The 72,089-nt window shown below is 38.2% G+C and overlaps 3 protein-coding genes across 8 annotated transcripts; 2 read left to right on the top strand and 1 right to left on the bottom strand.

The window, feature by feature from the left end:
• Window positions 1-35,060: 35,060 nt before the first annotated feature.
• On the top strand, window positions 35,061-38,714 carry LOC116263096 (uncharacterized protein At1g66480-like). The gene is made up of 2 exons (XM_031642688.2): window positions 35,061-35,804; window positions 38,330-38,714. The coding sequence occupies exons 1-2, from the start codon at window positions 35,118-35,120 to the stop codon at window positions 38,375-38,377; spliced, it is 735 nt and encodes a 244-aa protein (XP_031498548.1). The 5' UTR covers window positions 35,061-35,117; the 3' UTR covers window positions 38,378-38,714.
• A 10,861-nt stretch (window positions 38,715-49,575) lies between these two features.
• LOC116262818 (uncharacterized) lies at window positions 49,576-53,417 on the top strand. The gene is made up of 2 exons (XM_031642325.2): window positions 49,576-49,733; window positions 52,738-53,417. The coding sequence occupies exons 1-2, from the start codon at window positions 49,658-49,660 to the stop codon at window positions 53,325-53,327; spliced, it is 666 nt and encodes a 221-aa protein (XP_031498185.1). The 5' UTR covers window positions 49,576-49,657; the 3' UTR covers window positions 53,328-53,417.
• Window positions 53,418-54,867: 1,450 nt separating this feature from the next.
• Window positions 54,868-67,050, bottom strand: LOC116262311 (uncharacterized). Of its 6 annotated transcripts, XM_031641554.2 has the most exons (13): window positions 66,900-67,050; window positions 66,617-66,724; window positions 66,405-66,496; window positions 62,707-62,865; window positions 62,349-62,564; window positions 62,056-62,130; window positions 58,024-58,397; window positions 57,802-57,912; window positions 57,217-57,707; window positions 56,283-56,451; window positions 55,630-55,869; window positions 55,411-55,545; window positions 54,868-55,262 (listed from the first exon to the last, which is right to left on the bottom strand). In XM_031641554.2, exons 3-13 carry the CDS (start codon window positions 66,490-66,492, stop codon window positions 55,140-55,142), a joined length of 2,181 nt encoding a protein of 726 aa, XP_031497414.1. In that variant the 5' UTR covers window positions 66,493-66,496; window positions 66,617-66,724; window positions 66,900-67,050; the 3' UTR covers window positions 54,868-55,139. The 6 variants fall into 6 exon arrangements, with proteins under 6 accessions (XP_031497414.1, XP_031497413.1, XP_031497415.1 ...); XM_031641553.2 differs by lacking the exon at window positions 66,617-66,724; XM_031641555.2 differs by lacking the exon at window positions 66,617-66,724 and having other exon boundaries at window positions 62,484-62,564.
• Window positions 67,051-72,089: the final 5,039 nt, after the last annotated feature.

The raw sequence follows: 72,089 nt of genomic DNA, 5'->3' as shown, positions 1-72,089 counted from the left end.
ATCAACTAATCGAATCACGTATCCAGTTTTATGTTGACTCTGTTAATGAGTCCAACTCTACCATATGGCATGTGGACCAGTTAAACATAGTCCTAACTATGAGATGTAACTTTAAATGTGTGTCATAATAAACCATATAATCTTAAGCAATATGATTAAAAGATTGCCAGCTCAAAAAGAGACAGTAAACTTAAAAAAGGCATTGTTTGTTAGCTTTTAAATAAAAAACTACTTTGCACGTCCCCAATTTGAGAAATGAGAACCACTTGATAGAAGCGACTGAACCATTCAAGTGATTGCACATAAATTTCCATACATGGTGGTGCTTGTTTGTTAAAACTCATATACATACAAGATCAAAATAAAGCCTATCAGTAAAGAGAAGATTCAAAAATCATTGACTGGCAGTCTGAAAAAATTGATAATTAACTGTTTCCGCCCTTGCTGAGACCATCAGATCTGCCATCAATTAATTTATTTCTAGTCAAGTAAAAATTAATGATGTAAAGAGTAATAATGGTGAAGATCAAACTCTCTTGGTGTTGCGCTTCTTACCACCATAAATGGTAGTTAATAAATTAGACAATGTAAGGAGGTTAAAAAAGGCCTATGCTCGGTAGAGTTGACGGGCAGTAACACAGGTGATGGCCAACTGTTTCCTGCTTTAATTGTTGGCAGCAATCTTATGTCGAAGCGGAGAATCTTGACCATCTACTTTTTTGGCTGTAAGTTCTTGGCTACTCGTCACATGGAAATTCCATAGGACGAGAACTTCTCCAGCTAACATAATCTTGGAACTCAAGAGATGGAAAATGGTTTCATCTAAAACAAGTTATCTCAGCAAGTGTTGGAATGTCACCTTTCCAACAGTGATTTGAAAATATGGGCCTTGAGAAATGAGGATCTGCACCAAGGTGTAAATTATTCTGTTTCTCAATTCAAAGGGAAGATCTGGCACTCCTGCGGGGACTGCTTCCTAAATTTGGGATGGAAAAAAACGAAATGAGAGGGCTATCTTTGTGGCTCAGCTATGGACTGTTTGCAGACACTTGCCCATCGCATGGTGTAGCACAGTCTTCAAGTAGCTTTACTCTCTCTTTGGTTTGCCAATGACCCGAGAACAGGCTTGCCTCTGAAAAGATAATCTTGATTAAACGAGCTTAATTACTTAAATTTAATTAAGTCCAGTTTATATAACTCAAACTCGACTCTTTTATAAGCTCAACTTTTCAGCTAAGTTCAAGCTCAACTTATTTACAAACGAGCTCAACTTATTTACAAACGAGTCAAGCTTAACCGAGCAAGTTCAAGTCAAGCTCGAATTGACTAGATTCGGCTGTACAGCTCTAGGCACACTGGCTAGTAGGTAAACAAGTCCACAAAGTTTTTCCACGCCATAAATTAATTCGCAAACACATCCAGTGAGAAAGCTTTTTTTTCTTCTTCTTCTTCTTCTGGTCTATTTAGAAAGAAAAAGAAATCTATTCAGAATAGATAAAGAAGATGCAAGATCGTGGCCGTTTTCTAGTGGCTGAATCGCGGAAAGGTTCGCGTATCCATGCAGGATTAGGAAGGCTGGATTGGTCAAAGATGAGCACCAATTTTTCTTTGGTAGTTGAAGGTTTTGGTGTCATTTCATTTTCCTTTCGGCTTTCACAGTCAACTTTATGTTACTAAAGTGTGTGTAGAAATCTTGGCATCAGAAAGACTACACGCTTATAATGATGAGTCCCAAAATTTCATCTTTTTGACCTCCAAATGGCAGCCTTGAAGTTGTTTCCTCGATTGTGTTGAACAATATCGCTTCTCAACTTCCGGCAGCATATTTGGTAGTACATGTGAAAGCTGACGAAGAACTTCACGTTTGGAATCACTTACAAAAGCAGAACTGAACCAATCATTCAGTCGGTTGGATGCCGTGAACAGGATGTCTAAGCAAACGTGTTGTAAACAGTGGCCAAGCAAGAAACTTCTGGTTATGGGGCACTCTAATTTCAATTTCAAACTTTTAATGCCTAAAAAATTGAAAATTAATGAAGTTTTTATATGAAAATAAAGTAAACTTTATTGGCTTTTATTGGCTGATATGAGCAATTGCCCGCACCAGCTACAACGTCCACGAGTGTACAATGGATGCTTATTAAAAAGAATACCGTGTTATTATTTCCAAAAATATGGTGTAATTATGTCCTATATTCGATTATCAATTAGATTTAGAAACAGTATCTACTATCGTGTCATGTTTCTTGGAACAAAAATTCTTGTTTCTTGGAACAAAAATTGGTGCTTTTAGATCACGCATTTTAAGAGGCATGCCAAAAAAGAATTAATATTCTTCTTATCAAGTGCCATCTGACGTTATCAATGAGTTGGGTATCCTAGAGATTGAGTTGTTTAAGCCTGATCCAATTAGGAAATGGTGGTGTCCAGCATAGATCCAAATTAATGTGATAGGTACCTAAAACTGATTACAAAATAGGAATAAGCTAGTAAAAGTCTTTGCACTTTCAATTCCGAGAGTCATTTCCAACAATGATCTGTGACACAGCACAAGTGTTATTTGAATCTAACTCAAATTTGAGGCAGGATCATGAAACATTCATACGAGATTCTTAATGCCAAACAACCCCTTAGTACCGCAGTATGAAAACTTTGGTGCCTTAGAAATCAGGCAGTGCATGATGCATTGTACAGTCAGGTCAGTTCGAGTAGCAAAGGCAGAGGTATAGTATGCCAGCTGTGAAGATATCGGCATCAAGCTTTGGCTGAAGAGCAGAAGCTTTCGTCGACATTACTGGTTGGAAATGGAGATCATTGAGGTGGCTTCGAGTTGAGTGGTCGGAGAATTTGCGGTGGCGCTCTAGGGTGCAAATCGCTCACCACGCTGGAGAAAACCATGACATCGCAGAGTGTGTAAATGTAATGTGATGATAAAAAAAGTTTTGCATACGCAATTGGCATATAGCACGTGCACCGTGTGTGCAGTAAAAGAGAGAAAGATATTTTGATAATTTATTAAAAAGAAATGTCTTTCATCTTTTCTACTTTTTTTTTCTTTTTCAATTTTGTCTTCACAAAAAGTTTTTTTTATATATATATATATAAACTAAAGGTATGTTTAGTCATTAATCATACTAATGCACGAAAAATCGTGCACTGGCACATATAACCAGGTCACCTATTATGTTGTGAACAAAACATAGCCACCTGCCTAGTCAGCGCAAAACTGTACATAAGTAATGAATAGCTCAACGTTGATATAGTTTCCCTGCTCTCGCTGGCCGGGTGGCTGTGACCAGATCTACTTGCATGCACCAGCCTGTGCATACAACAAATATGCCCCTCTCAAAAAAAAAAATTGAGGGTTAAAGCATTGTAGAAATTTTTGATCTTGAGGTGTACTTTTTAGTCTTTTTTTACTTTTTTATAATGTCCTTTTTATCATTTTCAAACCTCCCTTTTTACATTCACACCCCTATGTATACACAGAAGTGTACACGTAACCAGCTTTGGGGTAAGACGGCTTAATGGCTGTGGCTGACTCGCTGTAAATTCTTTCATTCTCTTATGTAATCTCCCCTCTTTCTAATCTTATTTAAAGGGGATCATCCTGTGGCTGACTTGCTGTAAATTCTATAATTCTCTTATGTAACCTCCCCTCTTTCTAATCTTAATTAAAGGGGATCATCCTTAGGAGTGGAGTCAGAAGTTTCTAGCTAAGAGGTACTAGTAATAAATTTTAAAATTTTAAGGGAAATCAACTCGTAAATGAGAAAAACTACCTGTACTTTTTGTGGGTTTGTGCCTACATGTTGCCCACATCTGCCTCCGCCCCTGCCCCAGACCCTGAACCAACTTCATCCAATCTACACGGCGCCGGAATCTTAGTATCCGATGAATTATAGGTCCAGCTCTAGACCTCCATTTTACACGAAACAGATGTATAATATGTAATCTAGAGCCAGTCTGGATCAGGTAGGAGTGATCTGCTCCTAGTCCATCCATCACCAGCAGTATTCTGATACGCCATCCATTTTTGGTGCAACCCTCTTGCCCACTAGAAATTGAAGTTTCTTGATTACTTTGGTTAAGGGTTACTTAACCGCCATTGCCTCCATTTTCTTTAAACTGAAGCTAAAGCAATCGAATTGAATACTAGAAAGCCTTTAAAATCTTTTCTTGTGAAGTGCGATCAGTAGAAAACGATGGGTGAACATAAAAGTCAAATTCTCAAGGAAACAAGGAAAATACGTGTGAAATCTAAGGAACCCATATGTTCCACGTAGAAATTAGGCAGAAAATTGATAGTTGAAGAATATATGCTCCATTGCATATAGTTTTTAAAATCTGCAAAGTATATGCAAGAGGAAATGCAATTTATTCCAACTGGGCAAGGTCCTGACGATTCACTAGAGAAAATATATAATATAAAAAGATACAGGTTCCAAATCCAAAGCATGTCGGGAGATTGACCTAATTAGACTGTGATCAGCTGAAAAGATGTAAAGAGTAGCAGGCTAATTATCCCCACTTTCATGGCATTGATTTGTACGAATCCCTAAATATCCCAGCCTACTTATATTTTTTTCCTTGAAAGCTAATCAAATGTGCCAGTTTTTATGTGTTAAGAAGTTAAAACAACAAAAAAGGAATGAAATGAATAATGTTGCCATTTACTGCATGCAAATCTGATTGAAACTTGTTCTTTCACTTTATCCCAATGTCCACATTTGGAAATTGTTTTCCCATGGGCAATGGGAACTCAATTTTTTATGGGCAAGTGTCATTTTGTGTCCAATAAATCCCAAGGGGTGGTTTGACAACATTACAAGATAGATTTATGAAATGCTGTGTTAGAACGTGTTACGGTTTTCAATAACCCCTAATGGTACCTTGTTTGACCTGGAGCATTTCATATTACAAACTTAAATTCATATAAAAAATATCAGAAAGACACCCCAGTAGGCCAACTCGGACTGTAACCTTTCTTGTTTTTGAAGACTGAAAAATGATGCAAAAATTTTTTTATTCTTGTTTTTGAAGACTGAAAAATGATGCAAAAATTTTTTTATTATAAAAAGACCTGGGGCAGCAATGGATTTGTGCATGTGTTAATTGACTTTTAGCACCAAAAATTCTTTGTTGTTAAACGTAGCTCTCTTCTTACATGAAATACTTGCAATAAACAGAGGATTATATATTAAACATTTATATGTCATAGAGTGGGTCATCTTGAGGTCATTGATCGACCTTATGCTGATTCGGGAAGTAGCTTTGTTACAAGAAAATCTAACACATGCTACATCTTTCTGTCAGGAGGCGGTGCAATCTTGTGAGGGGAATCAATTGAATACTGTTATACACACTACAGATATTCCGATGCAACCTGTGGGGGAAAGGGCACCCAAACCCTTTTATCACCAAAAAACTAGAGAGAACAGGTACAAGAATAATATGTACAAAGAAACAAAATGGCCACCAACACACAGAGAGAGAAAACAGCCTTCCATCAACGTTGGTGGAACCGAATACAAAATCAAAACATGTTGCTTATGGCTGGCAGCCGTAACGTCTCAATACATGGGTTGATTCGAAGAAAGACAAACCGAGAACTATGAACATTTAGAAAGGGAATTCCAAAAAAGGAGCTGTTCGTATTTCCTAAGAGATCTTTGAAGTGAGACCTTCCATCTTTGTGGCGCTACCATCAACGCTATTTTCTGTTCCCACTGTGGGAGGGTGTGAGCTAAGAAACTAATCAATTGGTCCGCCTCCCACTGCAGAGTCTTCCCACTGAACATCATTTCCGTCTGGATGATGCTACAATTTCTGCACTTTCTCAAACAGTGAAAACTATGGCCGTCTTTTCAATGGTAGATTGTACCATGAAGTTCCATTCATCAAGAGAAGGCCACCGGTCCAGCCTGATGGCTGACGGCAGCATATTTCGCTTCTATTTTGAAAACCAAGCTAATCCACATCGTCAGCCAATAGGCATCTACTACAGAATCTCTTTAAGGATCTTATAGCTGCCGTAGGCAATATGAAGGCCCTCAACCAAAAGTAAATAATCTAATTTAACACGTGTCTGATTAGGCACAACCTGCCTGAGTAAGAAAGAAGCTTTTCTTTCTTTCAGCCAAATTCTTCTCTACCTTCTTAAGAAGAATATCACAAATGTTGTCAAGAGCTTACCATTACACATAACGATCATGACATTATGACCATTGGCATGAGAGACATGTGATCTCCTCTCCATCAACACATTACACAATGCATGTGATACACCAGTGACGCTGCCAAATGGTAAGGTAGTTTTTGTTTGCCATATCGGTAAAGTGTCGCTACCTAACTTTGATATTAATAATGTGTTAAATATTCTATCATTCAAAGTGAATCTTTTATCTGTCAGTGAGCTAACTAAAACCATGAATTGCTCCATCACTTTTTTCCCTAATTACTGTTTTATGTAGGACCTAGCATCAAAGACGATGATTGGTAGAGGTGAGACCATAGTAGAACAAAATCACTGTTTAGTTGTTTCCAGCCACGAGCTCTGTGTACATCCCCTTGTCACGCGTTTAAAATCTATTAATGATAATCTAGATTTGAATCTTGAGTTGAATGAACATTTTTTGTGTGATGCATGTCATCGTGCTAAACAAACCCGTTTAAAGTTTGATTTAAGTGAGACTTTGTCTACTCACTCTTTTCATTTAATTCATTGTGATATATGGGGACTGTATGCCCAAGCTTCTCTATCTAGTGCACATTATTTTTAAACCATTGTAGATGATTTCTCTCGTGCGACATGGACTTTTCTTATGAGACATAAATATGAAACTTTGCATGTCGTTAAAAATTTTTTTACCATGATCAAAACTTAATTTAATTGTCAAATCAAAATTTTGCCTTCCCATAATGAAACTGAATTTTTTTCTCAAGAAATGAAGGAATTTTTATGTCAACAAGGAACCATTCACCAACATACTTGTGTGGGGACACTACAACAAAATGGTGTTGTAGAACGTAAACACCGACATTTACTTGAGGTAGCTAGGGCATTGCGTTTGAATCAAATCAACCTCTTCGATTTTGGGGGGAATGCGTTTTGACTGCAATTTATTTAATTAATTGTATTCCAACACCAAACACAAATAGAAAAACACCATTTGAAATACCTTTTAAAAGAAACCTTCTATCAAACACCTTCTTACTTTTGGCTCTCTATGTTATGCTACCAAAATAAGTTCCAACAAAAATAAATTTGAGACAAGAGCATATAAATGTATTTTTATTGATTATCCAGATGGGCAAAAGGCTTACAAAGTGTATGATTTAGAATTTCATAAACATTTTACTAGTAGAGATGTTGTATTCTATGAAAATATATTTCCATTTCAAAAAGAAAATGAATGTGAGAGTAAAGTCGTCCTCCCTATGCCTTGTGATTTAGAAGAAGATACATATGACCATTTTTCAAACTTAAGAAACATCTATAATACACCCTTGGATATTGACCAAACTGAGCCACAAGATCTAGATAACCATCAACATGATCATATAGATAGTAGACCAACTTTGATTGAAAATACTTCCCGCCAACATGTTCATGATATTGAAAGAAATGAGACACAAATCGCTACACCAGATTCGAATATCACCAATACTGAGCCAGTTAGGAGGTCTGCTCGTATTCAAAAATTTGTCCCATGGCTAAAAGGCTTCTATTGTTCCCTTGTTGCACCACCGTCAACCAATCACATCTACGCACCAGGACAAAAGAAAGGAACCAGATATCTTATGTCAGATTACACATCATTTCAACATTTTTCTACTAAACATACTGCATTTCTCACATCCTTAGTGTCTAAGTCTGAACCATAAAGCTTTTATGAAGCAATCAAACACAAAGAATGGCGAGAGGCGATGGATGCTGAAATTCGAGCTTTATAGGAAAATAAAACATGGACTATAATTGTTTTATCAACAAGAGTCAAGCCAATCGGATGCAAATGAGTATACAAAATAAAGTACAAGTCTGATGGATCCATAGAACGTTACAAGGCCAGGTTGGTTGCCAAGGGCTATTCACAGTAAGAGGGTCTAGACTTCGAAGAAACCTTTGCTCCAGTACATTATTTGCAACTGCTGCTAATTGTGATTGGGCTATGTGTCAGATGGATGTGAACAATGCATTCCTACATGGTGATCTACATGAAGAAGTATATATGCAAGTGCCTCAAGGATATGCCAAACAGGGAGAGAACTAGGTTTGCAAGTTACATAAGTCCATATATGGACTAAAACAGCCCCCAAGGAATTGGTTCCACAAATTATCAACGGCTCTTGAAGAATTTGGATTCATTCAATCAAAAGCGGATCAGTCTTTGTTTACATATAAAAAAAAAAGTCATATTACTTATTGTTCTAGTATATGTTGATGATTTAGTTATTGCAGGAAACAAAGAAAATGCTCTTGCAAAATTTAAGCAGTTTCTATGTCAAAAATTTTACATGAAAGACTTAGGCAAGCCAAAGTATTTCTTGGAGATTGATTGCACAATCCAACTAAGGTATTTACTTATCTCAACAGAAATATGCATTGGATATCATACATGAGGCAGGTCTACTTGGAGCAAAACAGATGGAATTCCCAATGGAGTAGCAACACGGATTGGAAGTTAATCAAGGAGAGCTCATTAAAAATTCTACATACTATCGCAGTCTAGTTTGAAGATTAATTTATCTCAGTATTACACGACCTGACATACAATTTGCAATCCATGTATTGAGTTGTTTCATGCAACAGCCACGTCTTCCACATCTCCATGCAACTCTCAGGGTTGTGCGCTACCTCAAACTCAATACAGGCCAAGGGATTATGATGAGCAACCACAACAACATGCAGCTAAGCGCATTTTGTAACTCTGATTGGGCAATGTGTCAACAAACACGATGTTCAGTCACTGGCTATTGTGTGTTCCTTGGTTCAGTTCCAATTTCATGGAAGACTAAGAAACAACAAACAGTCTCTAGGTCTTCTGTAGAAGCTGAATACAGGGCAATGGCAAATGTAGTATGTGAAGTAACATGGTTAAGGAATTTGTTGGACAATTTCCAAGTAATTAATCCTTCTCCTGTTACAGTTTATTGTGATAATCAAGCAACATTACATATTGCAGCAAACCTAGTTTTTCATGAGCGCACAAAGCACATTGAACTGGATTGTCATGTTGTTCGAGAAAACTTCTACAAGGCACAATTCAAACATGTTATGTTAGAAGCAAAGATCAGTTAGCAGATTTGTTTACTAAAGCTCTAAGACGAGAGGCATTTCAACATCTCCTAAGCAAACTAGGCATTAAAAATCTTTACGCTCCAGTTTGAGGGGGAGTGTCAAGAGCTGAGCATTACACATAACGATCATGACATTATGACCATTGGCATGAGAGACACGTGATCTCCTCTCCATCAACACATTACACAACACATGGAAATCTTTGATAATGGAAAGAAATGATTGCCAAGAAATGGTTGCCCGTTATATGGTTGCCATTCTCAACCTTGTAGACGTTAACCTTGTAAACATTAAAAATTCAAGTGTATATATTGTTTTGTATTTCAAATTAGTGAACAAATAAGAAGATCTAGTATTTTTTCCATTGCAACTTTTGTTCCCTCGTGATGCTCGACTTGTAACAAATGCCCATCTTTGTTTTTCCACACAAAGAGCAGAAGCCCTGTTAAGTGATGGGGAGGGATCCTTGAGACCATCCAAAGGTTTGGGCAATCATTCGGCCTTTGATGATATCTACATGAAAGGGGATGAAGGCATATTTTTTATTGTTAACAAGCATTCCCGCTTCCATTTCAAATTCCCGAAAGACACTCTTTACCTCTCTAATCGATTCCTTCTCAGCCTTATAAAGAACCACAATGTCGTCCACGTTGAAGATCCCTAGAGATTCTAAGTGGAGTCCTCTTCATTTAGAGATCTTGATCCTCTTGTTTAGCATTGATGACTTGAGGGTAAGGGAGAGAATCTCTACCACCATAGCGAAGAGGTAAGGAGAGAGAGGGTCTCCTTAGCACAGTCCTCGGTGTCAATCAAAGTATTTACCTTCCCTACTATTGATGACCTCAGCATACGAAACTGTTTCCCTGCATGTCATAGACCTGTGGACCCAATAATCATTGAACCCCAAGTGCAAGAGTGCATTCCTAAGGAATGACCATTTAACTTTGTCATATGCTTTAGACAAATCAGATTCAGTAGAATCGATTTACGCTTGTGATTATCCATCCTATTCACCAACTCATGGCATAAAAGCACATGTTCATGGATAAATTTGTTAGAGAGAAAGGATCCATAGTCATGGTTAACTATGCGGGCTTGGATATTTTTTACTTTGGCCACCATAATTTTTATACAGACTGTTGCATAAAGCTGTGGGGTAAACTTCGAGATACTAACATCATCTTGAACTTTTAGGATTACCACAATATGAGATAGATTAACTTTTCTCACCACCCTGCCTGTTTTAAAAAAAATCTGCTACTGCCTCTATAACATCTAATTCCACAATGTGCCAATATTTCATAAAGAAATCGCAGCAAAACCCATCTGGGCAAGGAGCTTTATCCTTTCATCGGTCTTTCACAACCTACAAAATCACCTCTTTCCCAACCGGTCTGCACAAGTCTAAATTCTCTGTTTCAGTGACAGTTGGACCATCTATCAAGTTTTGGGGCAGATTACCCCATAGACCATCATTTCCATAGAACTTCTATAAAAAGTGTCTCTGTCTATATAGTCTTCTCTTTTGCTTATTAGAACCATTTGCTTATGTTTGTTCACTTGTAAGGGAGTACCCTCTCACCGGTCTAAGTGTCATGTTTGGGGATTCCTTATTTTGGGTGTCCGGCAAGAGGATCTTTGTAAGTAAAGTTGAGTCAATCTACTTGCTTACATACTCTTGCGATGTATTGTCTTTCTAAGTGAAGGAAACATTGCATTGCAAGTTTTTCTCCTCCCCATCTCTACTTACACACTCTTTGCTTTCAAGTTTTCAGTGCACTTGCTTATCCCTTTTAGACTTGCAGCGGTTGGAAGGGCCGTAACACCGTACGGTTTGGCAAGAACAGTCGCCCCGTTTGGGTACCATTGACTTGATTCACCTGAAGTTGATTGTATTGTAATTTCGCTCGACATGATTTTGAAAAAATTTGGTGTTCTGACTCCTTCATCAAGTCATTTAATGCATTCCTTCTATCTCCAAAAGATTTCCTCTTCTTTTGGGGATGTTTCTAAGACCTTTCAGAGCACCCATTCAACGTTGCTTTGGTCATACACCCATTCAACGATGCAATTTTCACCAGTATATTTTCATATATGTGCAAGTTCCATCACACCAACATCTTTCTAGTGACCTTCATCTTTGTGACTAGGCGAATCATGGAGCATCATTTGGCATCAAGTCATCCAACTGCTTCTAACAAGCTCCTCACAGTCAAGGTCTAAGGAACCAACATTTTTGCATCCTAAATATCTGATGACCAAATTCCCCTTCTTCTCTCCTATCCTTAGTCAAAACAATGGTACTATGATCAGAAGATGATATGGGGAGGGTACACAACAAAAATCTAATATTAGAATCCCAAAAACGGGTACACAACAAAAATCTAATATTAGAATCCCAAAAACAATCACTGTACACCATAGCCCAATCGAGTATGCATTCCACTTTCACCTCTGCAAACATATTGTTGCACCACATGAAGTTGTTGTTTGAGCCAACAATTTTAAGGCTATTTTTGAGAATAGCATTCCTGAGGTTGCCAAAGCATCCTCAACTGTGTTCCTGTGAAATGCATAGTTTTTGAATTTGAATTGTAAAGCCGGAATACCCTATTGTCGAATCATGAGATCTAAATAAAGAAAATCTTTGGTTTATGCTCCTGACTAATAAGATACAAGTCTCTTTGGGCAACATCTTGGACTAGACCTCTAACATTCCAAGCCATAATCTTCATAAAAAATACATGTGTTAAAAGGAAAAAACACACTAGCTGATGGAAGGCATTCCTTCTCGCACGACCCCCTCGATGCAGTCTTCCATTCTATCAACATGTCCCTCATGTGCCTCTGCAAAGTCCATGCTGGTTTCCTTCATACTATCCTTTCTACACTCTTGGAGCCCAGCTAAGCATGTTGAGCCTAAAAGAGAACGAGAGAAAAAATGACAACTTGAGCAAGTGAATCAATCTCTTGCGTTAGCTTTTGCAAGAGTATTCCTTAGATTATATGGTGTATTGGTAATCTGTTACAAAGCTGGAGTCATATGGTGACAACGTTACACAGCTAGTATAGATTTGGTAACTTGATACAACGCTACAAGGCTGATACATATATGGTAATATTACAAGCAAGGAGTTACGAATGAAACTTGAATTTTGAAAATCTTTCCCTAGTTGAGATGATCCTTCACCCGGTAATCTTTGCTTGTCAATCTTCATCTGTTGACATCTCTTTCCTTAACATGCTCCCTCAAGCTGAACGTTGGTTCAACTATGTTTAGCTTGTCACAGAACAAGTGGAACGAACTAGTGCTGAGAGCTTTCATCATTTCATCAGCCAATTGCTCAGTGGATCGTATGAATTTAACTTTGATATTTTCTTGATTGATGTGATCTAGAACGAAATGAAAATCCACCTTTACATGTTTATTTCGAGCATGAAAAATTGGATTAGCTGCAAGATATAATGCTCTAGTGTTCTCACACCAAAGAATGGGTGAAAATGAGGAATTTATCCCCAACTCTTTGAGAAATGATTTTAACCAAAGAAGTTTAGTAGCTGCATACGCCAAGAATTTGTATTCTGCTTCAGTGCTGGATCAGGCTACAGTTCGTTGTTTTCTAGATGCCCAAGATATGATATTATCTCCTACGAATACAATGAATCCACCTGTAGATTTTTGGTCTTCTGGACTTCCTGCCCAATCGGCATCTGCAAAGGCACAAAGTTGTAACGTTGACGATGTTTTGAGATGTAATGCATAATGACTGGTTCCACTCAAGTATCATAGGATTCATTTAACCATGATCCAATGATTCATTGTAGGAGAATGCATGAATTGACAAGTTCGATTGACAGCAAATGCTATGTGTGGTCTAGTAAGAGTGGCATATTGTAATGCCCCCACCACACTTCGATATAATGAAGGATCATTAAAAGACATTGGAGATGACTCTTTGTCTTTATTAGTACTCATCGATGAAACAGTAGGCTTAGCCCTGGCTATATTAGCTCATTTGATGATATTTGTAATATAAGATTGTTGATGTAGATATAATGATTGTGTTGTCCCTATGACTTCGATCCCAAGAAAATATGACAAGAGTCCAAGATCTTTCACTGAAAATGTATCCTATAGTTGTCGAATAACTCAGTCAACAAGAGATGGGGACGATCCAGTAATGATTATATCATCAACATAAACAAGCATGTAAAGTTTGTCTCTGCCTTTGGAATAGATAAATAGTGACGCATCATATTGTGAGACAAAGAAACCAAGCTTTTGAAGATGACAACTGAGCCAATGGTATTACGCTCGGGGAGCTTGTTTGAGGCCATAGATGGCATTTTCCAGTTTGCATACATAAGTAGGATGATCTTGATCTTTACATAGACATCTTCATCATGATAGCCATAAGAAAAGCATTGTCAAAATCAAGTTAGCGAAGAGGCCACCCATATTGCATGGCTAAGGAGAGTAAAACCCTAATTGAAGTGGGTTTTACTGTTGGACTGAATGTTTCTGAGTAGTTGATATCTTCTTCTTGTAGGAAACCACGAGCAACAAGTCATGCCTTATGTCTAGCTATAGTCTCATCAATGTTCTGTTTCATTTTGTACACCCATTTTTGGCTAATGACATGAAGACCAGGACGTGTGGGAATGAGACGCCACGTTTTGTTTTGTTTGAGTGCCTCGATCTCATGTTTCATTGCTTGCTACCAATCACTATGCTTAATTCCTTCTTTAAAAGATGTTGGTTCATTTTGATCTAACATAGCACAAAAGTTTTTGGTATCAAGGAACAGGTCGTCAACCTGGTAACCATAGGATGAGTATGATGTGATGGTCAAGTGATAGATGAACTTTCAGCAAGCTCTTGTAAGTTTCCATTTTCAGCCTCCTGTGTGTGTCCATGGCCAGCAAGATCGTGTATGGACTGATTGGTGAGATCATTATGAGAACATGAAGTTGCAGCATGATCTCGTAAAGGTGAGATGGACATGTCATGATGAGAAGCTGAAAAATCAAGGAAGAACTTTGTTGTCGAGATGGTACGGATGCATGATTGACAAGTGAAAGAAGATTATCTTGGCATGCTAGCTCAACTAGTGAAGGCCCCATGTCATGAGAGATGCTATGTTTAAGATTAACAATTGCACCTTGATCAAGTCAAACATTGGGCGTCCATAGAGAAAAATCGAAAGATGTCGGTGACTGCCCGATATGCAAGCTTTCATATAAAATCATATGCCGAGAAATAAAAGTCCTTTCAAGTGTGGCATCATAACAAATATATCATTTTATGTCTGCTTGCATAGACAAGAAAAATGTACCAAGTGGTCTTCGGTTGGAATTTAGTATTGTTAGATAAAGAAAGAAGTGGACAACATATGGATCCAAAAGCTTGTAGATGAGTATAGTCGGACACCCTATCAAACACCGATTGAAAAAGAGTCTTTTGTTTAAGCTTGAGAGTCGGGAGCCGATTAATAATGTAGACTACCGTCCTGAAGGATTCAACCCAAAATTTGTAATCAGGGCATGAATCATGCAACATACTCAAACCAGTTTCTACAATATGTCTATTTTTTCTTTCAACCATGTCATTTTGCTCAGGTATATAAGGACATGAAAATAGATGGAGAATTCCATGTTCTTCATAAAATGATTCCAACACCTTGTTGCAAAATTCGCCTCCATTATTCGATTGAATGATGACAATATTTGAATTCAATTGTTTTTCCACCAAGACTTTAAAATTGCAAACACAGTCAACCACTTAAGATTTTGTCTTTAGAGGAAATAATCATGAGTAGAGAGAAGATTTATCAACTATCAAAATGAAGTATTTGAAGCCATCCTTGGAGAGCACGGGAGCCGCTCGTGTAAAACTTCAAGAACTCGAGAAGCATAGAAATCGGAAGAAGGAAATTGTAAGACACAATTCACAAACATCTCTTCCAGATGAAGAGTTTACTGAAATTAAACAACTAGAATTTAAAAGATTCACAATCCTCTCATTCGCATGTCCTAACTGGCGGTGCCATAGTTCATAAGAGGTTGCATCATTATGACGTGAAAACTAGCTGCTCAAGGCTGCTCTTTCTTTATTCTTGCTAGCTCGCTTAAGTGTAATGGGATAATAAAGTCCATTGCTTCTTTGGTCTTCGAAGAAGAATCTTGTTTGTTCACCGATCCTTGATCACAAATTCATATGGTGAGAACTAAAAAATATAGTCTGTGTCAATAGTAAATTTTTCGACTGATAACAAATTGTAAGCAATAGTGGGGACGTGAAGAGTATTCTTCAGTTTAAAAGAATTTCCATCAACATCAACTAATAGATCACCAGTATGCTTAATAGAGAGGCGAGAGCCATTACCAATCATAATGTTCTCTTGTCCATCTTGAGGAGCTTTGTTGTGCATCATATCATCATTTGCTACAATATGATTTGTAGCACTGGTATCTGGGTACCAATATTCGTTTATTGAGTCTTAAAGACTCATGGCGGAGTAGGCCTGAGGAATGTCATAGCAGGTCGAGCTGAGTTCCCTTTTCGTCCACAATATTGGCAGACAATAGGATGGCATTGGTATTGTGGACTGGCCATACCAGATTGCTGTTGTGGTTGGGACTGATTTCCACGTCCCGGAAAAAGATTTCCACGGCCATCTTAATTTCTTCCTCCTCGGCCACGGAAAAACCCTCGGCCTCGGCATTGCCCGTGGAAAACGTTGAACGTAGTCTGGTTGACAACCTGTGATTCTGGTTAAACAAATTCAGTCGAGTTTATCAAAGTCGACTTAAGCAAGGCGAAACGTTTTTCTTGATTGAGCAGAAGATCAAACAGTTCAGAAAATGAAAGTTTTGATGATAATGGATCGGCAAGCATGGTTATAAAACTTTCATATTCTGATGACAATCCATTAAGAATGACTTGGACTATATCTTGATTAGAAATTTCTTGACCAACAATGGATAGATTATCCGAAAGAAACCTAATTTTGTCTAAATAAACTTGCATAAACATACTTTCCTTCTTGATGAGAAGCAACTCCTTACGCAGCAACATGATTCTCAGAGGGGACTGAGAACCATATGATTTTTCAAGGATCGACCAAGCATCATGAGCAATCTTGGCACGCATGATCAGCCCCAACACAACTTCCATGACTGTTGCCTTGATCCAGCTTAATGCAAGACAATCAATCCTTCTCCATGCAACAAATTTTGGATTCACTTCAGTCTTGCCATCTTTTGTTATCTCCTTTGGTGGTTCGACTTGAGTCCCATCTACGAATTGAAGAAGATTTTGAGAGTCCACTACTGAGTCAAGTTGACTTTGCCATAACAGGTAGTTATCTCTGTTGAGTTTAACAGACCCCAGTGCAGTAGCAGCATTCCATTGTATTGGCGACATGGCAGCCATGGTATTTCTAGAGGAAGACGACCTTGGCTCTGATACCATAAAAAAGAACAAGAGAAAGAATGACAACTCAAACAAGTGAATCAATTTCTTGCGTTAACTTTTGCAAGAGTATTCCCTGGATTATATGGTGTATTGGTAATCCGTTACAAAGCTGGAGCCATATGGTAATAACATTACACGGCAAGTACAAATTTGGTAACTTGATACAACGTTACAAGGTTGATACATATATGGTAATATTACAAATTTGGTAACTTGATACAACGTTACAAGGTTGATACATATATGGTAATATTACAAGCAAGGAGTTACGAATGAAGCTTGAATTTTGAAAATCTTTCCCTAATTGAGATGATCCCTAGTAATCTTTGATTGTCAATCTTCATCAGTTGACATCTCTTTCCTTAACAGAGCTGAGACCATTCGCCCCCCTTTCGGTTGTACCTGCACAGCCCAGCCTGGTCCCATCCATCACATCTACGACCTCCTCCTCTTCCTTAGGTACAAACCTTAGGATCTCGCCACTTTTGCCCTTCCATGATTGAAGGCAGGGCCATTTGCACGACCAGAATAGTGAGGGGGATAGTGAAAGCGCAACCAGCTGGATGTAGAGACACTCCCATAGTGCCAGCGGATTTCACCTTGAGAATTCCATTGCGATCGTCGGCCGTCACTAGTGGGGGCACAAATCCAAGGGGAGGCATGATAAGAACTGGAGTGCGCTCTTTTTAAGGAGATGGCCGAACCCTGTGGCCTCACAGTCTCCTAGATCGGTAGAGATTTGGGAACCAAGGACTGGTTGACCTTCTGACTTCTTCCAAAGTTCTGACTCTCAGCACCTCGACAGAGGAGGACTGTGTGATTCTCATCATGGGAATATTGGTGGATGGACCCTGTTTCGATGCACCAATCTCAGGCTCTTGAAGCATCTCATCACAACCCTCCATTTTCGTTCTCCAAAGTTGCAAACCTGTTGTCGTCATTTTTTTGTCGGCCAGAGTCTACATTCTATGCAATCGTGACTTCCTTCCTGACTTCCTTCCATCCTTGAACAATCGGAACGTGTTGTGGGGGCGGTGGTGACATGAGGCCTAGTAGTTTTCTGTGAGGTGTGAGGCGGTTTTGCACTTGAGGCAAAAGTTGATCTGAGATTCATATTCCACCCTTTGGAAAGGAATATCATTCTTCTCACACTCTAACTCCACTTTTGAGTGAGTTGTGGAAGACAACAACACAGCTACACAGATACGAGCATACCCCGTTTACAGTTGCGTTTTCATGAAGGGGTCAACTTCAATGAACTCGTCTCTTAGCACCTTTGTCATCACTCGTAGATCCTCTTGTTCCAAAGAATGGAAGCCAGCCCTGAGAGGCGAACCCACAGAGGAATTTTCAAAAGTCCTCCACACACAGGTCCATCCTTGGATTCCACTCACTATCTAGCAAGAGGCAACCGCCTACCTTCCAAGCCTGTTTCCTCAAAATAATCTTTAGCTCCTCTCTTGAGTCCACCAGCACCAAAAGTACCCTCAACCAACAAAGGAGAAACGGGGGTTTCTAATTTCATACCATTGGGAGCGTAGATTCTCGATGATGAAGATGGGCTCCATTGACCCTTTGCTGGCACCTCTCAAGAACCAAGCAATGGCTGTAAATTGGTGGAGTTGCTTCATCATTTCCAGGTCTTTCTTTGGGATGCTTACCGAGGGTTGCCCATTGTTCATTTCAACTTCTAGTTCCTCTTCTTCCCCATCTGTGTCAATCTCTTCCCTGCTAAACTCCCGTCAAGCTACCATTTCGTCACGCCTCTTCGGCTGAGCGTGTTCCTGTTAGATAGTGGCCTTTGAGCCCTATCCGGATATCTCGTAATTGCAAAGTAGTTACGAGATTTACTTAAAAGTTCTCACGAGATAAAGTTCATCTTTATCTCAACCTATTCCTAAAAAATCTCTCACGCTAACCGCTGCTGGATTTTAAGAAAACCTAAGGGGTTGGCTATTTATATCCAGCAACACTTAGTGTTTCGGTACTCTAGAAGATTACATGAGAGGAGCCCCTTAGAAGGAAACCCCAAAAATTCTATCGGTTACTACTTCCTCTTCTACTCTTTCTCTGTCTCTGTCACCTCTGCCATCAGAATTGAAGACTCATCCTGGAGCATCCAGTGGTGTCGCTGCTGAGAAGAATAAGACTACGATCCGCAACAGTTCCCAATAGCTCTTGTGACCGAGAAGCTGCTTCCCCGATTCTAGGTGTTGGCGTTGATGCTGTGACCCATGTTCCTCACGATCATTCTGACACACTGGTCGGAGGTCGACGCCCTGCATTGGCCCCATTGATTCATCGCCCCCTGGTAGCATCACCGGGGGAGGGGGGTGATCGGTAACCGTCCGCAAATGAGACTATGTAACTCTAGGAGAGATTCTCTCCTAATGTGCATACCAAATTGACAGAGTGTCATACACACTACAAATATTGAGTTTATTGCATTACCTTGTACTACTTTACAAGTCATTTAGTTGAGAAAGTTCATATAACAACTCAAGGTAGTTCCATCCATTGGGAGGCTACTTAAGTGGGTATTTGGCATTAGAGACACTTTATAAGTATCCCATAAGTCTGTCTTAAAAATTAGAAAAGGTTTATCGAACACTAGAACTATTGTTTCATGCTTCAATTTTTGGCGTAGATTCATGAGATACTCATAAAGTGTCCCTGCAGCCAAACTATCCCCAACTTTTAACAAAATGGTGGTGTTGACTATAGTACTAATTATATAGGCATATAAAATTGAAGTATTTTTTGTTAAGGAAGGAATTAAGAACCAACTATTACACATGCATTGAGAATATTAATACCAAAGAGGCCATCATAAATGCTCTTGCTAAAAGTGAGCACCGAAATTGTATTTGGAACATATGACAAAAGTAGTTTATTAAACTCCTTTTGATTGTATATGCACAATGAAAATTGACGTGATCATATTCAGTATTATGTTCTCTTCTTTTGAGAAGTGCAAAACTGAACATAAGGACTAGGCCAGCCTATTCTTAGAACAAGTTGTTCTATGGTGCATGAATTGTTCATCCTCTGGCCAAGCGGTAGAATGCAGGGGTTACATATGAGTTTATTTCATGGTACTTATTACATCCAATTGGTCCAATTTCTGGCCCTTCCAATTAGGTCGAGACAAGTTTGTAAGTATTAATATCTGACAAGACAGACTGATGCTCATCTTGTATGTGAAATGTCTCAACAGTCTTGGAAAATGTGTTGTCAATGCAATTATTTGGTTGAATCTCACCCTATTTCATCAAACACGTACTAGAAATAACGGCTGACTTTTTGCCTTTCCAAATCAAATCAAGCACAGCTGGTGATCTTTTTTTCTACATGTTCACTACAAGGACACGTTTTCCTACAAAAAATTTTCGGCAGGCCATGTATTGCTGCAAAACTGAATTTGGGTTGTTACCTGAAGTGCAAACAGTGTTGATGTGTTAAATTTAGTATAATGAGAAGTTGGTTGTTACCTCAAGTGCAAATAGTATTGATGTTGTTAAATTTAGTATAATGAGATGAGAAGAATATTTCATCTTATCACCTAACAAACCTAACAACTGGGTTTGTGCTTCGAAGTGTTGCCCTTACTATGGTTCAACTTGATTATCGGGTGTCCTTCTATAACACAGAAAGTCGATGTTCTATGATTTGAAATAGAGACGGTGGCCTCTTAACTTCCACCTTGTCCATTGCACCAATTCATTAAAGACTATTAAGTTTGATGTAATTGTCCTATACTTTAAAAAAAAATAGAACAACTTTTTTTGAAAAATAAAGTCATGCCTTGTCGACCTGCAGCGAATACTTTGTGCATTTGCCGACACGAAGAAAAAGTAAAATACAAGTAGCGAAGAAAAGTTTTGGTAAAGAAATATTATGTTGGAAACCTTAATTGTTGGATTCATAGTCAGCCTTGTGCATTAATTATAAGAAAAATGCACCATATCATCCACATATGCATGTTAAATATTGTGTGAATAGGGACATTTTCTTCACTACTTTGACCCCAAAAACTTTGACATAAGTCGAGCGTTGCTAATTAGACTACCAAAGAAGACCCAAGGGACTAAAATAAGAGCCGCGCGTCGTATTTTCATGCAAAGTGGGAATTCAATTGCTGACATCTCCATGTGGCCGGCCGCCCTCAAACTTCACTTTATATATTCATTTACGCCTTGCACGAATAAAAAGAAATTGTTGATAATATCCAATTATCAAACATTTTATGGAAAAAAACGTATTTCACCTCATTGAGAACGGGCAGACACCCATGTGTGTATGAGAGAGAGAGAATTTGGTGTGTGTGTGTGTATATATATATATATATATATATATATATATATAAGACAAATCTAGTCACTTAGTTAAAAGGCTTTATACTTCAACATGTTCTCGACATAATCTGAACAAGGTTATATATATTCGATGAAAACGGGCTGGGAGTCGACCGCAGCTTCCATTAATCGGAGAAAGAATACAAAGAAAACAATGATGCAAACATTATTATTTATTTGTTATGAACTTCACAAAAAGAAAGTCTTCATTCTTGACCATCGAGTTAATGTTGTTCAACAATTTATGCTTTTGTTGCTTAAAAATGGACTATTTCTAAGTCATTTTTTGTTGCTTAAAAGTTTCGTACGTCGAACCTTTTAGACATTTCTATATCCTTTTTTTTGTTTTTTGAAGAATCAACCAAATTTGGATAAGAATGGGACGTCAGATTAACCATAAGCTTTGGAAATGTTATAGAAAATTGATGTGAATATGTTTCAAAAGTGGTAACGTCCTTAAAGCAAGTGAGAACCTTGGAGGTAGAAGGGTCTGGCTTTGGTGGTTTTTACATTGGAAGCAGTTTCCTTAAATAAACATTTAAAAACAAAAACGTGAATAATTTACCTTCACTTCCTATAAAATCCAATCAAAATTTGCCCTCATTGACCAGCAGATAATGGTCTTTCCTCTTGCATGACGTAACCAGCAGGTCCATTTCTGTGTCTCATTGATGTGGGCATCGAGGTACATCAAAGAGTGTGTGTGTATATATATATGTACAAAATTCTAGAAACAGTTCATAATGAAACAGCAATATTTAAATGAAAAGTAGTATAAATAAAAACAGTAATGATCAATAACTTGCAAAAACAAACTGAAAACCACACTTAGTTATTTAATAAAATCAAATCTATACAACGAATTCTTTGAAATTTCTTTTCATTCTTATATTTTCATCAATCTAGATGGGTACGTGTGTGTGTGTGTTTATATATATATATATATATTGAATGGTGATTTATATATATATATTGAATGGTGACTCCGGTTGTTTAACTTATTTACTAGGGCCATTAGATCTATCGTGATGGACTATTGAGAAAAAAACAAAAAGTACATTTTTCTCGTTTTTCTATCAATTGTCCATCTATCATGATGGGTAGATCAGTGTTCATGAAAAAACTAGGTGACTCTAGATAATCAAAGTCATCATTATATATATATATATATATATATATATATATATAGAGAGAGAGAGAGAGAGAGAGAGAGAGAGAGAGAGAGAGAGAGAGAAATGACATTGAAAATTGTATCATGTTGGGGATGGACCATGCACAGTAACATATATATCCAATGAGTTATGAGTACATATATACATCCCGGATCTGAGAGAAGCTTAGTAGGTTACTGATTGTGACGCACCAATATCACTGTTTTCTCTAAAACCTATAAAGTAACCAATCGTAAACTAACTTTATCATTTGCCCAAATATGAATTTATTGGAGCTTACTACGATTAAACGCATTTATAAATACGTTCTGGACTTATACCTAACCGGTCTTTTATTAGGTCTGAGCTGACGCAGAACTCGGTCCGGATCCCACTCTTCTTGCTAGGATTAGTGAAGGTGGTTCCATTTTCTCTAAGATGTCCAAAAGAACGTGATCTGTCTGGTCAGATATCACAATGCCCGGTTTGCAAATGCATGAAATTGAATTCGGGTTCGATTAAAAGCGAAGTCAGATTTGGTTGGCCTTAGACCATTCATGTTCAAATTCGGCTGCAAGCTTGATCTAGGAATAGATCAGATATGCCAAACTGAGTCCCAATTGCATCACCTCCCCAATAACAGAAATTTTTTGAAATATCCCGATAATATTGCGATATTTTCATTATGAGTACTGGTTTTTGTGAAATGTGGCCAAACTTGTGATATGGAAGTTGAGACGCAGCCCCAAGTTAGGCCTGTGGCAAAAAGTGTGTGTGCCCTTTTCAGGTCCAGATTTGGAAAAAAAAAAACACTCATCACGAAAGGAAGCAAAATTTCCAAAATATGCCAAAAAAGCAAAAGTGGGGTTTGGCAAGATAACTTTGGGGAATACATCCAACTTTCAGTAAAATAAAGAGAAATATTTTTCCAAGTGTGAACACTTTGGCCCTAATTCTAGAATGACTGCCAACTTTCCTGACACCCGTCTAGCCTTAGATATATACTTTAAATAGGGATGTCAATATATCGGATTTTAAAAAAAATGGATGTGTCAAATAAATTAATATATGACTAAGAAATTGGATTGGATTTGGATTTCATTTTATCTAATTAAGATTTGAATTCAAATGTACATAAATATCCGATCGGATTAGAATTCAGATCATATTATCTCTGATTAAATCATATATGTGTATATATATATCCATTGCTCTTACATTCCGAAAAGCTGCCGGATTAATCAAATGCACATACCAAATGCATCAATCTGTTGTGATCAATATTAAACAAATTGGTTTTTGAAACTATAAATCGGTCACGAAGTGTTTCAATGAAATAGTTTGAACCAATCGACTTGGAATTGTTTGTGAATTGAAACCACTGAAACTACATTTCCAACGGGAAATTAAATTGGCAGCTCGATACTTCAATGCATACGTCAATGGCTGAATTGTTTCTGGTTTTGATTGAACTAATTAAAGCTGGTCTGATAGATCTGAAAGGGTTCAAAATAGGAGCAGGCACTTTTTCTCTCTTATTGGATCTGAAAGGATTCAAAAGACCTAATCTTCGTCTCTTATACCATTCAATGAAGAGAGAGTGAAAGAAATTGTGGCCGTTTTTCTATATAATTCTAACTTACATACATGTGACTTGCTATTCCAAGTGTCAAAGATGGCTACCCAATTTTCTTGTATGTTTTTTATTTTAATAATTTTTTTTCCAGGTTTTCCATTATTGAAAGACCAAAAGTCTTAGTTGATGTCCCTTGAGATGTTTAGATAAGTCAGCCTACTTTTAATTCCCCATTTGACAAATTTCGCCAATTTGTTGAGGTCAACACACGAAGTAGACTTTGACGCTACCCATTTCCTCTCATTTCTTTGGAATCCAAAAGTCATAAGAAAATGATAAAAAGTTTTTCCTCAATATTGTGCAGGATGAAACCAATTCATTTTTAACCATGAGCGAACCTTCAACCCAAATTTAACACTCCTCGATATCATTGGTTGGATACCGACAATTCAAGAAATCGAACTAGAGACCTGATTATGCACGCCACTCAATATATATATATATATATATAAAGAGAGAGAGACCGAAGAAGTAGCCACGAGAGAGAGATGTTAAGTTTAATATTTGCATGGTAATGCGCAGCTTTGCAACTACAACGTTCTAGTTTTCGTCGCAAGGCAATTTGATTGGATGGGACTAAGAGACGTTGATAAAGCGTGATTTGACTTCATTGAAGTGGCTTTTGATGCCCGCAAGTAAATCTGTCAGGGACACGGTTCCTTTTCTTTTCTAGGGAAAAAAAAGTCATTGTATGGTATTTGTACCCTAGGAATTCTGTTTCAGCTTTGGTATTTTTCTTTTTTATTCATCAAGCACTCTCTTAAGACAAATTTCCTGGGAAAAATATGCTACCAAACACACCCTTAAGAGAAATTCCTCAGCAGTAAAGAAAACAGGGAGGTGAACTTCCCACTCATGATAGGTGCATGCCGTTCCTGGATACCGGGGAATTCTAGGATGAAGTGTGTCTGGCGCTTGTTTTATACACATTTTGACAAAAAAAAAAAAAATCATTTATGAGTCTCACTTTTTACTATAATTTAAATTGTCTTATGTTTTCTTACAAAGCCTACCTTAAACATGGAAGAAAATTATTTATTACGGCATTCTACTTAAAACGGTAAAATACCACAATCGTATGACACTATGTTACAAGCTCTACTGCATGGTTTCATAGGATGCCCATTACAGTATCATCATAAGTGAAATGCCCGCACACTCAAGTCACCCTCTTAAAGGGGTACAAATTAAATCAAGTTATGTTGGAATGATTTTTTTTTTTTAAAGTAAATGCTTTTTGAAGATTGTCCACAAAGGTCTGACAGCTTTTATATGCCCACATACACAAAAGCGCCATGTTGATTTTTGATATTTAAAGGTAACACTTATTAAAAAGTTGTTGAAAAAGTCATTAAGCGACCTCACCTCAAAATCAAAATACGGGTGGTAGCATATTGGGCGGCAAGGTGGTCTACATCCTCTAAGAACTCATGTTTGAATCGTAAAGTGGTCACTGTCACGTTCCAATGCACTCTACTTTCAGTCCATAAAAAGTTTCGAAGCATGCTCTGTGAAAGCCATGGGAAACAGTGGCCTCTCTTAAGGGTGGTGAGATGAACCACCCACCTTTAAAAAAAACAAAAAAAACAAAACGCTATATTTTTGGCGTATATACCTCTATATTATTTTACAGAAAAGTAAAAATGAGTTAATCAGAAAAAGTAGAAATGCAAGACTGTATTTGAGATTATGACCAAAAGATGGTCCCTAAATCAAAATTTCCCCTCTAAACAAAACCTTCTTTTGTCATACAAAGTTTCATCGGGCAATAAGTTGAAGATTTGGTTTTCCATAGTACAATTTAGATCTGTTTCTTGTTTTTTTGCTTTAAAAAAAGAATAAATCGATCAGGAGAAACAGATTTCTCATGTGAATTGGAAATCTGTTTCTCACTGATCAGTTTTTTTCCATTTAAAAAAAAAAAAAACGTTGAACAAGTGTGAAGGCATGTAAGAATTAGTCAGGCGACCATGAATATGGAGCCGAGATAGGTCAAATGATTTACATGGCGGTATGACCATGCATGTTATAATAATTCATAACGTCAGATTCATGTCACTGTTATTCTTATTATTCTCCTAAGTGATTCATAATCTGCCCTTTGAATTATGTTGCGGATTTTGAAATAGGTTTTCATACTAAAAAAATATTATTTTTTTTACATTCGAATTATTATAATAATATATGTCTTGTCCCCAAGAGCTGATAACAACTTTTCAAGGTTCGTCTATATGCGTAGGATTCAAAGGGTCTTCGCTTCAGACCTGGTTCTGTATCGCCGGCCGGCAGAAGACCGAGTATGTTAGGTTAAACCGGTCGTGGCGGGTCAGGCGGGTTTAAAGAGGGGAATGCAAGTAGAAAGAATATTATTATTAAATGCTTTCTTTCCTATTCATGGGGAGAGTGAGACCATATTTATGCTTGCCTAAAAGTAGTTGTCAGACCACTGATAGAGATGCATGGACTCTTGATTCATGAACCGTGATGATAAAATAATTGAAGAAACAAGCTGATCAGCACATAGATTTGGGTCTCTCTCCTTCTTCTTTTCTTTTTTTCTTTGGAAACTATTTTTGTTTATTACACCTTCTTAAGATTAGATTTTAAGCTTTTATTTTTTCTTCTTAAAGTTTTTTAATATGTTACTGTGTTGGTTCTATTTATAAACTTATATATATTATGAACTTATATATATATATATATATATATATATATATATATAAGAGAGAGGTTGCAGAACTTGGACACATGTTGTAAGAAACATAGATAAACTTGAACTTGAATTATTGCAATCAAAGCCCCGTGTCTGGCTGAATCCATGTTATATTTGAATACAAATTCAAATAAGCCAGACCTTGCTGAGGTTTTTGTCAGTAATTAGTTCCACTACGTAAAAGTGATAAAGAGTGTAAAACTGTAAATGAGTCGGTAAAGATCTGGACTCGAAGCATGACCTATTTAGTCGGATTCTTTATGCAAAACGGATCCGAATTTTAACCGAACTTGGATTTTGAAACGCGTTGATCAGGTATCCGAATTTCGACCCGACTTCAAAAAAATACGATAAGGATCGGACCCAAGGTAAACAAACGCCCTGAAGTGAAGCAAGAGCTTGATCAGAGCAGTAGCGGAGCTACATATAGGCTGGCAGTTGCCGACACAACAAGAAAAGTTTTATTTATTTTTACATAGATGTCTTACAATTATTTGAAAACTGGAAATTTCTACAATAGAATCTCATAGCCAAAAATTTGGACTCAGCCCCTGGTCGGCGGCCATTAAACAATGAAGCGAATAATGGAGTCGGATCGGCGGCTTTCACACTGAAAGAGTGGCAAATCGACAATGGGGAGAATGCAGTGCTACTGGAATTTTTGGCTGCACATTGCTGTGCGGAAAGTTTGAATGTCGGTCGGGTCGGGTCAGGTCAGGTGGGTACGCACAGAATCAGAGACGCAACGTAGACGCAGCTGGTGGGTCGAAATGTTTGAACACTTTGAACGGATGGAAATTATTTCCGAGGATCTCAATTATTAATTCACACTGTCACCAATCCCGTTTCCTAGAAAAATAATGGGGAAAAAGTCTAACTAGTCCCCATTCTGACACTGACTTTTTACACATTCTTTTGATATTTGCACATTTTCGTTTTCTTTTTAAATTGTCGAGACATTAATAGACTTCCTCTTCACTATATATATATATATATATATATATATATATATATGAAGTTGAAATAAATAGAAAAATGAAACAGAAATATTTTAATAGGGGGAAACAAATCAATTTTATTATTAGCAGTAAACGTGCAAGGCTATGTCCACATCAAGTTATAACATGATGAAAAAAATGAACATAGGAATAAAGAGTGAAAAATAAAAAAAAAACAAGAGAAAAAAAGTTCATCAAAAACTGAACAGATCTGAAAAACAACGTAAGAGATGAACTCAATCAACTTTGCTCTGCTAGCACTCAAATAACATCTTGAGAAAGGTCAGGGAATTGACCGTTGAGATATGAGAAGAAAGTGTTTCACATTGAAACTATCGTTTCCAAACTCCATTGTTCGAATGAAACTGATGGACGCAGGAATGGAAGACACTGCCAACTCGAGCAGAGCCGTCATTCCTAGAATCAAGTCGTCTTGCGAGAAGTCCCAAAGTTTCCTAATCACTGTCTTGTCAAACCAAAGAACAGCAAGACCAAGTGGAACATTCTTCCTCGTGCTGCACAATGGGTCAAGCCAACTCAGGTTCAACTTAAACTCAACAATGAATCGAGCCCGAGTCGTAAAAACTTGGTTGATTAAAACTTGGTTTGGTTTAACTACGTAAAAGTTCATCATAGTTGAATTAGTTAAACGATTTGAATAAGTTAAAAGAAATGGGACAAATTAAATGAGTTAAACAAGTCAAGCTTGAGGCCGACACTAGTCAATACTATTAAAGCAGCTGAACTGCATAGCAGCCCATGGGTACTTACTACCCGATTTTTGAATTTTAAGATTCTAAAAGATAATCTAACAAAGTAAATTGTTAACATGTTTTTTTTTTTTTTTTTTTTTTTTTTTTTTTTTTTTTTTTTTTTTTTTTTTTTGGGTGAGCAAGAAAGTATCCACCTTCTTGGATGAGGCCCAAAGGTCCCTTATTCCCCATGGTCTTGAGCTGCATCAAGACTGGAGTGAGTGGTGAGCTGTTTTCAAGTCTAACTGAATGCAGTCCACTTTGAACTGCCAGGAAAAGTAGCATTTGTGATAATGGAACCAAGGACATCTCGTCTACTCCGACCATCTATTCTATGCTCCTTGAGACAGACATGCAGTCGCTTTTTCACATATCGATTTCCAAAACTTAGTGATAGATTAGAAATACAATAATGCTCGGATGGAACACACGCATGAAGAGCTGGATTGATTGCGCCATGGCTAGGAAAAGTAGGACTCATTTAATCGAGGGCCTCAACGGTCGATATCGCGTACCCTTGGAGTCTCAATCATTGAGTTGTTATTCTAGACGAAGCATATCCTCATTTTTCCATATTGATTGGAACCATATTCACTGGACAATAACTAAATGAACTAAATTGTTCATATAAAATACGTATAATATCTATGGCGTTCGCCGGCCTGCTTTTCCGGCCGTCGGCCGGCCTCAGCCGATTTTCTGAATTGACGATAAACCATAAGAATCGATGTAGTTCGACTAATTTATAAACATCATAGAAAGAAAATATAAAATCAAATTTTTGTAGAAGATCAGAATGAACACCTGGATTAACGAAGTCACCTGGTTTTCTACGACGCATTTAAATTTGGTTATTTCGACCTAGTGGCCCCGTACCTGTTGCCGGACTAGCATCCACATATATTGGGCTGCCAACGAATGGACTATATATATATATATATATAGATGAAAATTGATAGGTTACAAACTATTAGGTCATGGACAAAAACTAGATGACTTAAATACAAAATATTTATTAAATTGATCATTTTTTGGAGTTTACTAGTGTTTTATAATAAGCAAATGAAGTGACTCTTATAGCATCAACATTTTGGTAGCAGAAAAGTCAACGTTTTTCCATAAAAATGTATTAAGATGTTTATATTTTGTTTAAAATACTTTTTAATATTCCTAACTCAAGGGTCTGGGATCTAACATATATCAAAGGTTTGAACTCAGGTAAGAATTACAGTTATGAGTGAGAGGCTTATGACCCACCATCCAGAAAAAAAAAGCTGAAAAGAGTAGAAACAATCTCAGTGGGAAGTGGGTCTCTCTTGGCATAATCTACTTAAAACTCAGGTTTGCCTAAATATTTGAAAAGCAAAAAATGAAAAAAAAAATAAACACGCTTATTAGGTAATAATTGGCCACTGGTGCAATCTCAAATCCATGTGGAGGACCCCATATCTTGTCCTTAATTTTCAATAAAAAAAAAAATCTCAAAATCAGATTCAAATTCTATCTTTAGAAACCTGCCTAATCCAAATCAGATTCTCATAGGTAATTGGATTAATCTGATCCATTAACATCCCTATTGGACTATGGCCCCTCCCAAACAATTAGGGTATGTTTGGTAGCCTAAGTTGGAGATTTTTGTAACGTAGATCAACATCCTTCCTCCACTACAGATGCACGCTATGTAAAGATCCAAGACGTTGTTAGATCTTAAATCCACGTTACGCGTAAAAAACCATAGTTTTTAAGGTCGGATTGGAAGGGTAGAGTAGAGGGTGTCCAATCTTAAATCCATAGATGATCTCAGACTACCACAGATTTCAGATCTGCTGCGTAACAAACACACTCTTAATGAGAATCTCAAATCTGCAGTTATGTAATACACCATCTGCTTTCAGCAGTAGATTTTATCAAAGGTGGATATAAAATCAGCTTCACACTCATATTTGAGGTTATCAAACATGAGATAGAGTTGCGTGTACGCCCACGTAAGCATGGGCATCCGGCTGACATTTAAAACCCAAGCCCATGCTCAGCTCGGGCCCGGCCCGATTAAATTAACAAATTTATAAAAATTAATAAAATATATATTAAAAATTTATTACCCAGCTGAACCGGGCTTAATCAAGCCCAGCTGAGCCTGCCCGGTGCCCTTTTTTGTGGCCTAGTCAGGCTGAGTAAAGGGCACCCGCTGGTTACCTGTAAGTGCATGCACAAATATACACCGAAGTTAAAAGAAGATGGGGTTGGTGTATTTTTCGAGATTTTCATAAAGAAATGTACGTGCTAAACTTTAAAATAGTTTTTTCATAACCCGGTTTTGTTTTGGTTTTGTTTACCTAAAAAGCATATTTTTTTACTTAAAAAGGAGGTATTTTGGCTGTTATACACTCAAAGTGGTACATGGGGATATGCCCACGTTCCAAGGTCTGAACTGATCCAAACCATATTTCTTTTCAATTTTTTTACATGTTAACCATATTTCCATTAGTTTATTTATGTTTTATGAAATTATATGCAGAAATTATTAAAATTGTCTTAATACTGTGTTTTGTATATATACACCAAGTTTTTTTTTAATTACTCGTATCTGTACCCACTTTCTGGTACCCTCCCGTAAACCTCATATAACATATATGAGGTTTGCCCTTGAATCATAACTTTCATTTTGTACCCGTGACCCATCCGGCAATATATATATATATATATATATATATATATATCTTTCAAATTCGACTGCCTACCGTAAAAACTTCCAAAATATTTGACGAAATTGTTGCAGAATTTGAGCAAAGCTTTCTGGACTTGTTCATGACCAAGCGAAATTGAAAATGACGTGTTGTGAAGGATCCTTATCCCGATGTGCTGTTTACGTTGCCTTTAAAGTGTCCGGTAGTTAGGTCCATTTGTTTCATACTGTGGAAAAAACATACAATAAGACACGCAACTTTTTTGGACGGGTCTGCGCGCCTAGTCTTGGAAGGCCCGGACCCTGGGTGCTGGATATGCGACCATGACTTGGTCAAGTCTCCATGTGGATCCATACCCTACGTTGAAAGGTAACCGCTTTTTTAGTCCGACCGGCTAAGACTAACCCAGCCGAATCTCTAACACAATGTTAGTTCTTAGATGGTGAGGTTCTTGTATAGTTTGTAGATTTTCTTTTTTCTTCAACCAAATAGTTTGAATATGATTTTTTTTTTTCATCCTTGTGTTGGAGAACATGGCTCATATAAATAGATTTCAGATGTTGTGTTATTTTCAAGGAAATTGGTGTAACTTTAAGTCATTGTTTCGAACTCCCGTGACATCAACCTTCTGTACTGCAAAAAGAGTATGTCTTCTTTATGGCAGTATAAAACAGCCTTAGACACTCGAGGGATGAGGGGAAGAGACCGTGGGATTAGTCTTTTTCTCACCCAAATACTTTTAGTTTTCCAAAACATCTCTTAATTTCTGCTTTGTAGAATTTTAATGGGCAACTAAACTCAATCCTAGGCTCTCATAGACTGTCCATAAATTCTTATAGCTCCTTCTCGACTCTCATGCCACGTCTTGGATACAAATAGATTTATTTTCTGCAAAAAAATGATGTTGAAATATGCTACAAATATAAGATTTTTTTTTTCTAGATTAAAAGAAATATACACAATTGTTGTTTTGCTTTAAACGAAAAACAATATGAAGGGGCACAACTAGAAAATTATGCTAAGAAACACTAGCGATATAATTTTTAATTTTTAAAAGGCATCTATCTATTTACATAAGAAAAACTGCCACAAATTTTTTGATATGAAAATGAAATGAATACATTTTGTGGGCGTGTGCTTCCGCCCATGACAATATCTTTCCAATGTTAGATTGGTAAAGAGAAATAAATGAACATGATAAATTTATTCACAATTGAAAGACGTCCCATCTAAGTTTCGATTGGTGTGAACTTGTGGGTGAAACGCGTGTACTGAACACCATAGGTTGTCTGGATTTTGGAAAAAGAAAAAAATAAATGCACGCCATCATGTGGGATGGTAAGGTTGAACTTTCCCATGAAAAATTGTCGGGTCACGAAAATCATGTTGGTTTTCACATATTTTCTTAGATATAGTGTTTGTTGTACTTGACAAGAAAATTTTTTACTTTCTTTATTTTGATAGGAAACTGAATGAAACAAACAGGGGCATCCATACAACTACACCTTCTACAACTTCACCTAGCGGTTGCGTGGATCTCTCCCTTACACGGCTGCTTGACTCGATTCCTCTCCTTTATAACGATAACTACCAGTCAACCCTACCGAGATCATTCCTTTGACGTGACGAGTTTCCCACCTGCATCTTCCTATTCACTTCAAAAGCAAGATATGTTGTAATTTCCATGAGCCTAGCACAGCCACCCAACATGACCAACGAGTGAAAGTTTGGTTGTCAGTTGAACACTGAGCTTTTAAACTATAAATAGTAGTGGTGCAAAACTCTAGTTGATGGATCCCAAAACAGCTCTGGGCCTCATGGTAAGAAGTAGAAATATACAAGTCAAGCCAGCTTGGGAACTACTTGAACTTGTTCATATAAGCAGCTCGAGCTCGACTCGTTTATTAAATGAGTTGTGTTCGGCATCGAGTTAAAATTTGAGTTATAAACGAGTTCAGTTCGATTTATCTCAGCTTATTTGTTTATTTCTCTTATAATGTCTTCGACTGTCTCCCTCTTTTTATTTTTCATTTCTCTCTTTCTTCCTCTCTCTCTCTCTCTCTCTCTCCTTTACTCGGCTTATTTGCTTTTCATTTCTCTTATAATGTCTTCTACTCTCTCCCTCTTTTTATTTTTCATTTCTCTCTTTCTTCCTCTCTCTCTCTCTCTCTCTCTCTCTCTCTCTCACACACACACACACACTATACTTTTTTTTCTTTTTCTTCATCTTCTTCTTCCTTCCGCCTCTATTTCTATATGGCTCCAACCGCAAGTCCGAAGCCAGGTAACGGCTTTTTGGTTTCAACGCTCCCTTGTATGAATCAGAGTATATTTGATTTTTTTGTAAGCAATGAAATTTAGTTGGTACTCTTCATATTCTATTTTCTGATAAACATTGGAATAATATTACAACTACTTTTTTTTTTCATGGCCTGAAGATCATTATTCGTTAACAAATTTAAATGAGCCGACCTTGAGCTCACATTCAATTAACCAAGTCGAGCTCGAACTTGCTTCATTATGCTTGGCTCGAGCTCAAGCCGAGCAATGCGTGAGTCGAACCGAGTTCAAGCTGGATAAAGTCAGGGCTTGAGCCCTTTTTAAGGTGGCTTTTGCCCAACCTAAAAGGCAATATATGTACCTATAATCATTGGAAATTACTTCCAGTAAATCGGTTTGCCGCTGATTGAATTCGAATAGGCTGATTCATCCCAATTCTGGTCACACTATTCAAAAGTATTTGGATCTTTTTAGTACTAAAAGGTTGCATTTATTTTTTTCGGCATACTGCAGTCCAAATTATTGACTTTTATTTCTAGAAATTCAAACTAGATAATGTTAATTAGACGTTGTATTATTTCTACAAATTCAAACTAGATAATGCTAATTTAGGACGAAGCATGATTATGAGTTTAGTGTTTGAAGTGAATCTCATGTACACGAGCTCAATTGAGCTCGGTTAGCTCGACCTCGACTTAACTCAGATCTTGTTTGGCTCGAGCTCAAGTCAAGCTGGGTATAAAAGGTCATTAAACGAACTTGCTCGAGTTTAATTGTGTGAAGTTCATATAATTCAAACTCGATTTGTTTATGAGCTCTAGTTTTTAAGTTGAGTCGAATTCAAGTTGGCTGAAGTCATTGTACAGTTAGTTAAGCCATTTATGGCTCCTTTGTATTAATCTCCTATTAATTTCGATAGCCCGACTACTTTTGGCAACCCTGGGTCCACATCTTGGTCGACTTGACGACAAGTCATTTTCGAGCACTTAAGTACTTGTTGGGGATTAAATATAAATTCAAAACACAATAAACAATGTTTAAAAAAGAAAAAAAAGAGAGAAATTGTGTTAATTAATTATCGTGTCATGTGCCTGCATAATGTCCGAGTCCGTGTGATGGAAGATGATGGGAGTCGGGCGGGAAGGCTTCCGTGGTGGAATTGTCCAAGAGATGCGGCCAAAGCGCGGGCGGAAAGAGCCCAACGCGCCCTCGACGACTTTCCGGCTCCCTTCCTTAGTGGGTCCCACACTCCCATCCCCATTCATTAGAAACGCAACGGAACGGCCCACCGGGCCCGTCATGCGTGATGGTACAACGTAATTTCTTCGCACCTCGAGGGCACTTCTATCCGATTGCCCGGACCCCGGGAGCATAGCAATTGACGCCCGCGTCTAAAGAAGAGTGAGACATTTCGTCCAGAAATTTGCCTCCTTTATTTGACCTCCTCCTCGATTCTCTACTCAAAATTAATTATTTGCTTTTTCATTCAACGAAATATACTTGTTAATTTATTAAATGCGCAAGAGTCCTTTCGTTTTCTTTGAGTTGTAGAAAGGCGTTGTTCGTGTTTGGACTGGTTGAAATTGTCGCAGAAAAAAAAAAGAAAGAAAATATTTTCCCTTCCTTAGACCAAGGTAAAAGGGACATTTTAAGAGAGAGAGAGAGTGGATGGAAGCTACCCACGTCCTTAAATTAACTCCCCATTGCCATTGCCAGAGACTCGACCATAACGCGAGAGACGGGGGAGAGAGAGAGAAAGAGAGAGAGATGGGGAACGCCATAGCCGGGGGCGAGAGGAAGAAGGTGCGGCTGATGAAGGTGGACGGCGAGACGGTGAAGCTGAAGGGTCCGGTGAGCGTGGGGGAGGTGGTGCGGCAGTACCCGAACCACGCCGTCCTGGACTCGGCGGCGGTGAAGAACCTGGGCACGATGGCCAAGCCGCTGGACGAGAACCACGAGCTCAAGGGCGGGAAGAAGCGCCTCTACTTCCTGGTGGAGCTGCAGAAGCTGCAGCCGCCGCCGCCCCCGCCGCAGCCGGAGGAGAGGCTCCCCAGGAGGGCGAGGTCGACGGGGATCCAAATGAGCGCCAAGGAGCGGCTCGAGAGCCTCATGCTCGCCAAGCGCTCCGTCTCCGACCTCACCTTCGTCAAGGCGCCCTCCGCCGCAGGCGGAGAGGGCGCAGAGGAAGGCGGAGGCGTCCTCCGCGTCAAGATGCGGGTGCCCAAGTCGCAGGTCTCGCAGCTCCTCCAGGGCAGCGCCGGCGGAGCAGACGCCGCTCAGAAGATCATCGACCTCTGCCTCAAGAAAGAGGAAGACGCCGCTCCCCCCGCGGCCCACGCCGCCGCCGGCGCCGAGGTCGCGGAGGGCAGCAAGAGCGGGAATCTCGGAACCTGGAAGCCAGCGCTCGGCAGCATTCAAGAGGGCGCCGGCGGCTTAAAGTCGGCCCTCCGTCAGGTGAGAATTATCTTCCGCTACTTCTTCTTCCCTTCTTTTTGCTTCCGTGTTCCGTCCGCGATTCTCTTCAGCAAACCTGTCTCTCTCGAAACTCAAGAGAAAATCAAGAAGATCACTTAGTTAAGGAGTCACGGAGAAAAAGAGAAAGGCGTTTGATTTCCAAAGTCCTTCGAGTTCAAGTCGCTTAAGAATTCAACAGTTGAAATCTCTTTCTCTCGAGTCATCTTCAATGGTTTTACAATGTAAAGATTAGCACTAACTTATATAATTGTAAATTCACATAGAAAATCGGGCATGAAAAATGAAAGTTTTAACTCAAATCTTAAGTTACTTAATTTAGTTTTTATTCATAAAAAAATAACATGTCAAGCATCTTCAAACTTTGGCCCACGTTAAAAGGGATTTGAAATTTAATATAATTCTTTGGACAACCAAAGCCGACTTGGCGGAATAGAGCTTGGTCTAACTTGTTTCTTTTTGTGATTTACTGTCTTCTTTAAGTTTTTCATATCCTCTTATTTTGCTTCCTTTCTTTTCACTTATAAAAAAAACCATCTAACTACAGGGGAAGCCGGCTGAACTCAATTCCTCTTAATAATCCTAATTCACTTTTAGGTTTTAAATGTATCTTAAACTTCTACCAAGTAAAGTGCTCAAATCACGAACATTAAAAAATATATTTTTTGAAGAATAATATATACCCCAAAAAAATAAAATACATTAAAAAGATTAAAAGTCGACATGTGACACTTCATGAAAGAGTTAAATTCATCTGCCAAATTAAATCGGTAAAACCGCGTTTGCTTGGCCGTAGCGAAAAGAGAAAAGGGGAATGCCGGAAACGAGGAAGTTGCCGACTTTAAGTTTGTATCCGCTGTTTTCGTTTTGCACTCACCACCTAAGCCGTCCATCTCTATATCGGACGTCGTTTGTTGTTTCAAACCCAAGTCCACACCAGAGTAATTCACTTCTTTTTTCCTCTTCGTCCACACATTCATACGACTTATTATATTATGGAAAAAAAAAACTTATATACATTGACAAAAACAAATATTATATAATTAGTTGGGTGAATTGGAGAAGTGTTTTATTTTACCGCAACTGACTTGAGGTGCCGCCTTTTCTATCCTTTAACTTGCACGTTAATGCTCCTTTTACAACATAAGAAGTTGATGTTTAAAAAATTTAAAACAGAAACTAACCAGTTACCAAGCTTACCCTATCCATTGAGTCAACCCTTTCAGGCAATATATCTACATGTTCAACTCTCTTTAGCTCCTTAAAATTTAAAAAAAAAATTAACAAAAAAAAGTTATATATATATATATCAAAAAATTACTTTTGCAACTATTGAAACAACTAGTTCACTCTTTCTTTTCGTTAAATTCTAGCATCCTAATCAATTATTAAGCATGACAAGGAGAGAGAGAGAGAGAGAGAGAGAATTAAATTTGTCTTTTATGTTTAATTATTTATTTGATATTTCCAAGGGCGGCTGGTTATGGGCGAATTATTAATAGCGGACATTGACCGAACCCAGGTTGCCCCCATGAAAGGGACGCGGTTAATAAATGGTGCCTCTGAATGTGCCATGACGAGCCATCGGCTGTCTGGCCGTCCATGCAACCCCACCAACTGCTTTTCTCCATCCTACTTTAGACCGCCCCATGAGATGATTCGAAGGGTGCCGTAGAAAATTATTTTGGAACCCTACCAATATATGCAGATCATGTTTATAAATTTCGTTTTATAAATAAGGGACGAATTAGGGCAGATTTTCTTTTCACTAGATGCTACATACAAACCGTGGGGACGGTTGCCCACACGGTCTCACAAAATAATGGTTGTTTCTCACCATTATTTTGGTGCCGTTTACATTCCTTTTCTTAGTATTCTTGAATCATTTCAGTATGCCTTTGGAAGGGTCTGCTATCTTTTCAATTAGTTGGCAAACTTGAGAATGGGACTTAGATCAGTAGATGATCCGTTCAGTGGGTCAGCAAGTTGACTCGTCAAATCATAAATTTTTATAATGTATTTTTACTATCATCTTGTTGTGTAATCTACTATCTCCTCATCCAACATAGAACAACATGGACTTGGTTATAATTTGCCAACAACTCTAACCATGGAGGATGTCATGTATATATATATATATATATACGTTACCTGATTTTCCATGAGCTTCTAGATGTTTGGATATTGATGGTGAAAATATACTTACAAATAACTGGGCTAGTATTCCTTTCACGTCTCTAATAAAAGCTTTCATGACAGAAAGAAAAAAAGCCAAAGATAGTTAAAAACTTAAGAATCCTTATAAATTTTCACACTATAAAGCAGCTGGATCGAAGCTTAGACGATTCCGATCCGAGTCACCGAAGCCAATCAGCCGATCCTTGGCCAAGTTGCCGGAGTTTTGGTGTTAACTCACTTGAGACTTGACTCGTGGCAAGCTTCGTTAGTTAGTTAATTTCTTTGGATGTCTCATGGCTGATTCCTTGTCCTTTGGTATTGTGTTGCAGAAGAAGGGAGTGAGGTTCCAAATGGCGGAAGAAGGGAGGATAGCGTAGAAGATGACCTATACGTATACAAGCGTCTTGTGGGGTATTTTTGTTGCTTGTTGTTTCTCTCTAGAGGGAGAACTTTGGAGACAGGGGAAGGCGAGCTAAGTGCAGCCCATGTTCGGCCCTTTGTATAGGACACCAAGAAGGGCAAGATCATGCACGCCGGAGATCCATCGATCCATCAACGTTCTGGCTTAGAACATATATGCCGACAATATGAGAAACTAAAGAATGGGTTTGTAGTGCTTACAGGTGACATGAAAGATTCATGGTGCTTTACTGCACTTATCTGCCTCACTGAAATTGTTTTATCTTTTATTAATATAAGAATTTATAGTCTTCATGCGTGCATGACTATGCACATCTGCATGTATGTGTGTGTAGACGAACACACATGTGCGAGTCAAAATGTTGAGTGGTGTTGGAGGAGAAGCCGAAACTCCTTCCCTTTCTTCTTCCCTCTAAGGTTTAGGGTTTCGTCCGAGTTTGAGTGTCAGGTGGTGCATCTTGTGTACACATGTGCGTGTATGTATGTGTAAATGTATACACATATACATGTATGTGTGTATGTGTGTGTATGTACATCTTCAACTTGGTGCTACACTTCATCACATAATACTCAAAAGGAGCAACACCCACGAAAATTAAACTGATGAATCATATGACACACCAAGCCAAACTAGTTTAAATAAAAATAAGGATCTAGTAGCTACCTAGATTGTGTGTGTTATATATATATATATATATTCAACGTGAAATTGTAACTAAGAGAAAAAAAAGTTGTAAGTTGAGCTTTTTAAAAACTACTTTTCATATAATCGATTATGAGTAATTTGACTGTATCCGTTAGATGATTGAGATTAGTGTATGTATGTTTACATCAACATGGCAAATATAAAAACATGTGAAGTGATTCAAAATTATCTAATCAATTTATTTTGTGGTAGACGTAATGTCCTCGATAAAGTTATGAAGTCACTAACTATCTACAATTTCACTATACATACGTCAAACTATTCATCACATTTTTATACAATATAAGTTAAGCAATGCGTTCGACCGGCATTGGAAATTTGTGTGGAAAACTTTGTATCCAAAGGCCATGCATGGACATGAATTGGAAAAGGGATATATGCCTAACAAAGGGTACAACTGTGTACGGACAACTGTCTTTGAAACCGAGCCATCGCTTTCGGGTCTAAGAAAGAAAGAACCGATACGGTTATCGACATGTGGCTATATTATTATGTCATAGACCGGATGTGAAATAAGTTGAATTTTGGAATATAATATTCGAAATTAAAATGCAAATTAAGGACAAACTATGACTACCCCAAGTACATGAGACAAAGATAATGGTGTAATGGTGGATTATATATATACCAACTTTATATAATTTAGCATTTGAGGTCGTACAGTTTAATTTTTCTCATGGACTTCATCCAATTCTCATGATCATGGGGTTATGCTTCTAAGGACTTCTTCAGTTCTATAGGTTCAGCTAATGAAGGAACTGACGTTAAATGAAATCTTAAATAACAGAAGTTAAATGATATTATGACCTGTTGATATTTACTACTTTAAAAAACATATATTGTACCTAAATTACCAATTAAATAGTCCAAACATCCAAATAATTTTACTGAAAAGGCTCGATAAAGTGGCAAAAGAAATGCAATTGAAACATTTTAGAAGAGACTTTATTGTCAGGGAGATTTCTTACTAAATATTGAGATCTCATTTATTAAATTGCAGTTGCCTAGTTAGATGACAACGGAATCGTTTAGAAGACCACATGATGTGGGCTGAGCCACAGCATCACACGTCAATATGCAAATTTTCCATACTTCACCCTTTGGTAAGAAGCGGGGACAATTATCTAGGCTTATCACAGGGTATGCTTTTCTCCTGTAAAAAAATTGAAAAAAAAAAAAGGAGTTGGTCACTAATTGAAAATTTCTAATATTTTGGGCCTATATTTAGGAATGCAATAAAAAGAAAGTCCAGCCAACTCAGACTCGATCCAAACTTGCCCGTGTAAGCTCAACTCCTTTGACAAAGCTTGAGCTTGAGTTAAAACTAGAGTTATAAATGAGTCAAGGTCTTGGCACATGAGCTCAACTTGTTTAAACTCAACTCAGGCTCGTGTCTTTCCTATTTATTAATCTTTTAAGCGTATTCAGTAATTCCTAATGAATTTTATTTTTTTTTTACTTTCATTTAAAGAAAAATAGATATGAATCAAGTGACATGAGCTTAAAAGAGTCGAGCTCGACTCGGTTTATTGTGTTGAGATCAAGCTTGCCTCATAAAGCTCGAGTCAAGCTCAAGCTGAGCAATATGTGGCTCAAGCTGAGCTTGAGCTCAGCTTGCTCATTGTACTATCCTATCTATACATAAATTTTTTTTTCAATTAAAAATCTACATATATGTGTCACAAACTTAAATTTCTGGCTCCACACCATTGACTCGAGGTGCAATTCCAAGGCAAAAAATAGAGTTTCTCAAATTAATAGTTTTCCGAACCATAATTTGAATATTATGAATGGAGGTTGAACTATCACATTTGCAGCCATGAATGCGTGCATCTCATGAAATATATTTATAAACCACACGGTCCACAACCGTTTTAATTCCATCAACTCATAATTAATGTTTACAAAATGCTTGTATAATATAATAATTTCAAATCACACATTCAATGAACATCTCCACCATTATACTTGCAACCACACCACACCAACCCCTTTTGCCAGCATTAAATTCTTGTCCATACAAAACGCCCGTTCCTGTTAACCGATTATTTTTAAAAAAAGAAAAAAAGAAAAAAAAAATCTAGATGACTTCATCGTTCAGTCTCCTATGCTAAAGGGACACTACTTTAATAGTTTATAATGACACAAGGACATAATATTTTAATATTTTATTATGATTTTATATTATTTATTATCATTTAAGTATTAAAAACTTGATTAGGAATTCATTTATCTATCCAGGATGGATTCAGACCAAGAACAAATATTTTTTTAAAAGGAAAAAAAAAAGGCCGGCTGGCTGAATTTTTAAACTTTAGTTTGCCAATTGAAAACGGAACACGTCCACGTGATTTGCCGCCGGAGTTGGCCGATAAGTGGTTGTTACAAGCCAATGGGACCTCCTTGTGGAAATTTCTCTCTTACATGTGCTTTGATTTTTGTCTCTAAACATTAAATGATTGACACTATCTTGGGACAGACGATGAGAATGGCAGCTGTTTTAGTCTGACAGCCTCTAATTTTGATCTTACAATTAAAATTTTATAAACAAAATTTCACTTCAAACTAAAATTGGAATGAAAATTCTATATCTAATTTTTATTTGTATTTGATAGTGTGAATTTTGATTTCAGAATTCAAACTTTTACAAGATATACCTTCATGAGAGATGAAAAAATTTCTAAAGTTTTGAAATCATAATTTTACTCCCTACTGTAGAATCATAATTTTGGAATTTTGATTCAAGCCTATAAGTTCCTAATAAAAACAATTTTCATTTCATGAAAATCAGAATTTTAATTTTAGAATTACACAGTTCTGACCTCATGAAACACCCTTTAAGGGTTAAGAGGTGACCTTGTGATGCTCATGGGAATCGAATCTGGGGCTATAGCTGCATATCACTGGGGGGCTCTAGGGTGGAGCCAAAAAATGTTGCAAAGTAATTAGCTTAATGGTGGAGTACTTGCCTTTCATCCCAGTGTTGCAGTCCACCCTTTCCGATACGGGTCTATTTTCAAATAATCCCTATAAGAACCATAAGATTATTTTCATTAGCAACAAATTAATGACATGAGACTTGATTCTCATTTATCTACTTCTCACTCTTTGCATTTTTGTCTCCCCGCTTCTTAATCTCTTGGGAAACAATATATATTAAGTACAACTTGAGCCTCTCTCCCCTCTTGTCCTCCACTTCTTTCTTTCTTTTTTTCTTTTTCTTTCCCTCTGTTTGTTCTTATATCTAGAGGGTTTCTTGTTTTCAAATTTTGTTATGCATTTTAATTTTATCAGCTCTTTTCTCTCTCTCTCTCTCTCACTCTCTCATGTTTGGCAGTTCGTGAGAGATGAGACCGTCTTTCTCCTACATTTAAGGCTGCTTTAGGACCTAGGTGGTGTATGGTCTGTTTACAATTTAGAAGAGTAGCACTCACATGAATCAAAGCATGACCCTTAGACCACAAACTATGCTACATCCTTCGGGGCTTCCTCTCTCTCTCTCTCTCTCTCTCTCTCTCTCTCTCTCTCTCTCTCTCTCTCTCTCTCTCTCTCTCTCTCTCTCTCTGTGTGTGTGTGTGTGTGTGTTTGTTCTTGTATTTAGAGGGTTTCTTGTTTCGTTATGCATTCTTATTTTATCGGCTCTCTTCTCTCTCTCTCTCTCTCTCTCTTTGTTGTTGTATTTAGAGGGCTTCTTGTTTCCAAATTTTGTTATGCATTTTCATTTTATCGGCTCTCTTCTCTCTCTCTCTCTCTCTCTCTCTCTCTCTCTCTCTCTCTCTCTCTCTCATGTTTGGCAGAATTTAAGGCTGCTTTAGGACCTAGGTGGTGTATGGTCTGTTTGCAATTCAGAAGAGTAGCACTCACATGAATCAAAGCATGACCCTTAGGCCGCAAACTATGCTATACCCTTCAGGGCTTTCTCTCTCTCTCTCTCTCTCAACAACTGATTTTTTATATCAAATAAGATCCTCTTGAAAAGTATTTTTCCAACTAAGTGTAAGTGTTAGTTGGTTTAAGGAAGAAGAGGTAGTTTCTTCTTAGAAAGTACAAAAGTGTGAATAGATTTGTCGATCACAATTCAGCGAAAGGAATTTATCAATTGTCGAGGGAAGACCTACAACTTTGTCTAAGGTGTGGATTCTTCTTGCAATCCGACAACCGCGTGATGAAAAGCTTGACTTCTTGGTTCTACCTTCTTGCCTGCAGCATCTCTTTCCATCTCATTTTTCCTCACAAATGCATCATTGCAAAGGGCATCCACATTTTGTTTCCACCACCATTTTCTGCTTTTTGTCTTCCAATTTCCCAACAACCACTGAGGAGTGTAGTATAAGTGGTCGGGACTGGTGGGCCGAACCCCACAAGAGCTTCTTCCCAACTTAATTTCACCTTATCCACAAGGAGGGATTCGAATAGGGGTAAACACGAGCCGAGTCGAGCACGAGTTCAGTCAGCTCAAGCTCGGTTCGACTAATAAAACCTCGAGCTGGAGAATAGCTCGACGGAAGCAGCTTAAGCTCGACTCAGTAGTTACGTGTTAAGCTCGAGGTCAACGCGATTAAGGCTCGACAAACTCGTAAACTCGTTTGAATATATATTAAGGCTCGAGCTCGACTTAGCATTTACGTGCTGAGCTCGAACTCAACTCGACTATTTGAACAAGTCGACTCACGAACTTGAGCTCGACTCATTAAGCAAATGACTCGGCTTGAACTCGTTCACGAGCCGAAGTTTAGCAAGTCGAGCTCGAGTTGCTCGACTCATTGTTGACCGCTAGATCTGAATTGACATTAAACTGATAGATTAATAGCTACGGAGGGAGGAGGGACGTAGCATAGATGGCTGGACCCCACAAGAGATTCATCCCAGCTTAATTTTACCTCATCCACAAGGGGGATCATAATTGACCTAGACTGATAGATTTGATGCAGAGGGACCGACAGCAAACCCAATCAATGTCCAGTGTTTGCTTTGTCTCGGTTTCAACCAGGTCACTGCACTCCAGAAACGCAGATTTTCTTCATAGCAAACGCCCTCATGAGCAGGGTCAAGTTCGATGATCAACAAAGACGTCTACCTAAGACCGTAGTCTAATTCCATTGCATGCATGCCTCTTGAGATCTAGAGTTGGAGAGTTTGCAATAAGAAATAAGTTTGATTGAAATGATTATTATACATGAGGACCAAGTTTTGTGGTTTTATATATGGCCTTATACAATGCCAAAACTGAATAATATTTTTGAATATGATCACCAGCATGCCAAAAAGATGTGCTTCGAGGCATTTTTTCTGAAAAACGCTTCGAAGCACAAGGTGAAGCGCAAGTGTCCATAAAGCATACGCTTCAACCCAAAGTACGCTCCTGATGCAAGGCATACGCCTCAAGAACAAAGCCATTTTTTATGGTTTAAAATAAAAAATTAACAAAAAAAAAAACTAAAAACTGGCAGTGTTACGGTGAACCCATTGGTATTATACCATCTTCTGCTTTTTCATCCATTGCGGAGCTTACACTCTACAAAGTGAGGGAGAGAGAGCAGGGGTCTGCCATAGAGGAAAATGGACAGAAATGACCACCTGACCATCACAATGCTTATTAATTCTTAAGAATGGCCTCAAAGGTGAATTAATAAAATGTTGATAGGAACTGTAAAGATTAGGAAATTAATTGGAAACTGATTGTGTTTTTATAAAAGTTTCACAGGTGCGAAAAATCTAGCCTCGTATTTTCTTTTACACTTGTTCCGTTCATCAATTTGTTTCAATTATCAACATTGTGACCTCTATGCATTAATAATTTGTCAATGTTTGAAATTTATACTATGCAAGGAATTGACTTTATCAATTTTAATGAAAGGGTATATATATTCTCAAGTTGGTTTATTTTTAATGTCATGTACATTACTATCATATAATGCATATAGACTTAACAAGTAACTATTATTATCACATTTTAATCGTAATTATTGCTGCCATCAAGATTGTTCAAAGATACTATAGGTGCTTGCACAGATACATGCCCAAATGTGGACATGTAGGCAGCATGCATCTGGACACCTCCCCTTAGCACGTCATCCACTCACATATGATATGATATTGCCTTTTTTTTTAATATTTCATACAATTTATTAACGAACTTTGAATATAAACAAACAGAAAAAATATTTCAACATGGTTCACAAAGCAAAAAAAAAATGTAGTCACAATAAATTGGTCTACTTTCAATATTCTTGTTATTTTACTTGTTTTTTTAATTTTCATGTTATTTTTATAAATATTATATAATTAACAAATTTGACCATGAAGCTTACGCTTCAATCACCGTCTTGCCTTGCCTCACCTCATCGCCTTTTACAACATTGCTCTCTCAAGTTCAGGACAGTCGGCCCCATCCTCTCTCCCCTCATCCCAGGATTAATCAAACAAAAAAAAAACAGTGTTAAAGGGATTCTAATGAGGGTCATCCAGAAAAAAGATGGATGGTTTTAATTGGATGTCTCCAAATGTCACCCAACTCTAATATATATATATATATATAATTGGGAGATACTGACCACTTGGGTAAGTGATAAAAGCTAAACATCTTACATTCATGTTAAAAAGTGTTTTAAACAAAATATGAACCTTCTAATGTGCTTATAATTAAACATTAATGTAATATAAATTATGCTTGAGTTCAAGTCATTTTGTAAAAACAAATGATCTTTACGCTATCAAATTTTGATGTTACAAGAGCAGTTTATCTTTTACTATTCAAAAAATTATTTAAGTAAGAAAACAGCTAACTTAATATATCTTTCCCATCAAACACTCTTAAAATCATATCTATGGGGTTAGATTGTAAAAAATTTTAATAAATAATTTTAATAGGTCTGGTTTAAAAAAATATTTCAATAAATAATTTTAATAGGTCTAGTTTTTGTCTCTCACCCAAGTGGTCTGATTTTTACCAACTTTATATATATATATATATATATATATATATATATATATATATATATATATATATATATATATATATATATATATAGAGAGAGAGAGAGAGAGAGAGAGAGAGAGAGAGAGAGAAAGAAATGGGTAAATGACAACCTACTTAGGTAAGGGTTAAAAACCAGACCCACAAAAAAAATCATTAAAATGCTTTTCTTGTAATGTATCCTTATAAATATGATAGTAAGAGTAATTGGATGAGGAACATTTATTAATTAGTTAGCCATTTTTTTACTTTAAGGAGGTTTTTTCAATAATAAAAAAAATGAAAGACTCTTATTATATCAAAATTTTGATAGTAGAAAAATCAATTTTTTCACAAAAATAACTTGAATTAAAACATGATTTATACCCAATTAGTGTTTACAAATACATTAGGATATTCATATTTTGTATAAAATAATTTTTAATACAAATTTGAGAGGTTTGGTTTTGTTCCTTACCTAAGTAGTCTGGTATTTATCATTTACTCTTTCTCTCTCTCTCTCTACTGATTTATAATGCAGTAGAGCAAACGTATTATTAGAGAAATATGCATTTCACAAGGGAGTGTCATGAACAAATTCCTCCAAGGTTGTTACACATATATTAGATATTAGATGAGATAGTGTTGTTATTACACACACACATATATATATATATATATATATATATATATATATATATATATATATATATATATATATATATATATATATATATATATATATGACAAGCATACCATTATATCATAAATGATCCATATGGCATGTTGTTCCCTCTCAAATAAGCTGAATATATTATTTTATGTTTGTCAATGATGGAAGTGTGACATAAGAGTCAGCTCTAAAAGGAATGCTTTCTGACTTTCTCCGGTTTACATAAACACTTGCATGAATATCTTACGCCTGCTTGGACGGTTTGAATGGTTGAAGAAGTTTCCTCCAATCTCTCCATGCTCAACTTTGTAAGCTATAATCATCAAAAACATCTCCATCACAACTATCAGCAGGGAAAAGGGAAAGTGGGTCCCCTTGCCTTAGGCTTCTCTTAATGTTGCACCATTAACCAATAACGACTTGTTAACATTCCCATCAACAACAGATTGCACACACGCATGCACCAAAAGGGAGATGCGGTATTTTTGAAAGTTTTTTATAAAATTATAGATATTTTAGACTTTTTTTATATTCCGTCAAAAAAAGTTTCATTTAAATTTTCGTGAGGGCATTTTGGTCATTGTCTTTTCATACCCTTTTAAAAAAGTTTTTTTTTATATATTTTACTGAAGGCATTTTGGTCATTGTGTACGAAAAAAATCGTGAGGTAGGTAGATGGAAGAAGGGTGGCTGCTCCTTAGCCTCTATGTGCTTTATATGCGAGGAGGAGATGGCGGACCATGTGCTTTTTTCATGCTCCATAGTGCGGAAGGTTTGGAAGTTTGTTTGCTTCAAATTCCGCAGGAAGAATTGGCCTTTGTCTAATGTCGCTCAAGAAACTCAAAGCTTCGTTCGAGTGTCAGTTTCTGGCAGATATGCTTTCATGGTGTTATATAGAAGCTGTGGCAGTGGCGACATAGATGTGTATGGCAGAGGATTTGAAGATCTCTGCTTATGGAATCTGCAGAGAAATCTGGAATTGCTCTTCCGAGATGTTTCTTCTTCTTCATGTGCAAGAGAATAAAGAAGAGACCAGCTAGCCTGCAGTCTGTGGATTAAGGACGGGGATGGCCAGTAGTGGATTCTAGAAGGATTTGTATTCAAACCGTGCCGGTGAAGCGGAAAAAAGGGTATTTCGGCTGTGGCTGATACAGATAGTGGTTGTTTCTGGAGATTCATCTCTTAGGCTGGATGGGTGGACTCAGAAGAAGAGCTTCAAGATCAAGCTCTAGGATCTTGCTCCATGCATGCTGGTAACTTCAAAATAGTTGCTAATCAGAGAGGTTGGATCTCTAAATTGAGAGCTGCTTTGGAAGGTAGATGGCTTTAGTGTCGGCCTTTGCTTTATAATCTTTGTGGATTGGTAGTGAGCTTTCCTGTTCCATTCTGTGATTTTTTGTACATGTTATTCTTTTTCTGAATATCAATCAAAGTGATAGAAGGCATCCCTCCAAGTTGTCTTTGGAGCTACAAAATGCGATTGGCCGGCAGTGCACTCTTGAATAGTCTTTAGCTTCCAAACAGGGGAGGAACAGAGTAAAGTGGCAGAAGATGAGAATTCTCCAGTTATCGACCTAATGTTCCTCCCACAACTGTCTTTTTAGTGACATATTTTCTATTTTTAAGCAGCCAGCATTAATAGATAAAAGGATATAGGTAGGTAAGAGTAGTTAGTAGCACCAGGGGGACCGCCTAGGCAGTAGCCCCACCCTAACTACTTGAAAAAAAAAATTTACAAAAATTTTGGTTAGGTAATGTATTTTTTATATTCGAATTTAGTTTAGCCCTACCCAGATAAGTTTGATAGATCGTTTGGCCCTACCCGGATAAGTTTGATGGACCGTTTGGCCCACCCCTAAAAAAAAAATCTTAGTTCCACCTGTAGCACGGCATGCATGATACACAGTTTTTTAAGACATGTCAACTGTACCCATAGCCCACTTGCATTGGGTCCCTTTTTCACGTGCACAGCCTTTTAAAACATGCCAATCAGGGGCGGAGCCAAGATTTTGTTTCGGGGCGGGCCAAATAGTTCAACCTCGGATCTGGGTAGGGTCAAACTGAACCCAAATCAAAAAAATACATTGCATAGCAAACAATTTTTTATTTTTCTAATGTAATTTTTTTTTTAAGTTAGTTTTTTTAAGTTAGTTAGAGTGGGGCCATGGCCTGTGCTTATAACTAAGTTCAAGATATAAAGAATTCAAACTTATCATATATTAGATTTTGCTGGATGATTAAAATTTAAAACTTTATCGTCTTTTTTCACTGTTGTAAAACTTAACCTCCTCATCTTACTAATGGTGGCTTATAAATCCTAGATCTACATATTTTATTTTATTAGAACACAATGCAATCGATTTAAAAGAACATCGGCATGATACCGACTCGTTTATAAACCAGTGGAGCCGAGTTCAAATGTATGTTCAAAATATTAAACAAATCGACTTCGAGTTGTAAGAACTTGATTTGTATAAACTCAACTCGGCTAGAATATAATAATGAATACTAAAATATAATGAAAGAAAATTAAACTACTAGCAAATAAACAAGTTAAAAGTAACGAGCAAGTTAAATGAGTCAGGCTCGACCGAACCCATTATATGAAGTTTCAAGCCCAGTTCGAGTTTTTAAATTCGAGTCGAGCTCGAGCCTGCCCCACTCGTGTGGGACTGTATATTGTTGCCCAAGCTGTCATGTAGGAGCCTTGACAGATGGACGGGAAATTTTTTCACAAGGCCTGAATAGTTAACCTGCGCCATATTCTAGCGAAGCCATGGGTAATTTTGTAATTGTAGCTAACTTCTAACCAAACCAAAAGAAGCAAGAGAGTGAAGAGTGTCGATGAGCAAGAGAGAAACCAACACCATCGACCGAGATCCACCAGCCGACGCCGGCGGCAAATGGCTTCGTTGGTCGCCCTCAAGTGGCTCTTCATTGTCCCCTTGTTGATCGCCTCATCTTCCGCAGATAGCAAGAGTGAGTCCTCTCTCTCTCTCATTGTACCTGTTCGTCGGTTGCTCCTTTTTTATTGGGCTTTTCTCAGATTCGAGAAATATGTTCGTTTGATCGGCTTTCCAGAATGATGCCTATGCAGTTCCTTACCTGCATTGGTGTTCTAGTTTTGGTTCCTAGATACACTGCAGAATAAATGTCACCAAGATTTGGAGCATTCTTGTTTTCATCCATCGGATGCCTTGTCCTTGGTTGTGATGTTTATAATAAACTTATAGTTTTCCTGTTCATACAATTCCTTTTTGTAATGATAATGCAAACGGGCTTGAACTTCTCGACATATTTACAATTTTGCATTGGATGTAGCGAGAACCGAAGCTTTTTGGGAAGATGCGTGTAAACTAGCATGGCGCGGTCGCACCGATATTGATCTGCAAATGTTTGCCAACCAGGATCACGGATCTAGAATGTCGTGCTTATATCAATCTACGGTAGTTTCTGTCTTCTGCAACCCCAATCGATCTTGGGTTAGCGGAGAATTGCCGCATTAAGAATACGTTTTTCCTTGGTTTGGATTATTTAAGTGCTTGATTTGCCAAAAACCTTGCATTTTGTATAGAAATAGTCAGAACAATAGCCACTGGTTCGCCCTCACAGGGATGACTGATTCATTCGGACGGACCTGAGAATCTAGCTATTTTTTGGCAGAATCCATATTGTAGAAATGGTTATGAAGTGAGCTGCAGGTGGACTCGCTTCTCTATCACATGCATTGGCTTAGTTGATTGAGTAGCGTGGTCTAGGGAAACTGGGTTTTTTGTTCATATCAGTCTCCATGATATGGAAAGATGCCATTTGCATGGAGATAGGGTAAAACATGATTTCGTCAACTTGGAAATCCGGCAAAGTAGGCTCTTATGATTTTGTCCATCAACAACAGGAATCGTTGAAGAGTGAATAAGGGATGGCATGATAACACTATAATAATGTGTTCTAATGAATAAAACGTGTCTGTACTGATGAATGAAAATCTATGTAAACATGGATGAGGCGAGACATGTTTCGGTGCATCGTTGATGCTTCAGAAAAATCTTGACTTGGATTCAGTGGGTGCATCTGATAAAAAATGTCAAATGATGAAAACCCAGCGACCAGTTTTAGCACAGTAGACAATGATAATTCTTGACGGCACAATAGGATATCATCTCCTATTTCTAGGACAAAATCTTCTTTGTGCACGCTAATCAACAATTGTTTGACCCTTCATTAAGATGAATTTCTTATACAACGTTATATGAAAGTCAGATTCTACATCATTATACTGGTCGATAAGAGTGGTCGAATTTTTTATTAATGTAAGTCCAGTTGATGGAGATGTTCATGTCATCAAATCCTAGTTACAAGACGATGATGATGATGAAGCGCAGGGACTAAGATAAGGTCTATTGCTAATTGTTCCCGTGTCTTGAATTTGCTCATGATCCTTGCTTACTGCATAATAATGGTGCTCTTTTGTCCCATAGGATTAGATTGGTATCGGCCTAGGATGCTTTCTGTGAAATGGTGGTGCTTTTGATCTAGCTAGGAAAATGTTTGGTTCGGGACGTCATTCCTTATTTAAGTTTCCTATGGCTTGGATCGGAGGCTCTGCCTGGAAATCATCCGACAGTTCTATAAGCACACTAAGCTTAAAATCAACTTCAGGCAGTCTATCCATTCAAATAACTGTGCTTTTAGTTTACCGTTCGTTCTTGGTTCTATATTTTCACATACATGGAGTCAATAGACAATTTTGAAAAAAAATAATCCATATATGTTGTGCTGTACATTTGAATGACTGAAGATATCAAGAACTTTATGTGCAGTTGAAATTATTTGTCCACATGCCAAGCTATCTGAAGTATTTTTTTTAGTTTGGCCTCACCTTGCTTATGCTTTTATAGATTTCTTAAATCACCTAAGGAAATATTCGTTGTGAGTGGATTCTGTAACTGAGTATTACCAAAATATTTCGCTTGTTTGTGTTTCATTGATGAAACGTTACAAACTTTTGCCTTGTATGGGCAAAGATACTAAGTTCATTGTGTCAAATGGGAAAGGCCAAAGGACTTACTGTTTCTATTAGGATAGTGTTATATTTGTTAGTAGTGTTATTTGTATCGTACGATACGGACGCGTATCGTACGATACACTGTTTAAAGACGATACGCGTCCGTATCGTATGCGTATCGCACGATACATGCGATACGGTAGCCGTATCGGACGATACGTGCGATACACCCCTGTATCGCACGATACGGGGGAAAAATTAAAAAGGGGCCCGACGGCCCCTTTTTTACGCCTTGTTTTAGAACAGACGCTCCTCTCTCTCTCTTTTCTTGTTTGTAAACGCTACAAGAGACGTGGGAGGGAGAGATTTTCTCCATTTGCATCAAGTTTTGCCAGTGAAGAAGCTTTCTTTCTCGTTGTGGGGAGTCTAGGGACGGTGGGAAAACTATGTCAATATGTTTTGAGTTTTGACTTTTGAACTTATGAATTGTGATGTAATTGAATACTCTTAGCCTCTTAGGTTGCTTAGTATGTTATTTTGATTTTTTGAATGTTTGATTTCTTATTTTGGAATGTCTTGTTCATATGCATACTTCATAGTTCATACTTCATATACATGAATGATGAATGTTCCTTTAAATACATTTTTCTTGAATTTTTCTGATTTTCACTAGTTTTTTCGGATTTTTTTTAGATTTTTTCTGATTTTTTCTATTTTTTTATAAATTTTTAACATTTTTTATAAATTAAAAAATTAATTTTACGATACGTTACGATACATTTACAATACGTTACGATACGGCGTATAGGTCGACCCGACCGATACACGATACGATACGGTAGTGATAACATTACTTAGTACCATTCACTAAGGGATGATCTGGCATTTTCTCTACACATGATTTCTAATAATTTCTAAAAGCATGAATTGCCTGTTTAATATGCATAATTTCATATTTTTGTGTGTATTTTCTGTCAGACAACCCTGCGGATGAACTGGTAGCTGTGCTAAACAGCAACCGTACTGCTCACAATTCTTCTTCGCTCTACGACAACCCAGGCCTAGGCTGCATCGCTTTGCAGTATATAAAAGCCTACCAGGGAAAATGCGATGAAGTATCAGGCTCTGATGCTAAGAAGCCTATAGACTCTGATTTTGCACAAGTATTTGCACCCAACTGTGGAGTTGATGCATCCACACTAGGCAGCATTACTGGACGTCTAATTGGATGCCAAACAAAATACGTCCATGCTTCTGAAGCCTTTTCTGAAGTTCTGATAAAAGATGCACGAAGCTTGTCAATCCTTTATGACAAGAACCACACAGAGGTGGGTGCTGGAATCAGTGGGTCAGATGGTGGTTCTCCATACTTCTGGTGTATTTTATTCAGCAGCGGAAAACAAAATAGCAGCTTCGTGCTGCAGGGAGGCACAGCAAAAGTACAGAGACCTGGGTGCTTCAGTGGAACTAATGAATCTTGCAGTGGTGCAGTGAGGTCAGCAGTTGCAAGTGGCATTGTCAGTGGGATCTTTCTTTCATTAGTGTGTGCATCTCTGTTCATTTTATGATTGGAACTGTCTGGATGAGCTTGTAGTTTTATTCTGTGAATTTTGTTGTACTCTCGCTCGTTTGAAATTACCCTGATCTGTTTCGATTAATTTCTTGTTCGAACTGCCTGACTTTGTTTCTGTGCTTTTTGGTGTTTCTATGCATGCATGTGGACGCACGTCTCAATGACGGTTGTGCTTCTCTGTATCCAGAGAAACTGTAGCCAGGCTATTACTAAGTCAAGTTGAGGGTATTTAATCTTATCCCAACTCATTTACATAAAAAAGCGACCCCAGACTAAACAAGCTTGTCGAGGCGCATGAACTCCATGAAGGTCCATATATAAAAAACAGTTCCATTAAAATTGTTCTCATATTTACTCGAATTTATCATCTCTCACTCTCTCTCTCTCTCTCTCTCTCTCTCACCTGCGATGCACGCTGCCCATGGAGAAGACTAGCTTTACTTTTTCATTGTTGAGTGCATTCAATCTCAGCTCTGATTTATGGTCATTCTTTCCTTTTTTTTTCTTTTCTGAACAAGTTCAAAAGTATTCAGACCACAGTTCTCCTGTAAACAGCAATAGAGCAGTTCAATTTTAAAGTACACCTACAGCCATACAACGGGTGCAGCCTGCCTAACTTCACCTGGCCTTCTTGGACTGCTTGAAATCCAGCTCAAAATCCTCTACCAACCAGAGGCAGAACCAGGGGGGGGGGGGGGGGGGGGGGGGGGGGGGGCGGATTTTCATCCTGGAAACCACTTTGTCCATAACCTCAGAAAATCCTCTTTCTAGATTTACTGATCGAACCAAACTTTCTGCCAGTAACTACAGGTCAGAGGCCTGCCCTTTCTGGAACTTTGATCGAATCTAATTTTTGCTAACTGGACAGGGGCCTACTCTACTCCCACTGTTTCGTAGCTAATATTCAAAGCTCAGCCAGGTGGAAGCTGTCGTGAGATGACAGCAACAATGTTCAGTTCATTTTGTGTGAAAATAAAACAGTTGAAAACATGAAAACTGTCATAGTTCTCAAAAATATATGCTTTAACCTGACAGTCATGTATGATAGTGGCCAACAAAGATCCTGCATGATAAAACGGAAACTTGAAATCAGTTCGTGAAATTACGACCCCTGAAAAGAGAACTTCTCAGTAAACTATTGCTTTTTTCTGTCCCTGAGGAACATTAAGGAACCTAATTTCTAGTGAGATAACAAAAAACACTGAATCTAAAAAAAAAATCATTTAACTGCTTATCTTGTGTGGTATGTAGGTTAGTACAAGCGACTAGATGTAAGATGCAATGAGATGAATGAATTTTGTTACTTTTCTTGTTAATTTTTTATCAAAAGGAAAATAGGAAAAGCAAGTTCAGGAGTATGCATTCTTGAACCAAATGGAAAAATTGGATAAGCAGCACTAGCTACAGAAACCATCCCCATTTAAGAGATCAAAAACTATCGTGCACTGTGTCATGTCCAGGAAGCATCCGTTTTTCATTTTCAATTCCCCCTGATAATTCTCCAAGAATATGATTCATACATTCTTAGACAATAATATGCAAGGAATTTTGAAATTAACTGCCACATGGCATCCAGCAGGAAAAGAACAAATAACTTAATTCAGCCAAAATCCCAGAATGGTGGGAGCAGCGTTTACAACTCATGTCAGCTACTTTACACTTGCAGAAAATTCCCAACACTAGTGATACATAAAAGTTGCATGCTGTCATTGCAATGCGTCGCCCTTTTATTGCATCCTTCAAAATTAATATTCTACTATACAATCACTGCATCTGCGGCAGTATAACTCTGCTGTGGAGATGGAAATTAGTGAACAAGACGAGTTACAATTCCAACAGCAACAGTCTGGCCAGATGCTCGCAGGTATGCCCTTCCAAGAGCTCTATAGTTGGAGAACTCCTCTACACACAGTTCTTTACCGAGAATGACCTGACACCAACAAGGTCTCGGCATCAGTTTTATTGCATAATAGGACGTTTTGCTATAAATGCAAATAAGAACTTTGAAATATTCAAATATTATTCTGACTAACGAAAAGTCACCAGAGTGCCAAAAAACTGGTGGAGCTCCAGGTTACCTCGATGATTGCACTCTGCTTGGAAGTGAGACACCTAGGAGCCTTTTTGGAAACCTTCCCAGTTTTAGGGTCAAGCAAAGATATGATCCTCTCAACTTTTGCAGCTTCTTTAGCATGATGTATATGGAATTCAACCTACAATTTTTCTTCTGACATCACATATCAAACCAAAAAAATCTACTGAAAGGAATGGGAGGGGGGAACATCATCGCAATTCACCTGAAATCCAACTATAATCGGCATTTTGATGTCCAAGACCAACACTTTGAGCTCTAAATGGGAAGCCACAGCTATTGGAAATTCTGGGTGGCACAAGACCCCTCCTGTGATCAAGGAAGCCCCATCAACCCCTTGCAAACCAACATCCACATTATCGCCTGCTCTGGCTATACCACATGCATGTGAATCTTGTTCAATGCATCGAACTGTTGCTACATCTCCTGATGGCATTACCAGGACCTGCAAGCAGCATATAGACATAAGGCCTATCCACTATACGACTATGAGGCCCATTTAAAATATTGCCACACCCAATAGAAGACAAGCTACTCAGAAAACAAAGAACAATGCATGATGGTGAGAACGACTACTACAAGTCCTCAATAACAAAAAAATTATTAATTTTGCACAAAAAGTTAAAAGTAGAACTTCAAAATAATACCTGTGACCCAAGTTACCTTTGCATATAAAAAAAAACTAATAAATGTGTACATAGATTTCTCCCCCTTCTCAATGCCAAGTGTTGAACAATCTTACATGAAACCTAACATTAAAAGGTCACTAGGTTCCCCTTCTTTTACATCTTCAGCACCAAGAAGAATAAGGCAGACAGCAGAACCAACAGAGAAATCAATATATCAGATGAACTTCACCTTTGTACCATTTCTGATGGCTCCAGCTTCCACTTTACCACTAACAGCTGCCTGCCCTAGTGACCGGGACTTGATAACATCACAGATAGGCAACCTAAGCGGTTTGAAAATTTCACGTTCTGGTGGTAGCAAGGAATCGATGGCATCCAGGAGATGAAATCCCTTATACCTGCCACATGTCATCAAAGACATTTCTACAAATAAATTTATGACAAACTGCTAACAATTGCACAAATATTTGGTGGATTATTATGATACATATAAATCTCAAGGTCACACATAGTCTAGTACTCAAAAGTCAAGATCTTTTAAGAGACAAATATATGAAGGCCTCGCAGAACACAGTACCACATCACAGATCCTTGAATAACAAAAAAATTGGACATAGTTAACAAAATATTTGTTGCAAAGATATAGAAAATTATTGGGCTTAAAAAAATTGGACATAGTTAACAAAATATTTGTTGCAAAGATATAGACAATTATTGAGCTTACCAACGTTTTGCAGTCGAGGAGAACAAAGGGTAAAGAGCAGCATAGAACAAAACCATAACAAGGTAGATAGAAGCAGTGAATAACATAAAATTAATTAACATCTAAAAATTACAGAAAGATAAGCAGCAGAAGTTAGAAAGATCAGGTGTACAAATTCAAGGTACATAGGAGAAGAGGATACATGGTGATGGTACCACAGAATCTCAGAAAGAGAAGATAATGTGTGGCAAAATTAGGTGTACAAATGGAACATGAATCAGACCATAAACAAAACTTATTTTACAGAGAACAGCAGTAAAGAGTCCATCAGTTGAATGCCAAACAATATTAAAAACAGAGTCGCCCCAATTTTAGTAGCAGCAAGCATTGTAACCTTATCTAATTGATGAAAAGAAGCAGCATAACACTTGAAACATGACTATAAAAATACTACACACACCATGAGAAACGAGGTTCGGTTATAGCTGCAACAAGATTCTGATTCTCCATAACACTCAAAGGTACCCATGAAACATGTGATTCTTTAAATCCACAAGATCGGAGAAATCCACCCAGCTGCATATTGATGGAATCAAATCTTTCTTTAGAATATCCTACAGAATCCATCTTATTAACAGCAACAACCAGCTGTTCAACACCAAAACTTCGGATAAGTTGTGCATGCTCCTTTGTCTGTCCCCCAACTCCATTTAAACCCATACCTGCCTCAAAAGAACCAATAGATGCATCGACAACAAGTATCGCAGCATCTGCTTGTGTAGCACCAGATATCATATTTGAGACAAAATCTTTATGCCCCGGTGAATCAAGCATAACAACATGAAATTTCCTTGATTCAAAACGAGCAACTGCAACAGCCATAGTTATTCCTCTTTCCCTTTCCTCAACACTTTCATCTAATGCCCAAGCATAGGCAAATGAGCCTTTTCCCTGCACTCAATGTAAAAATTAAATAGAAGAGTGATTAGGTTGAAGTGAATAGCACTTATGAAGCAAATACAAACATATTAATAAATTATTACACCTGCTGTTTAGCTTCCTTCTCATACTTGTGCATATCCTTCTGAGAGATCCGCCCCAAAATGTGCAGAAGTCTTCCTGTCAGCGTTGATTTGCCAGAATCAACGTGGCCAACCTAAACATGGTAATGAAAGTAAATAAATACAGACTGCTCAACCTTCGAATAATTTGAATAAAATTTGCAAGTATCTTTTTTGCACTCAACCAGAACTGGAGAAAACCTTACAATAGCAAGATTTAGCTGAGACAAACCCCCACATTTTTTATCAGGAAGCACCCACGTCTCTGGTTTGTATGCATCTAATGGAACTGCTTTTCTCATATCTCTGACTGTCTTCGTAGAATCAGCTGCCTCATTCAGTTTTAACTTACTCACTCCACTCACTAGGCTTTGTGGTTGACCATCTTCAAGAAGAGATGAACCATTACTTGTGTAACTCTTGCTATCCACTCTCTTGTCTTCTGCCTTGAACTGTACTACTTCTACTGAAGACCTTGATGATGAAGCCCCATGTTTTGAAGCATTAGGTAAAAGATCAACAGTCCCCTGATCCATGTTTGTGCCTAAAGAAGCTTTGGACAATGCAGCGTGTGAGGTTCCTGCAACAAATTTGGAAGAAAAAATGTCTTCAATGACTCATAATTAGAAGACACTGAGTGGGGGAGGAAAAAGAAAAAGAAAAAATACAAAAGACATAGTTATATATAGGTTGGTGCAATCCAAAACCAGAAAATGAAATGGTACAATGTGGATGGCATGAAACAGTGGATGCAAGAACTAGACATCTGAACGGTTATTTAACTCGGTGACATGTTTCTCTTCATGGGAACAACGAAGTAGAATTCATACAAATGGACAGTCATTTAGGACAACATTAAGGTCAACTCAAAGTCTTGTTGGCTTGTAGCCCTGTACACATATGCATATGATATCCCAATTTACATAAACAAATACATCAACCGATATCTTTTATGATCACCTATACATACCAGGTTACACAATAAGTACTTAAAAAGGTGCATGGTGCAGGAAAAGATGCAAGCTCGCCAGTAAGCAAAATAAGTGAACAAGAGCAACTTATGATTTCTTAATTGTCTATTGTCACGATGTGTGGTAGAGTGCAAAAAGAAGTCTTGTTAGATTAACACTAATTCCCTTTTAAAGAGAAGGATTAGGGTGGCAGAAATATTTACTATAAGTCCCTCAAAAGAGACAGAAACAAGAAAAGACATCACACCACCTTGTATAAATTTCCAAAATACTCATCACAAGATTTAATTTTTTATTGCTCCCCTCAGGAGGAGGCTAGCACATAGGCAGCAGCACCAGCCGAGAGCAGCCTGGCCAGCTCATCTGTGCCCGGCAACCTTCAACTCAATTGCAGTCCACTCAGGAAGAGCTCGGGCCAAACCCAAGTGCACGCCCTCAGCTCGAGCCCACTCGAGCTAAGCCTAGCCTAGAGGCATCCCAGAATCAACCAGAAGCACAGTCAGCATGGGCACCCTTCAACTCAATTGCAGTCCATTCAGGAAGAGCTCGGGCCAAAAGCAAGTGCACGCCCTCAGCTCGAGCCCACTCGAGCTAAGCCTAGCCTAGAGGCATCCCAAAATCAACCAGAAGCACAGTCAGCATGGGCACCCTCCACCTGGCGCATGTAGGGAGCTTCCCTCCATGTGTTGGACCTCGGTCAGCCTAAGCCCCACATGCTTGCCACACACCAACTTCATGACATCATCCAAGTGGCAAGCCACCTCAATGCGGGACCCGCATCCCTCCACTCAGCATGCCACTTCAGGGGATAGATAGCTTTACATCAGCACTAGAAGGGCCCCTTTCCCAGGTGCCCTTTGGGCAGCCCCCATCGATCAATGGTAAAATTTTGCAGCCACTCACTCCCTCCAATCAGAAGATGCCATTTGAATTAGGCACACCCATTTTGGTCCATTTTTCATTTTCGCATTGGGCCCATAAAACACTTGTTCTTTCTCTTTTATGAATTATGCAATGTATGACTTTCGTGTGAAACCTATGTCACATGGGTGCGGGTACGATACGGGGTTTGGCCACGGCAATTTTGAGGGTACGGCAAATTTTATATTCCCAAAAATGATAAAATGAAAAAAAAAAAAACATTAATAGTTCACACTTATAATCTCATAAGAAAGTCTCAAACAAAACACAAACAATACATTGTTTATCATAAGAACCCATACAAATGCTTCATGAATCATACAAATGCAGTTTACTGAGCAAGAAATTTTAGAAAATTCGGGTACGGGGGTACGGCCGAGTGTATATGTAAATACATATATTATATAATAATCCACAAAAATTCTCAAAATTAAAGAAAAACGAGAGGAAAATATAGAATCTTAATGGAAGGGAAATATAAAATAAGAGAAAAATCAAAATTAGAGAAAAAATTAAGTTTGAAAATATAATTTTAAATGTTTTAAATGTAGTTGTACCCATGTACCCATGTCGCGGAACCCACGTATTGACACGGGTACCTGGGCAAATTACACGTACTGACACAGGTACCTGGGCAAATTATAAGTACCCGTGTCCAATGTTGTAAAAAGCGTATCGTAAGTCGTATCGGTCTGGCTTTAATCGTATCATTTTTTTAATAAATCAGAAAAAATAGGAAAAAAATTCAAAAAATCATAAAAATCAGTAAAAAACAAGAATAATGTGTTCTTCTTAAAAAAAACACATAGATTTATAAGTCATAAGGTCCATAAGTTTATGAGATACCACATCAAAAACAAGGTTTAGATGTTATGTATTACATCACAAGATGATAATGAAATTGTGAAAATGTTCAATGTCAATACATATAAAATGAAAAGCACTCGACTCTCATTCATAATCTTCATCACATTCATTCTCATCCTCATCTCCATCTTCTTCATTTTCATCTTCACGATTTAAAAAAACCTCTTTCCTCCAAACGAGAATCAGCCACCCACGCACAAATCGATGGTTTAATCGATGATTTCATTTTGAAAATCGATGATTTAACAATGGAAATCGATAATTTCCCTCCACGGTGGCACAATCTCTAGGTTAAAAATGAAGAAGGGCCGGGTTTTTATAAAAAAACTCGAAAAGGGGGGTTCTAACCCCCATTTTTTGAAATCACCCCGTATCGTACGATACGGGGCGTGTATCGTATCGTATTTTGTAAAAGATACATATCGCATCGTACGTATCGGCCCCGTATCGTACAACACTACCCGTGTCACATAGTGTGAAACCCTAAGCTCTTTCTCTCTCCCTCTCTCTCATCTTCTTCTCCTTCTCTTCCTGCATCCTTGATGGAGTGTCGTTGCCAAGCCGTGCCGCTGTTGTCCCTTTTGCCTTTGTCTAGATTTTGGCCATGCACCGGCAGTCCACCGCCGCACCAACCTAGCCCGCCTGTTGCAAATCTGTCCCAGCCACGGAACTCTCCAGCATGTGAGGAGATAGCATGGCCAGTTGCCACCTCTTGGCAACCTGGCCCCAGCCGCCGGGATCTCCAGCAGGATCGTGCAATCTAGGCCGGGCTTGGTGGTAGTGCATCGTTGTCCTCCAAACATGCGGCACCATTCACCTCCTGGGCATGCCTTTGGTCCAATTTGACTTCAAGCCTATACAAATCATTTCAGTGTACTTCTTGGGCAGAGTTAAAAAATCATAAAGAATTTCATTTTTGTAACTTCTCCCTTAGAATATTTGAGTGGTTAATTAATCCCCAAATTTCTTCCTTATTCTCTTATCTCCCTCTCCTATCTCTGAACTAATTCTCAACTTTGAGTTCATTGTTTCCCTAATTCACTCTCTCCTTTATCTTTATTGTCTTGTTACCATGGAGATTCTGCTGATTTTGACACATAAAACTAGCCCCCTGGAGTTGCATCTCTGGATGCAACAATGTTAACAACACCTGGTCATATATTAGGGCCAATTCCAAAGCAATTAGGTGAATATCGTTTAAATTCTCACCCAAAACCCAATTTTGTTGGGCCATAACCTTTTATTTTTAAACCATTGCAGATTTTGGCCTTTGTATGCAAAATCCAGCGACATTCTCACCATAGACCATTGACAGCCTCCTTCTACTCTTTTTGAGCCACTTCGGGTCGAAACCTTGCTGTAGGAAACTCATCATTTTGATATGCCTATGAACCTTGTAAAAACAAGTTGAGAGAGAGAGGGAGGAAGAGAATGAACAGAAAGTAGCATATTATTACATGTGGCTGAAAGATAACTTGCCTTTCAAACTATTCCCAGAACGTTTTGCTGCAGAGACCACATCATCCGGGGAAGGCTTATCAAACTTGAAAGGTGCTGCAAGACATCCAATTCAGTCATCAAATGATAATGATAATGATAATGATTAATGAAAACCAAAAAAAAAAGCAAAATTCATATTTGAGAATTGATCCCCAGTTTTATTACAAAGCTAAAATGCCTTGTTAAATATTAGATTCACGTAGTGAACTGGAATGACTAACAACACAAAATAAGTATAGAATACTTATTTGCCACTTCTATACATAGCGAACCTATATTAAAACGGTATCTTGCATCATGATTAAGAAAAGAATCCTCAAAATCAGAAAATTTCCACTTAATCTTTTCAATCCCATGGGAGCCATCAACATCTTTGCTCAAAGAATAAACAGGCTGAAAGGTAACACCCGTTTTCAACTTCTGAGCAGGCAACGCTGGGAACAGAGATTTGGCCAGTTTTGAAGCTCCCCGACCATTGCATAAGTCAACTGCATGAAAGAAACTATGCTGACAGTTTATATGGAAAAGAAAATATTTTTGTCAACTTTATCTGGAACAGCTATCAGTATAAGTGGATGTTTTATGTGATACATGATATCTCGAAGTAAAAGTAAACATGCAGCCACTAACCTGCTTCTTCATTTTTCTCACTTAATGATTTGACAGGAGGATATCGAATTACGCCACAAATATCACAATATGTTAGCTTCTCCTCATTATCGTATGTGCAAATTGGACAGCACCAAGTACCAGGTTTTGGCAAGGATTCACTTGTACTAGAACCCTTAGCTATTGAAGGACAATAAACAATGATGAATTAGAAATACAACCATATCAAAGAAGGTTGACCTTATGTAGGCCTAGCCTATTTATCTGACGAGAATACCGAATGGCTAATCGGAATAAGAAAACCATGAAAAAAATCAATTTATGAAGCCAAAAGCTCCTTCTTCTAGCTACAAAATGGCTAATGGAAATGACAAGCAACAAGTAGCACAACGCAAGTGAAAGACTTAACCTGATTGCTCACAAAGAAATGCCAAGAAATAAGTAGCACAATGCAAATGAAAGACTTAACCTGATTGCTGACAAAGTCATGCACAACATTGATCAATAAGATGCAGTTCTACTGTGCAGTCAAAAAAACCACTCCCAGGCATTGCCTATTGTGCCAAGCTCTCTAGGTCCAGTACCTAGGAGCAATGTTATCCGTATCGTACGATACGGACGCGTATCGTACGATACGTATCGTCTGTATCAACAAAAACGATACGACACGCCTACAATACACGATACGGAGGTGTATCGTAGACGTATCGCCCGTATCGTACGATACGGGCACTGTATCGTACGATACGGTCGATACACCCCCGTATCGTACGATACGGGGGAAAAATGGCAAAAGGGTCCGATGGCCCCTTTTTTTCATTTTATTTCAAAAGATATGCTCCTCTCTCTCTCTCTTCTTGTTTCTAAACATTGCAAGAGACGTGGGAGGAAGAGATTTTCCTCATTTGCTTTAAGTTTTGCCCGTGAGATAGCTTTCTTTCTCGTAGAGGGCACAGTGGAAAGCTTGGAGAAAGAGGGCTTTTTGGATCATGAAAGATGACAACTATGTCTATATGTTTTGACTTCTGAACTTATGAATTGTGATGTAATCGAATACTCTTCGGCTGCTTAGTATGTTATTTTGATTTTTGAATGTCTGATTTCTTATTTTGGAATGTGTTGTTCATATTCATACTTCATAGTTCATACTTCATATACATGAATGATGAATGTTCCTTTAAATACATTTTTCTTGATTTTTTCTTGTTTTTTCGAATTTATTTAAATTTTTTCTGATTTTTTTCTATTTTTTTATAATTTTTTACAAATTAAAAATTAATTTTACGATACGTTACGATACATTTACGATACGTTACGATACGGCGTATAAGTCGGCCCGACCGATACGCGATACGATACGCCAGTGATAACATTGCCTAGGAGTCTAGGACTGCCTATAAGCCGCAACAAAAAGGTGAAGGGTGCTTGGGCATTTTATTCTTCTTAGTTAGTACATACATATGCATTTCCACATGTCCGCATACGCAGATGAATATGTCTCTATGTGTATGTGTGTGAAAAGAAAGAGAGGGGGGTGGGTGGGGACTATGCCTACCCCACTTTGTACAAAGGGGAGAGAGCAGTGGACCCCACAAGTGGTTCAGAATAGATAGGCATGCTTCACTTTCAAGTTTCAAACAACATGTAAGAATCATAATGGTGAACTGGCAGCTTCCAAGTTCAATCAAAACAGGATATAAAAGTTTGTTGGTGTAAGAGTAAGCCAATTATGAAATATTCGCATTGGATACTTGTCAAACTGCATGTCCATGAAGTTGATAGCAGCCTAGAGGGACCTACCAAGCTTCAAGCTTCCAAGAGATTGTAATATTCCAGCTAATTGAATGTCATGAAAAGTTTGCAAAATGCCCATCTTTAAAGAATCATTGGTAAGGATGGGAGAAAGGAAAATTAAAACGAGAAGGATCTTCTGCAACGGCAAAAAGATAGAAGAAGAGGCAATACCTAGAGGCTTCAGGACTCCAGATTCCTGAAGAAGGTAGAAGCTGAAAAGTGCTTTATATTTTTTTGCTTTATTAGTAGAAGAATGTATTGGTTGATGAGACAATAAAACAGTTCACATTCACCTATTTTGTATACTTCTTAATTGATTTTCACGTTACAAATTCCACCAATACACTAACTCACCCAAATCATATGACAACCAACTACAAGGACATGGATTGCAGTCAGGCATAAATTGTGATGTCCATGAAAAGATATTGACAAGTTGACTTATACTCCTGATCTTCTCCCCCACCCCAACCCTAACCACCCCCCCCACCCCGCCCCCGCCCCCTCCCAAAAAAAAACAAAAACAAAACTTTTGGCATTATATGAAACTTGCATTAACTCTTTTAATTTATAGGGTTAAATGTAACAATGCCAGCCCTAGAGGAAAAGAAACAGAATGAGAATTCCAACCTCATTGACTCAAGACATAATTAGTCATTTCATAAACTGACAAGGAAGGACAACAACTTTTTTATCTTTTACTTCAAAGCAAAAGAATAGGGTATTTTTGGCAGGAGGATCACTCAGTTTGTACATGAGTAGCATGTCATATGATACATTATGTTACGTTACGTAACCATAAAGGAGAACGATACAATACACCCTTGAAATTAGTCTTAGAGGTGTAACATACACCTTGAAATCATTAAAAAAACGTCAAAAAAGTTTGTTTTATTTAAGGGTACATAAATTTCTTAATTGAATTGATTTGTGACATGAAAGTCATTCTTACACATCTAATTTAAAAATAATAAAAAAATTTAGGGCTTTTTTTCAGCAGTAAAAATAGAGATTTCTAATAAGACCCTATGTCTATTCTCATTCATAAAAAATAAAATTCAAATAGTGTGACGCTAAGTTGCTCAAGGACTTCAAGGAGCATGCCAAAGATTAACACTTATTTGTTTTGATCGACATTCAAGTATGGGAGTAAATTAAGTGGTCAATTTTATTTATTTCTAGTGAAAGTGTGCATGTCATGTAACATATATTTGTTACCTTTTTAGGTTCCTACAGAGAGCATCTTTTCTCCTAATATTGTATTGCTCGGTATTTTCTGATTTCTTTTTTTTTTTGCATTAAAAATTAAATTTGCATTTTTTACTTTAGGTGTTTATCTATACCGTTATATACTTATATTACACACTTTACAACATTACCGCCTAACACTGCAAAAAAAGATGCAGCTGCTCCTGCATGGATCACCTACCCCCACAGTTCCAATAAGGAAAAGACAAGAAACACGTCTACAGTCGTCATTAGATATTAAAGACAAATTTAAGACTGTTTGATTAAAAAATCAGTACAAGAAGTTAACAAAGACATTAAGGCTGTCAATGGAAGAACAGTACATTTGAAACCATAGCAGAAAATTTTCTTTGGAGCCGTGGTTTCATAAAACACTACATTGTGGAAGCAATTAACAAAGACATTAAGGCTGTCAATGGAAGAACAGTACATATGAATCCATAGCAGAAAATTTTCTTTGGAGCCGTGGTTTCATAAAAACACTGCATTTTGAAAGATGTTGAGCCTCCAAATGCAGTGATTCCAACAACCACCAGCCCAAACAGGTGGATGGCTCCATCATAGACACGCTCATAAAAAAATGGAAACTACAATGCACAGCCCGCTACTTCACAAACGCCTACGGATTTAGAAACGGTCTCAACGAATCCAGGGTGTGAGGAACCAAAGTAACCAACCATCTTCAAAATCATAGTCATAGTCATAGTCGTCATAATAGTCATAGTCATCATCATAGTCAACCCCGTAACTCACTTTTCGCGGCATTGTCCTGCAACACAAACAAACTGTAAGAATACACTAACAACAGAAATCCACACCAACATACAAAAATACTAAAGTTTCTATGTTTTGCAGAGTGATCATATCCATGGCTAGGAAAGTGAGGTACCAATCCTAGTAACTCGTTTCAGGTAATCGCTGTAATCAGAAATATCGTGCATCTACAATCTTTGGGCCAGACACCTATGCCCCCTCAAATTCACATGGCGTTTCGCATCTGTTGTCACGAATTAGATGATAAAAATAATAGTATAAACAAAAATGAGAGGAAACGGAGGAGTCAGAAGAAGAAAATGGGGAAGAAGTTGGCCAGCGGCAAGAAGGGCAAGAAAAAGGGAGGGGGAGAAAATGGGAAAACGAAAAGAGAAGAAGGAAGATGGAGGAAAGCGAACCTTGTTACATAGAGTGGGCCGCCAGTTTATTCTTAGTATTGTTCTCCTTCTTCCTCACCGATCTCCGCTCGATCGACAGAGACAGGGAGAGACGAGGACGGACAGAGTGACATGGAGAGGACGGGAACGAATCAAGAGGGCTTGAATTCGCTCATGTCCCTTCTCTTTTGTTCCGGGAGTATTTCTTTTGAGGGCCTCACAATTTATCATGATTTTGCAAATGAGCATTTCATTTATGTATTTGCAATACGAGTTCGTTTTTAGCAAAAAGTTAGTATAGTTGTATCATTATTAGAGATGCCAGTGAATCCGATTGAAACGGATCAGACTTTGATTCAGTTAAGTAAAGTGCGCCAGATTTGAATTCTAATTCAGATATAGTTTTAAATAAGTTTCTTATATCCAATATCCATACATTTTTTGAGCCAGTTTTAAATATATAATAGTGTATTTGGATTTTGTTTCATATTTGAATTCAGTTGTGAATACAAATGTCGGATCTGGATTTTGAAATCAAATTTGGATTCAATTAAATATGGTCTAAGATTCTTTTCATTCACATTTCAATCCAGATTCATACATCTGAATGTCTGATAAATCGAATACGGTAAATGGTACATCTTACTCGGATTTGATCCGTCAACATTCCTAACCAAGGTTAAGCATCTTTGCAAACTTAGTTGAATGAAAAAGGATGGTGTAGTTCGATTAGCTTAAGTAAATGAAAAGGAATGGTGCAGTTCAAGGGCGTTTTGCGGCGTGCTCAATCCCTAATACAATTTTGTATGCGTTTGCACCGAGAGGTAGTGAGACCCATGTGATGTATTTTAATGTGTTATCCGTGAATTTAAAAAAAAAATCTAAATATTCATGTTTAATGCTTGTACAGGCAATATATTTTTCAGTTGCCAATTTTAAGCATTTCCTCTATTTTAAGTCATATTTCAATTCATTTTCTAACAATTTTTTATTACAACCTTACCATTTTCCAAGTGCTGTCCAAAAATACATTTTCGAAAAATTTTGCCAATCATTTTCTAACCATTTCCCAATAAAATTTCAAATGTTTTACTCAATTTCCAAGAATTTACCAATCAATTTGCAAATGATTTTCGAAGTCAGTTGATAGGGGACCTTTCAAATCGACTTCAAGAAATTTTCAAGAATTTTTAAATAAAATTCAAAGTAGCTTCACCTAAATTTGTTAGAATTCTATTTCAGGGAACCCTTCTGATACGAGCCTTAGTCTGAGTAGGCCTAACCAAGGCCAAAGGCACGGCCACAGTGAGAGATCACGGGTCAATGGAATTAAACTTCGAGCCTAGAGCAAATGCAGTGGGAGGTGCGGGAGGATATGCAACGGCTCTAGGACATGAATGAACTAGGTGAAGACCAGCAATTGAGGGAATCCGCGAGTTAGGATACTAGATCCATAGGACTTCTCTGGTATAGGCCATGGTCCATTCTTGAGTCGTATCGAAACCCAAGTCTCTAGAGTCGGTCTAGGACGAGTCTAGGGAGGTCTCTTGGCTGAATTGAGCTCAGCTCAATGAGGTTAAGGGATGTGTCAAGTCCGAAGTTTGGGCGGCAACCCGGACGAGGTCCCCACCTTGAGCTCACAAGGCTCAAGGGGCGTCTAGCTAGGACTTAGCCGTTTTTCACTTCTTGATTTGCTTTATTTGAGTTTGCGCCAATTCGGTTTTGGATTCAAACTTACCAAGGCGGGTTGTGCCTTGGATCCGTTTTGCTTTAGCATGTTCTGGATTTGGGCTGGTTCCATGCATGGGAACCAGATTTATGTACTCATGTATATAAAGTTTTGATTCATGTGTAAACGGATGGAATTTTGGGAAATCAAGGTCATTTGCTTCTTTGCTCTCTCTCTCTCCTCACTTCTCTCTCTCTCTCTCTCTCTCTCTCTCTCTCTCTCTCTCTCTCTCTCTCTCTCTCTCACGTTCCCTCCAATCTCTTCTCCCAAGACCAGCATACTGGCCCTCTACTTCCCCTTCCCCCTCACTTCTTCCTCTCCTCTCCTTCCCAACTCCTCACTATCTCCCCTCTCTTTCATTTACATCAATTCTCGTTGAAGAAGAAGGTGACGGCTTTCTCTTGGGTGAGCCACGGCCCAAGGATTTATCATCGTCTTCATCTTCGCATCTACCCAGCCATGTCTTGGGTGCAATATCTCTGCTACATCAGAGATATTAGAGGCCTAAGTTGAACAAGGAGGCTGCGTCTTCATCCAAGGAAGGACAGCAAACCCACGGTTTCCTCATACAAGGTTAGTTCTTGGATTCCTAAGGTGAAAGCTAAGCAACTACGTTGGTTTGGTTTGATCCAAGGTTTGACTTACAAGAAGAGGAGAAGTCTCGAGTCACAGCCGAGATTCCATTCTTTTCCACGGTTGAAACTTGATTTAAACTAAGTTTTACGTGTCTTAGAAGATCCTAGGCATTGAGGCTTTCCTAGTTGAGAAATCACTCAAGGAAACGGCACAAGAAGAGTCGATCGATTCTAGTTTTCATCCGCGGTCCATCTCTGGAATTTCGCCGGCAAAATCAGAATTCCATCCTCAAGAAATCACGGTGAGACCATCTTGGACATGAGAATGGACCATATAAGGTGATTCCATGCAAAGAAAGAAGAAGATACACATTGGTTTCGCGAAGAACGGCCTAGGCGATAGCATGCACCAAGTCACCGGGAACTTCTGGTTTTCCGGCGACCTCTGCCATAATTCCGGCCACATTTGGGGGATTCTGGTCATCATCACCCAAGGACCAAAGTGCCCTTCCTTGCCACGAAGTGGGACCATCATTTCCAAGGGTAAGTCCGTCCAAAAGTACTCCAAGGAGATATCGCATGGAGAGGAGATTTTCTAGGCGAGAATTAAGGGGAAACTCCTACATTCTAGCTTCAAAAAGTGGTACGAGCTTCATCCTTACCCATCTAAGTCTCTCCTAGCCCTTCATCCAGATCCTTAGGAGAAGATCTGACCCTTGATTTGCACGTGATTTGGAAGAGAATCCCCACATTTGGAATCATCATTCCACAAGGCGCCACATCGCCACATTTGACTACATTGGAGGAGCCGGCGCCACTAGTGCCCACATTTGGAGGGATTTGCTCTTTAGTTTAGGTGATTCAATCATTAACCATCCCTAGATCCCAGCCACATCACATCCCACTTACCACCTTTGAATTTTCAGCCTTAGATCTAGAGGATTATCCTAGGTTCAAGTGTAGGAGTCCACCTTTTGATCCCACGTCAAACTCACTCACGTGATCCCTAACCCTCCTTAGTTCCTCATTAGCTCTCTCATTTAAACCCAAGCCACTCGTTCAATCATCCTTGAACCTAACCACCAGTTCCTAATCATCATCCCACATTCCCTTGTCTTAAGCCACCTCATTCCAGACCTCACACCCTTAGATCATCTTCCCTTACACCGTAGCCGAAGCCGTCCAAGCCCCTATCGCTCCTAACCGGCCCTAAGCCAGCCACACTTAGGATCATTACCAAGCTCTACGGCCGAGCTTTCCTCTATTGACTGTAGTTAGGTAATTCCTCAGCTAAGACCAAGCTGAATCCACCCATCCCCAGCCACGACTACAGCATTTGGTGTGCACCCTTGGGCATTTCATCCACTCGCCCAAGCGAATTGAGGTTGCTATCACCAAGCAACCGGATCCCGTGTGCTACCACGGCACTCAGCCAGGTGGGCTGAGCTAAGAGGCTCTCTCTCAGCTATATCTAGAGCCTACTGCCACACCCGGAGCAGCAGCATTTGTATCAGCTCCGTCAAAACCAGCAGCAGCAACCGAGTTGAAGAGAAGACATCAAAGACTTTACCAGCGATCTTCTCCAACTTGGCGTCTTACTTGGCATTGCAGCACCTTCCACCTTGGTGTCCCGATTTTCTCAGCTGCAACCTGACGTCTGGAATTCATCCTCAACAGCACCTACAGCAGATCATCAAAGAATTCCAGAAGATTCATCAAATGAACCCCGAGCAAGCCTTGGGGAGGTACTTCATTTAGACTAGTTAGATTTGCTATTTTCCTTGCATAGTTTTGAATCGCTTCTGCATTTGTCCAGTATTCCTGTAGTTTTTCGGTGGCCTAGAGCCTAAGATCCGGCTACAAGGAGTGTGTTTGGTCTGAGTCTAGCCTTAGTTTTCTCTTTGAGTTGTGTTGGTTCAATCTTTAGGCGTCTTTAGACCCGTGTGGACCCTCTACGAGGATCTTGGGTGTAGGATCGACTCTAGGACTGAGCTGTCGCCTATACCGGAGTTAGGTCCTACCACCTTCCCAGCTCTCGAATAATTACAAGTAGATTCAGTGGATTTTTAGTTGAATTTCGAGTTAGGTGATGTTCAAAATTCCACTGTCATTTGAATGTCACTAAATTTATCATTTGATAGTATTTTCTCCATTTTGTCCCTTTTTTTAACGAATCATGATGTTTCCCCTCCCTCCTCTCTCTGATTCTCTCAAAGTGAAGAGAAGTTCAATTGGAAAACAAAAGTGCTTAACAGTAAAAGTAATAAATAAAAGAAGAAATAACTATGTGATCACTACAAAGAACTGAGGAATCACCAACGACCAAAAAAATGTTGGTAAAACTTCATCACGCGTCGCTTAAGGGTTTTCTAATTCTGACGTCTCTCTCAGTCATTGGTAAAGAAAGTGTTGGTAAAAAGCACCACCAACATTCCAGTGCTGCTTGTCGGTGTAGATACCATCATCGACGTGCTGTAGCACGTAAGTAAATAGGATTATTACTGACGTTCAGCACATGTCGATACTGATCATTTACCAACACACAGACGGATGTCGGTAAAAATTGTTATCACATGCATCGAATGTCAGTAGAACTTTGTATCAACATTATGCTGCACGTCGTTTAAAATTTTTTTATCCACACAAAAGCAGACGTCGACCATTGTTTCACCAAAAGTCGCTAGTAGTCTTTATTGACGCAAACGCAATTTTACGCTTTGTTAAAGATGTATTAAATATACAAATGTTGAATTTCTAAAAAGGAAGTTTTAAAAAGGTACGAGTTCTAGAGTTAGTTTTTGAAAAGCTTCACTTTGGTGCATGGATAATTTTAATGTCATTTTCTGCATGTGCCTGACGCTTAATGATTTGTGATAGATATATGGATGGGTGGCAATAATGTTGTAT

Source organism: Nymphaea colorata, chromosome 10 (genome assembly GCF_008831285.2).
Source record: "Nymphaea colorata isolate Beijing-Zhang1983 chromosome 10, ASM883128v2, whole genome shotgun sequence".
Lineage (NCBI taxonomy): Eukaryota > Viridiplantae > Streptophyta > Magnoliopsida > Nymphaeales > Nymphaeaceae > Nymphaea > Nymphaea colorata.
This window is presented reverse-complemented; position numbering and strand designations above follow the sequence as displayed.

Bases quoted from the DNA above. Each gene is read 5' to 3' on its own strand.
- LOC116263096 (XM_031642688.2), top strand. From the start codon at position 35,118: ATGGGGAACGCCATAGCCGGGGGCGAGAGGAAGAAGGTGCGGCTGATG. The intron at 35,805-38,329 runs GTGAGAATTATC...ATTGTGTTGCAG, and splicing joins TAAAGTCGGCCCTCCGTCAG to AAGAAGGGAGTGAGGTTCCA.
- LOC116262818 (XM_031642325.2), top strand. From the start codon at position 49,658: ATGGCTTCGTTGGTCGCCCTCAAGTGGCTCTTCATTGTCCCCTTGTTG. The intron at 49,734-52,737 runs GTGAGTCCTCTC...ATTTTCTGTCAG, and splicing joins ATCTTCCGCAGATAGCAAGA to ACAACCCTGCGGATGAACTG.
- LOC116262311 (XM_031641554.2), bottom strand. From the start codon at position 66,492: ATGCCGCGAAAAGTGAGTTACGGGGTTGACTATGATGATGACTATGAC. The intron at 56,452-57,216 runs GTGTGTGTAGTA...GACATGTGGCAG, and splicing joins ACCGAACCTCGTTTCTCATG to GTATAAGGGATTTCATCTCC. The intron at 55,870-56,282 runs GTGAAGTTCATC...TGCTGCTTGCAG, and splicing joins CCATCAGAAATGGTACAAAG to GTCCTGGTAATGCCATCAGG.